The sequence below is a fragment of the Balaenoptera ricei genome, chromosome 10 (genome assembly GCF_028023285.1).
Source record: "Balaenoptera ricei isolate mBalRic1 chromosome 10, mBalRic1.hap2, whole genome shotgun sequence".
Classification (NCBI taxonomy): Eukaryota; Metazoa; Chordata; class Mammalia; order Artiodactyla; family Balaenopteridae; genus Balaenoptera; species Balaenoptera ricei.
In genome coordinates this window covers 16,492,280-16,564,368 of record NC_082648.1, presented here as the reverse complement: position 1 = coordinate 16,564,368, position 72,089 = coordinate 16,492,280, and positions in this window count along the sequence as shown.

The following is a 72,089-nucleotide window of genomic DNA, read 5'->3' as shown; positions in this document are numbered from 1 at the left end:
AAAGTGCCTGGTACGATAATTGCACATTGTTTTCATTTGTTCCAGTGAACTTTTTTTCTACTTCTCCTGAAACTGTCATCTTCATAAGGAGGGACTTAAAAGAAAGATAAAAGGATAGCCAACATTCATCTCACTTGAACTGAAAACAGTCAAATTGTTTTGTATAGTGAGAGAATAATTGTCATTTTAGCTCATGAGAAAATATATTTATACACTCTTGCCCTGTGGACTAAATATCATTTTATGTGAACAGGCAAAATGACTCCAAGTCAACAATATAAACTTGACCCAAATTAAAAGTTAAACTAAGACTTGAAGTTGGTTCCCAAACAAATTTAAAATTTACTAAGCAAGACACCTTCAAGAAGGCAGAGGAGTAAAACGTGGAGATCACCTTCCTCTCCACAAATACATCAGAAATACATCTACATGTGGAACAACTCCTACAGAACACCTACTGAACACTGGCAGAAGACCTCAGACTTCCTGAAAGGCAGGAAACTCCCCCACGTACCTGGGTAGGGAAAAACAAAAAAGAAAAAACAGAGACAAAAGAATAGGGACAGGACCTGCACCTCTGGGAGGGAGCAAGGAAGGAGGAAAAGTTTCCACACACTAGGAAGCTCCTTCCCTGGTGGAGACAGGGGGTGGCCAGGGGGGTGAGGCAGAGGAAGATTCGGAGCCACAGAGGAGCGCACAGCAACACGGGTGTGGAGGGCAAAGAGGAGAGATTCCCGCACAGAGGATCGGTGCCGACCAGCACTCACCAGCCCGAGAGGCTTGTCTGCTCACCCGCCGGGGTGGGCGGGGCTGGGACCTGAGGCTCAGGCTTCGGTCGGATCCCAGGGAGAGGACTGGGGTTGGCAGCATGAACATAGCCTGAAGGGGTTAGTGCGCCACAGCTAGCCGGAAGGGAGTCCAGGAAAAAGTCTGGAACTGCCTAAGAGTCAAGACCACTGTTTCTGGGTGCGCGAGGAGAGGGGATTCAGAGCACCTCCTGAATGAGCTCCAGAGATGGGCGCGAGCCATGGATATCAGCGCAGACACCAGAGACGGGCATGAAATGCTAAGGCTGCTGCTGCCGCCACCAAGAAGCCTGTGTGCAAGCACAGGTCACTCTCCACACCGCCCCTCCCAGGAGGCTGTGCAGCCCGCCACTGTCAGGGTCCCAAGATCCAGGGACAACTTCCCCGGGAGAATGCACGGCGCGCCTCAGGCTGCTGCAACATCACGCTGGCCTCTGCCGCCGCAGGCTCGCCCCGCATTCCGTGCCCCTCCCACCCCCGGCCTGAGTGAGCCAGAGCCCCCTAATCAGCTGCTGCTTTAACCCCGTCCTGTCCAGGCAGGAACAGATGCCCTCAGGCAACCTACATGCAGAGGTGGGGCCAAATCCAAAGCTGAACCCCGGGAGCTGTGCCAACAAAGAAGAGAAAGGGAAATCTCTCCCAGCAGCCTCAGGAGCAGCAGATTAAATCTCCACAATCAACTTGATGTACACGCACCTGTGGAATACCTGAATAGACAATGAATCATCCCAAAATTGAGGCCGCGGACTTGGGGAGCAACTGTAGACTTGGGGTTTGCTTTCTGCATCTAATTTGTTTCTGGTTTTCTGTTTATCTTAGTTTACTACTTAGAGTTTATTACCATTGGTAGATTTGTTTATTGATTTGGTTGCTCTCTTCCTTTTTTTACATGTAGATATATATATTTTTTCTTTTATCTCTTTTTGTGTGTATGTGTATGCTTCTTTGTATGATTCTGTCTGTATAGCTTTGCTTTTACCATTTGTCCTAGGGTTCTGTCTGTCCATTTTGGGGGGTTTTTTTTAGTACAGTTTTTACACTTGTTATCATTGGTGGATTTGTTTTTTGGTTTGGTTGCTCTCTTCTTTCTTTCTTTCTTTTTTTCTTTTTTTTGTATTACTTTCTAATTTTCTTATTTTTTAAATTATTTTTTATATTTTATTTTAATAACTTTATTTTATTTTATTTACTTTTTTTTCTTTCATTCTGTCTTTTTTTCTCCCTTTTCTTCTGAGCTGTGTGGCTAACAGGGTCTTGGTGCTCTGGCCGGGTGTCAAGTCCGTGCCTCTGAGGTAGAAGAGCCAAGTTCAGGACACTGGTCCACCACAGCCCTCCCGGCTCAACATAATATCAAATGGTGAGAGCTGTCCCAGAGATCTCCATCTCAATGCTAAGACCCAGCTCCACTCAACGACCAGCAAGCTACAGTGATGGACACCCTATGCCAAACAACTAGCAAGACAGGAACACAGCCCCATCCATTAGCAGAGAGGCTGCCTAAAATCATAATAAGGCCACAGACACCCCAAAACACACCACCAGACGTGGACGTGCCCACCAGAAAGACAAGATCCAACCTCATCCACCAGAACACAGGCACTAGTCCCCTCCACCAGGAAGCCTACACAACCCACTGAACCAACCTTAGCCACGGGGGACAGATACCAAAAACAATGGGAACTAAGAACCTGCAGCCTGTGAAAAGGAGACCCCAAACACAGTAAGATAAGCAAAATGAGAAGACAAAAAACCACACAGCAGGTGAAGGAGCAAGGTAAAAACCCACCAGCCAAAACAAATGAAGAGGAAATAGGCAGTCTTCCAGAAAAATAATTCAGAGTAGTGATAGTAAGGATGATCCAAAATCTTGGAAGTAGAATGGAGAAAATACAAGAAACATTTAACAAGGACCTAAAAGAACTAAAGAGCAAACAAACAATGATGAACAACACAATAAATGAAATTAAAAATTCTCTAGAAGGAATCAATAGCAGAAGAACTGCGGCAGAAGAACGGATAAGTGACATGGAACATAAAATAGTGGAAATAACTACTGCAGAGCACAATAAAGACAAAAGAATGAAAAGAATTGAGGACAGTCTCAAAGACCTCTGAGACAACATTAAACACACCAACATTCGAATAATAGGGGTCCCAGAAGAAGAAGAGAAAAAGAAAGGGACTGAAAAAATATTTGAAGAGGTTATAGTTGAAAACTTCCCTAATAAGGGAAAGGAAAGAGTTAATCAAGCCCAGGAAGCACAGAGAGTACCATACAGGAAAAATCCAAGAAGAAACACACCAAGACACATATTAATCAAACTTTCAAAAATTAAACACAGAGAAAAAATACCAAAAGCAGCAAGGGAAAAACAACAAATAACATAGAAGGAAATCCCCATAAGGTTAACAGCTGATTTTCCAGCAGAAACTCTTCAAGCCAGAAGGGAGTGGCAGGACATATTTAAAGTAATGAAACGAAAAAACCTACAACAAAGATGACTCTACACAGCAAGGATCTCATTCAGATTTCATGGAGAAATTAAAACCTTTACAGACAAGCAAAGGCTAAGAGAATTCAGCACCACCAAACCAGCTTTACAGCAAATGCTAAAGGAACTTCTCTAGGCAGGAAAAACGAGAGGAGGAAAAGACCTGCAATAACAAAGCCAAAACAATTAAGAAACTGGGAGTAGGAACATACATATCGATAATTACCTTAGATGTAAATGGATTAAATGCTCCAACCAAAAGACATAAACTGGCTGAGTGGATACAAAAACAAGACCTGTATATATGCTATCTACAACAGACCCACTTCAGACCTAGAGATACATACAGACTGAAAGAGAGGGGATGGAAAAAGATATTCCATGCAAATGGAAATCAAAAGAAAGCTGGAGTAGCAATTCTCATATCAGACAAAATAGACTTTAAAATAAAGACTATTACAAGAGATAAGGAAGGACACTACATAATGATCAAGGGATCAATCCAAGAAGAAGATATAACAATTGTAAATATTTACACACCCAAAATAGGAGCACCTCAATACATAGGCAAATGCTAACAGCCATAAAAAGGAAAATCAAAAGTAACACAATCATGGTAGGGGACTTTAACACCCCATTTTCACCAATGGACATATCATTCAAAATGCAAATAAACAAGGAAACAAAAGCTTTAACTAATACATTAAACAAGATGCACTTAATTGATATTTATAGGACATTCCATCCAAAAACAACAGAATACACTTTCTTCTCAAATGCTCATGGAATATTCTCCAGGATAAATCATATCTTGGGTCACAAATCAAGCCTTGGTAAATTTAAGAAAATTGAGATCGTATCAAGTATCTTTTCTGACTACAACACTATGAGATTAGATATCAATTACAGGAAAAAATCTGTAAAAAATACAAACACATGGAGGCTAAACAAGACAGTACTAAATAACCAAGAGATCACTGAAGAAATCAAAGAGGAAATCAAAAAATACCTAGAAACAAATGACAATGAAAACATGATGACCCAAAACCTATGGGATGCAGCAAAAGCAGTTCTAAGAAGGAAGTTTATAGCAATACAATCCTACCTCAACAAACAAGAAACATCTCAAATAAACAACCTAACCTTACACCTAAAGCAATTAGAGAAAGAAGAACAAAAAACCCCAAAGTTAGCAGAAGGAAAGAAATCATAAAGATCAGATCAGGTATACATGAAAAAGAAATGAAGGAAACAATAGCAAAGATCAATAAAACTAAAAGCTGGTTCTTTAAGAAGATAACAAAATTGGTAAACCATTAGCCAGACTCATGAAGAAAAAAAGGGAGAAGACTCAAATCAATAGAATTAGAAAAGAAAGGGGGGAAGTAACAACTGACACTGCAGAAATACAAAGGATCATGAGAGATTACTACAAGCAACTATATGCCAATAAAATGGACAACCTGGAAGAAATGGACAAATTCTTAGAAAAGCACAATTTCTGAGACTGAACCAGGAAGAAATAGAAAATATAAACAGACCAATCACAAACACTGAAATTGAGACTGTGAATAAACCTCTTCCAACAAACAAAAGCCCAGGATCAGATGGCTTCACAGGCGAATTCTATCAAACATTTAGAGAAGAGCTAACACCTATCCTTCTCAAACTCTTCCAAAATATAGCAGAGGGAGGAACACTCTCAAACTCATTCTACGAGGCCAACATCACCCTGATACCAAAACCAGACAAAGACGTCACAAAAAAGAAAACTACAGGCTAATATCACTGCTGAACATAGATGCAAAAATCCTCAATAAAATACTAGCAAACAGAATCCAACAGCACATTAAAAGGATCATACATCATGATCAAGTGGGGTTTATCCCAGGAATGCAAGGATTCTTCAATATACTCAAATCAATCAGTGTGATACACCATATTAACAAACTGAAGGAGAAAAGCCATAGGATCATCTCAATAGATGCAGAAAAAGCTTCTGACAAAGTTCAACACCCATTTATGATAATAACCCTCCAGAAAGTAGGCATAGAGGGAACTTAACATAATAAAGGCTATATGTGACAAACACACAGCCAACATCATTCTCAATGGTGAAAAACAGAAACAATTTCTACTAAGATCAGGAACAAGACAAGGTTGTCCACTCTCACCTCTATTATTCAACATAGTTTTGGAAGTTTTAGCCACAGCAATTAGAGAAGAAAAAGAAATAAAAGGAATCCAAATCAGAAAAGAAGTAAAGCTGTCACTGTTTGCAGATGACATAATACTATATACAGTAAGCCTAAAGATGCTAACAGAAAACTACTAGAGCTAATCAATGAATTTAGTAAAGTAGCAGGATACAAAATTAATGCACAGAAATCTCTTGCATTCCTATACACTAATGATGAAAAATCTGAAAGAGAAATTAAGGAAACACTCCCATTTACCACTGCAACAAAAAGAATAAAATACCTAGGAAAAAACTTAACCCAAGGACACAAAAGACCTGTATGCAGAAAACTATAAGACACTGATGAAAGAAATTAAAGATGATACAAACAGATGGAGAGATATACCATGTTCTTGGATTGGAAGAATCAACATTGTGAAAATGACTATACTGTCCAGAGCAATCTACAGATTCAATGCAATACCTACCAACTACCAATGGCATTTTTCACAGAACTAGAACAAAAAATTTCACACTTTGTATGGAAACACAAAAGACCCCAAACAGCCAAAGCAATCTTGAGAAAGAAAAACGGAGCTGGAGGAATCAGGCTCCCGGACTTCAAACTATACTACAAAGCTACAGTAATCAAGACAGGATGGTACGGGCACAAAAACAGAAATATAGATTAATGGAACAGGATAGAAAGCCCAGAGATAAACCCACGCACATATGGTCACCTTATCTTTGATAAAGGAAGCAAGAATATGCAATGGAGAAAAGACAGCTTCTTCAATAAGTGGTGCTGGGAAAACTGGACAGCTACATGGAAAAGAATGAAATTAGAACACTCCCTAACACCATACACAAAAATAAACTCAAAATGGATTAAAGACCTAAATATAAGGCCAGAGACTATCAAACTCTTAGAGGAAAACATAGGCAGAACACTCTATGACATAAATCACAGCAAGATCCTTTTTGACCCACCTCCTACAGAAATGGAAATAAAAACAAAAATAAACAAATGGGACCTAATGAAACTTAAAAGCTTTTGCGCAGGAGAGGAAACCATAAACAAGATGAAAACACAACCCTCAGAATGTGAGAAAATATTTGCAAATGAAGCAACTGACAAAGGATTAATCTCCAAAATTTACAAGCAGCTCATGCAGCTCAATATCAAAAAAAACAAACAAACAACCCAATCCAAAAATGGGCAGAAGACCTAAAGAGACATTTCTACAAAGAAGATATACAGATTGCCAACAAACACATGAAAGAATGCTCAACATCACTAATCATTAGAGAAATGCAAAGCAAAACTACAATGAGGTATCACCTCACACCAGTCAGAATGGCCATCATCAGAAAATCTACAAACAGTAAATGCTGGAGAGGGTGTGGAGAAAAGGGAACCCTCTTGCACTGTTAGTGGGAATGTAAATTGATATAGCCACTATGGAAAACAGTATTGAGGTTCCTTAAAACACTAAAAATAGAACTGCCATACGACACAGCAATCCCACTACTTGGTATATACCCTGAGAAAACCATAATTCAAAAAGAGTCATGTACCGCAGTGTTCACTGCAGCTCTATTTACAATAGCCAGGACATGGAAGCAACCTAAGTGTCCATCGACAGATGGACAGATAAAGAAGATGTGGTGCATATATACAATGGAATATTACTCAGCCATAAAAAGAAACGAAATTGAGTTATTTGTAGTGAGGTGGATGGACCTAGAGTCTGTCACACAGAGTGAAGTCAGAAAGAGCAAAACAAATACCGTATGCTAACGCACATATATGGAATCTTAAAAAAAAAAAAAAGGTTCTGAAGAACCTAGGGGCAGGACAGGAATAAAGATGAAGATGTAAAGAATGGACTTGAGGACATGGGGAGGGGGAAGGGTAAGCTGGGACCAAGTGAGAGAGTGGCATGGACTTATATATACTACCAAATGTAAAATAGATAGCTAGTGGGAAGCAGCCGCATAGCACAGGGAGATCAGCTCGGTGCTTTGTGACCACCTAGAGGGGTGGGAGAGGGACAGTGGGAGGGAGACGCAAGAGGGAGGAGATATGGGGATATATGTATATGTATAGCTGATTCGCTTTGTTATAAAGCAGAAACTCACACACCATTGTAAAGCAATTATTCTCCAATAAAGTTTAAAAAAAATTATTAAGCATTATCCCTCTTCTCTATCAATGAAAATATCAGTGTTGATATATCCAAGGAGTTTTTCGCATTATGACAATGTTCATCTATACTTCCCAAGCAGTTAGTTAAAGAAAATTAGCATACCTTGGCATTTTTAATCCTTCACTGAATTGATGATTCTTTGGTGACATGAATTATAAGTGAAATGAATGTACACAGTATGACACGGACTAAAACATTTCATTTCAGTGTAAAGTCCCTTGTTATTTATTTGTTAGTTTAGAAAGGGCTTAGTTCATAGCTAGAATATTTTCCTTATTAGAAAATGAGTAAAACAGATTCTTTATCCTAAATCATCTCTGCAGACAGGCCCAAATTATTCAATAATTCTTTAATACTCACAGTTGGGCATTTGCTGCCTGCTCTGATTCTTATCACTGGCAAAACCTTCCTAGATAGTTAGCAATTTAGAATATGAATCAGTGGATATGTCAGTAAGAAAGAAAAATACAGGTCAAGTGACAATAGTTAGCTCACTTTTTATAAAGGGAAGAAACTTATTTTTTTAAGATGAAATAAAATAAATTTCTTTGGCTTTATTGAGTAGCAGGAGGGAGGAACTGAAATCAATTCGGGCTAAAGGACAATCAATAGCACTCCAGCACTCTACACATTGCTCAAATCCATTTTATTAATCCCCTCTGGGATAAATCCCTAATTCCAAATTAGGTCTCCAAATCCCTTTCAATGCTTCAGCTTCTCCTAGCTGATCTGGGTAGATATTTACCCCAGACTCCTTCTTCCATTTTTGTTTTCTTTTTCTTTTCATGTGCCATTCTTGTGACGAATATTTGAACATCAGCATGATGCTTACATAACCTTAAGTGCCAAGCTTCTCAGAGGGAGCTGAGGCGGCCAAGCAGAACATATCATGGCTGGGAAGGGGGAAGTGCTACCATGATGATTTACCCAGAGGACTCGCCCTACATGAATGTTGCATAAATTAAATTCCATTCATCATCCTGGTTGTCTTTGTCAAAGCTATCTCTCCCTTTTGTAAACAGCAGCAGGGTTCTGTAGCACTGGAATACTAGGGAAAGCAGACGAGAAAGGGCAATATATGTACCTCCACAGGGCATGCAGAAAATCATTTCCTAGTGACGTGAGTGAACAAAGATAACTGCACCAGAGAGACTTGTTCCACAGCATGAGGAAACATTTTGAAGGAGGGTGGATGAAAGATGTGATGAACGTAAATGGCATTATTAAACAGTGGCTCCTGAAATCGACATAGTCATTATATACAGTGTTCCTCAGATATAATCATGTGACAAATTTACCCTTGTCACCGTTCTCTTACCCAGCACTTCATCCATCTTCCTTAGTTCTCGAAATTTGTTCTGTGTAATATCTGTGTTCTATGGCTCCTTAACACATAGTGAATAAGAATAATGCACTCCTGCCATGACATCAGGTACCAACCCATAAAAGGAGTCCCGTGACTAACCACTGGCAACAAACATTAGAATGTCCTTGCTGTTTGCCAGCCAGGAGATACCTCTGGGCAACTGATTTCCTCAGGTTTAGTTTGGGCTTATTTGTGTATCTTCAAACTGCGTCACCAGAAACTGTGGGCTCTGGATCTGTAAAAGATTAGCATTCCTGACAGAAAGGCAATCAATAACAGTGAGAAATGTCTACTGCCTTAAAGGCACAATATCTTGTTGTTTATTCAACATTATTTATGCTTCTCCCTTATTTGTGTTATGAATAGAGAAAGAGGTTCAAACTGGTAAAAAAAAAAAAAAAAAAGCTCTAGATTAAATACCTAATTAGTGAACCCCAACTTCTAAAAGGTTCTCTTTTCCTTACTAATTAAGCTTCATGAAATCATAATCATGGATTAATTCTAATTATAGCAGGTTTTTGTAATTAATTTTCTTATTTTTATCACTCAAAAAAATAGAAAATAAGAGCTAAGTCAAAGAGTATATTTTATATTGACGCTTCAATATATCAATCTTTTATAATGAAACTAAAGTATTTTAAATTATATAAGACATATTTAAGTCCCAATGTAGAGTAACCATAATTCAGCTCCAGTGCTAAGAAGTGCTCTCTCATTGCAAAAAAAATAGCATTGACAGGGGAATTCTTGTATTATGAGCACCTGCTATAAGCTAGTCTTCGAGCATAATGCACTATTATCAAGCAGTTTGATACCTACAAACTTCTGAGGGTACAGAAAACACCTCAAAACAACATGCCCAGTACAAAATATCAGGTCTTCTCTGACCTCTTCCTTCCCCTATATGCTGTACCATCCATTCAGGCCCACAAGCCATAAAACTAAGAGGCTTCTCTGTCATTTCCCTCACCCTCACCCCCACATCTTACCCAACACCAACCCTGTTCATTTTATCACCTAAATAAATTTGCAGTGGTTTCACCCCAGGCTACACTACATACATCTCTCCCATAGGTAGTGCAAAACAGTCTCCTAACTGGTTTTCCTGAATTTTCCCTTTCCAGACTACAATCTAGTCTCCACAATACAGTCACACACCAATCTTTTAAAAATACAAATCTCAAACCATCCTTAAAACCTTTACCCACTGGCATCTGGGGCTCCAAGGCAAGAGGACAGAGACAAATGCTCCGAAGTCAGGCTCCATGATCAAAGGAGCAACAGCAATGCCAACTAAGAATGCGTCTTCAGCAAATCTTCATACACATTCCCCCTATGCTCCAGCCATACCGAGGTATTAACCTTTTCCAGAACCCAGAATGGTGTTTATGATTCTTTGCTTCTAAAGGAACTCTTTACACTTTTTCTTTCGAACTTTGTTCAACCCCTCCTACCTCTTTTGGCCTTTTTTGGCTCTACCAAGGCTGGGTTACCTGATCCTTAGTGCTAGGACTTTTAGGTCCTTAGGTTAAGACTTTTGTGTTTATGCTATTATCAGCCCTTTTCCTTTCCCCACAAAATAGTTATTGTTTAGATATATGGCTATGGTCACCACTGGACTGTTAGTTGTTTATGAGTAAAAAGTATTCATTCATTTTCTCAACTTTTCAATGAATAGTTTGGAGTGTCTACTGCTACATGCCAAAACGCGTAACTCTAGTACATGAAAGGCACACAGTAGACAGTGGTTATCCTGAGATAAAGAAAAACATTTTTTTCATGGTGTTCTGTGTCTTCTTTATAAAAAAAAAAAAGACGAGAACAATCGTGTTTTTATCATCATTTTTTGTTGTTTTGGTTTTTTTTTTTTAATCTTCAGTGTCCAGCACAATGCCTGACACACACTACGTGTCATGTAAATGTTTTTTGAACAGGTGAAATGAATCCTTACAAAACTCTTCCCATGTTTCTGCTAGGGAAACTCCAACTCATGTTTCCTTCTTTGAGGAAGCCCTACTCAGGACCCCCAGACAATTTTGCCAGCCTCTCCTTTATGCTCCCAGAGCAAATGTGCATACCCTTCCAAGAGTACTTAACTGCATTTTAAAATATTTTTGGAGCATCTTTTTTTTTTTTCACTAGAGTATGAGCTCTTGATATCATGTGTCTTTTTGAACCACCATAACGAATAAATGAATGCATGAAGAGCTACAATGAAATACAATATCTGAAAGTGCACAAGAAAGTCCCATTAATTTCGAATTGAAAGATAGAAGGTTAGGTTTCTGGAGGAAATGGTATTGGGAGTTGAAAGATGAAGAAGATGAATAAAATGTCAGGGTCATATAAGGGATAGAGATAAGAAAATGCAGTCCAGATAGAGGACAGTATAACGTAGCAGGTATGACTGTACATGTGTAGGAGTGAGTGGATGGACTGCAGGAGAATGGAGGACTTGGAAATGATGCAGGGGTAGTTCAAGAAAAGAGCTTGAAGGCAGGTTATGAAAGGTTAATGCCATGCTGGGAGTTGCCATGGGTGGGATGTGAATGTCATTGCGGAACACAGCGTACTGCAGAACATCAGAATATGATAAGGGCAGAAAGTTGGATTTGGTACATAGAACAAGGGACCTTTTAGGAGACTTTCTGCTGGATATTGGAAGAGAGAATCAAGAATGCAGGATTTTCCCAATGAGTGGAAAAAAAACAGTAGATCATTCTGAGAATTTTAACAATGAAAGAAGATAAAAGGACAAGGACAAGAATTCAAAGTTGATTAGAGGAAAGTAAACGTGAGTAGGTCTGATAAAAAGAGACTAATTAATGGAGGCACTATCAAGAAACAGGTGAAGAGGATAATACAGGTGGAAGGGTGAACCTTTAAAAGGAAGAAGGATATTTCTCCCTTAGGGATAAAATTGATAACCTTAAAAGAGTCATGTTATGCTTTCTTAGAATCTCTTTATTAGAATGCATGCGGTAAGGGTAAATTTTAGCATCAAAAAGTATTTAATTGTATTTTATTTATCACTTAAATGAATAAAGACTATATTATTTCAAAGGGAAAAGAGCTAGGTAGTATTGTCTGAGAGATGGTCTCTTAATTTTCTTGTAACTCTAAATGTCTTTGTCTATAAGTCTCTTCTAAGCCACTGCTCTTGATGGTTTCCAGTGTCAGAGGTGATGGGAAGGCTACTCTTTCTCATATACTGTAATGGACAATGCCGGTAGATGTACTGGGTTTTATGTCTCTAAAAATGCCTTCCACAGAGTGAAAAATAACACAGTTAAATAACAGTAAACTAATATTGATTCCTTGCTACTGTGTATTTTTCATTCTCCAAAATTCAATGGCTGGGCAAACTATGTTGGGAAACTATTAAACGAATTTGCCATATTTTAATTAAAACTTGATTTCAAATCAACGTATATTTTTATTCCTTTAAGAAATCAGCACAACAATGGCTCCCACACACAGATCATTCCATACTCTTACAGTATTGTCACATGCAAAAACAAAAAAATGAAACCCTCATAAAGTTTATTATAAAACATGAAGTTAATTGAATTTCTCTTAACATAGTAACAAAATTAAAAATTAAAAAAAATTCTTATAAAACTGAATCAGTTACTTCACATAATCTGCTGAATAACTGCTGGGTATACTAACATCTTAAACGAAAAGAAAGTTTCAGTAAGTCCTTATACTGCACCATGATGATCACTGAGTAATTTTTCTTTCCTTTGACTTTCTAAATTTATCACTCTTATCTATTATAAAAATTGTCTAAAATGATGTGTAGTGAATTTTACCAGCATGCTAAGCTTAATTTCAATTATCTCTACTTGTGGCTTTTCTTCATTTTAAATCATCCAAACGCTAATTTGTTTTTTGCTTATGGCTGTAGATACAGCACAGTGTATTAATGATTCATCCCATATGTTTGTTAAGGTGAGTTCAATCATTCTTTGGCAGGAGTCTTCTTTTTTAACCTACATCATGCAAGAAAAATCAGGTTTGACCTAATTGCTTTTTGGAGCATGGGATCTTCACAGCCATATTTGCAATGTCTCCTTTTAAACGCTGGTGTTCTCCCCTCTTACCTTCTGATTTTTTTAAGACGTGTTAGAAAAAAGGGGGAAAAGTCTAGTGCTGTGTAGGGTGCTGGCCTTGCTAGGTTTTAATACTACTGTGCTAAGCTTATCTTCCCATCTTGATTGATTAGAGCTTGATGGCATAGCAGAAGTTTGCAGCAATGTTGAAATAGTACTGTTACATCTCTTAAACATTCCAAAAAGCTTCCAGTGACAATCTGCTTACCCTCCCAACTCCACCAGCTTCTGTTGTTATTTGCAGAAGACATTGCCAGGTCTTGGCTCTCAAGAAATCAGATAACTCTCTTAATGAACAATGGAATAAGAAGGAAAGGGCTGATGGCTCAATAAAACTATCCTCCATATCATTCTCATAGGCAGTTACCTAAGCCAGTTTCCCACTAGCATTTAAATAAATTCTTTAAGTAAAATAAAAGAGAAATGACTTTTCCTTTCGTAAACTGTGAAATCTAGTTGCTAGCATAAGCTTTTTAAATTTAAACTGGTTTATAGCATATTTGAAAGATAATACATATTAAGGCACCCATAGATTGGAAACATATTTCAAGTAGCTCAAGAATTACTTTACTATGTGATTTAACAAGGAATCCATTTTAGAAAACAAAATTAATCTTTTGAGTCATTAGGTTTTGTCTCTAGTGGTTGTCTCAGTATGCATTGTACAAATAGAATGAACATGTATTGCCACCTAATATCCTAAGAAAGTAATAGTTTTAACTTATTTTTGTAGAAGTAAATGTGATAATAAATGCTTATCTATATGAGATACAGTGTAAAAATGCAATAGGGATACAAAATATCTAACCCAAGAAATAAATAGGAATAAGAATATATTATACTGTGAATTAGGACATTTAATACATTCATGTCACCCCATGTGTCACTCATTCAATGACTTTACCAGAAACAAATAAGTCCTATTTATACTCATCTCCATTTATAGGTTACAGACTTCTTCCTTCATGTAAGATTCGATGCAAATATCTTAGTGGTTTTGTTGTTTCGACAAAGAGAAAGAGATGGAGTATACGTGTTTTTTCTTTTGTTATTATATTAGTTTGAGAGGATTTTTTTTCTTTCTTAAAAATCAATTAGATGTGTAGCTTCAAAATGGAGAGTGAAAACATTTTCACATTTTTCACCTCTCAAAGAATCACCCCAAAATAGTGAGGAGAACATGAAACATAAAACCAATTCCATCATCAATGCAAATGAGACGTGTGAAAAACAATTTATATAAATATGGAAATAGATGAAGTCAATGGCTTAGCAACTCAGAAAAGAGTCAAACCTAAGTGAGCATAAAAGGTGGAAACCAATGAAAAGTCAGGTGATTGTCCCTGCAGAACCTCAGAATGACAGTATAGGTGACAGTGCAGAATGGCTCAAAAATCAAACTCCATAGGAAGTAAGAATAAGCAAATGGTACAAAGCAGGGCCACTTTTCTAAAATCTACAGAAGAGGCAGTTAGATCTGTAGCCAAAAATGTAAAATTTCTAGAAGATTAGCAAGAGACCAAAGGTTTGCTCTGTGGGCAACTTAGCAAGAGTAGCCCCAAGCTCCAAGCATGCAGAAGGGCCAGTGTGAGAGGCCATACAAAAAACAGCGATTAAGTCTGAAAACTGAACCACTGAGTCACTTCCCCAACCCTTTCCAGCTGGCTCCAGAATAGCAGGTGTTTCCAGGCAGGAGACTGAAGATACTTTGCTAGAGAAAATAAAGAGATAAAGACCTACAACTACTAACATGTATGGTCTCCTAATGACAAAGCTAACCAGCCATCTGACTACCCAAGAATGAAGACCACTAGTGGACAAGGCTTCCCCTACCCAAAGATCTTCCAACCAGCTTTTTAGCTTCTCACTCAAAACAAATGGACAGCCAAAGATTACTGAATCGTTAAGAATTCAACATAAAATATAAGAAGAAAAATGAACAAACAAAAAATAAAGTAGTTAGGAGGAAACAATGAATTTCACAGACATTGCAGGTAACAGTAATCATGACATAGGTGTAAAAGAAAAGAGGCTACTGTATCAATGAAAGAGGAAAGAAGCATGATTTTTTCAAAAAGGAAAATTTTGAAAGAGGTCTTGAAATTTTATTCTTCCAGTTTTATTGAGATATAATTGACCTACAGCACTGTATAAGTTTAAGGTGTATAGCATGATGATTTGACCTATATACATCATAAAATGATTACCACAACAAGTTTAGTGAACATCCTTTATCTCATATAGATAGAAAATTAAAGAAATAGATTAAAAAATTTTCCATGTGATGAGAACTCAGGATTTACTCTTCTCATAATTTTCATATGTAACATAGAGCAGTGTTAATTATATTTCTCATGTTGTACGTTACATTCCTAGTACTTATTTATCTTAGAGCTGGAAGTTTCAACGTGTGGACCACCTTCATCCAATTCCCCCTCCCCCACCCCCCACCTCTGGTAACCACAAATCTTATCTCTCTTTCTCTGACTTTGTTTTTAAAGAATAATTGACCTACAACACTATGTTAGTTCCTGGTACACAACATAGTGATTCCATATTTCTATATATTACAAAATGATCACCACAATAAGTCTATTATGATGTCACCAAAGATATTACATAAGTATTGACTATATTCCCTATACTGTACCCATGACTCATCTATTTTGTAACTGCAAGTTTGTACCTCTTAATCTCCCTCACCTAGTTCCCTCATCCCCCAACCCCCTTCCCTTTGGCAAGCACCTTTTTTGTTCTCTGTATCTATGACTCTGTGTCTGTTTTACTATGATGGTTCATTTGTTTTGTTTTTTAGATTCCACATGTAAATGAAATCACACAGTATTTGTCTTTCTCTGTCTGACTTATTTCACTTAGCATAATACCCTCTAGGTCCATTCATGTTGTCACATATGGCAAGATTTCATTCTTTTTTATGGCTGAGTAATATTCCATTGTATATACTTCTTTATCCATTCATCTACTGATGGACACTTAGTTTGCTTCCATATCTTGCCTGTTATAAATAATGATGCAATAAGTATTTCCTCTTGAAATTTTAAAGTAGCATTTCTGCAATATAAAAATCAAAGAAGATTTAGGTAATAATGTCCTGGAAATATAAAGTAAAGCAAAAAGCCAATTAGATAGGTAGTAGAAGAGAAAATATAAGAATAATGAGGATTAATCTAGGAGATATGTCATACAACTAATGGGATCATCCAGAGAGAGAAGAGATGAAATGTTGGTTGGGAGAAAATCATCAAAGAAATACTACAAAAAATTTTTCAATAACCAATGTACATAGATTTCCAGAATGAAAACATCCACCAAGTGCCCAGTACAATGAATGGAAAAATATTAACAAGACAAACTTTTGATTGATACTTCAATAAATATAAAATATTTAGATTTTGGTATATTACTTTTGTTTTATTTTCTACTTTTATTGCTATTTTATGTGTTTTCATGTTTCCTAGATAATTTAATAAGAAATTGAAAAAGTATGACAGGCTGTTTGTCTGCTGCTATGTTAACAGAAAAAAAACTTATTGTTGAGGGTCTACAGCACACAATTTATTACTTAATTGCACACTCTTGTCTTATTTCATGACTACTATATTTTCATGTTCCTCAAAATATAGGGACTAGCCCACAAATATACCGTCAAATGATTTTTAATAAGAGTACTAAACTAACTCAAAAGGAAAAGGAAAGTCGCCTATGCAAAAATTATTTCAAGATAGCTTACAGATAGATGCAAATACAAAAACTCAAAATACTTGAAGAAGAAATATAAGAGGATGTCTTTCAATCTTGAGAAAGGCAAATATTTCTTAGGTAAGAAAGAGAAAGCATTAGTGATGAAAGAAAAATTGATAAATCTTACTTATCAAAATTAAAAACTTGTTTTCATCAAACAAAAAAAACCCCACCTCTATTAAGAAAATAAATAGGCAAACCACAGACTAGGAGATAATATTCACAACTCATATAATTGACAAAAGATTTGAATTCAGAATATATAAACAACTTCTAAAATTCAATGACAAAATGGTAGGAAACCCAATTTAAAAACAGGCAAAAGGTATTCCTAAAAGATTTTTTTAAAGTCTAATAAGCACATTAAAAAGTGTTCAAGGGACTTCCCTAGTGGTGCAGTGGTTAAGACTCCGCATTCCCAATGCAGGGGGCCTGGGTTCGATCCCTGGTCAGGGAACTAGATCCTACATGCATGCCACAACTAAGGAGCCCATGTGCTGCAACTAAGGAGCCCACGATCCACAACTAAGACCCAGAGCAACCAAAAAAAAAAAAAAAAGTGTTCAATATTATTAGTCATCAGAGAAATGCAAATTAAAACCACAATGAGAAATGACAAACCACTACACACCCGCTGGAATAGCTAAAATAAAAAAGATTGAATACAAATATTGATGAGGATGTGGAGCTAGTAGTATTCTACTACACTGCTGGTGGAAGTTTAAATGATCCAATCACATTCACCCTATGATGCGACAATTCCACTCATAGATATTTATCCGAGAGAAATGAAAACATATGCCTTCAGAAAGACTTGTATATGAATGTTCATTGCAATGTTAGTCATAATAGCCCCAAACTGGAAACAGATCAGTGTCCATCAGCAGCAAAACAGATAAACTGTGGTATTTATTCTATGGTATACTTCTTAGCAATAAAAAGGAACATGGATGCATCTCAAAAACATTATGCTGAAGAAAAGGAGCCAGATACAAGAGTGCATGCTGTATGATTACATTTAAATAAAGTACTAGATTAGGTAAAACTAATTAAGTAGTGATTGGTGTGGGGGGGGGGGGTGGGAGGTTATTTCATGGGAAGGGGCACACGTCCACTATCTAGGGTAATGGAAATTGTCCATATCTGGATAAAAATGTGGGTGACACAGATGTATTCATTTTTTTGATACTGATGGAACTATACATTTAAGATTTGTGAATTTCACTCTGTGTAGATGATATTTCAATAAACTTATCATATGGACAGAAACAGAAGGGCTAGGATTCCATATTAGATTTATAAGACATTTTTTCCCCAGTAATTATCAGGTCGTTGGGTAACATTAGTATAGAGTCCAAATGACATATTATAAAAACTCAGCCAAAGTAGATCTTAATATCGTTACAAGAGAAGTTCCAGCTTTATCATGACCCCACTACTGTTTATGACGAATTCTACTGTAGATGGAAGTTAACCTGAAAACTACTTCCAATCAAAAAAGTGTATACATATTGCAAACTGCCCTAAATGAATTTGTTTATAACCATTAGGGATTTCTTTGGTACATATCTCAATGGTTAGAGGTAAATGAGGGTTAGGGGTGTCTTTCCCCAGTCATTTCACCTCTGGGAGGTGTGTTATAATGAAAGTTTTAGACTGAATTTGGTAACACATACTAATATTTATTTGCTGGCAAGTATGAACACAATCATACAAACTGTTCTACATGTTCAAATTCCCAGCTCTCTCCTCTTCGGCACTTTGACAACAAACACTTTGCACAGAGGTTTAATTAGAATCACATGCTCTAGTGGAAGGAGTCAGCTAATATTCTAGTTGGATCAAGTAACAGAACCCTCCAAAGATCTTGGGACATGAGGTTGATGGGTATGTAACTGAGCAGGACCCTATGGGGCCTTCCCAGAATGGACCCCTTCTTCCATGTCCCCTGCCTGCCTCTTGTTTGTGGAAAAGCTGTAGTCTTCTAGCCCTCCCCAGAGTCACAAAAGCCTTGCTCAAGAATTAATGATTGAAAGGATGTGACCATGTAGTGACAAAAGTAGCAGTTGGGCCAGGAGAACTGGTAACAATTTAAACAGTAAATCAGCCATCTGGCAGTCAAAGAATCTTTAGTTCCTTCCTGAAGTACATAAATAACAGTATCTGGTGTACATTCCTGAGTTGTTTTACAGATATTAAAGCCCCCACCAAATGGAGGAAGTTAACTACATGATGACCATGAACACGTAACCCTCAGACTGGCTGGATCAGACGGATTGGTAAAGTTAACCCTTGTGACACTGCCCTGCTACCTCACCATCAACCAGTCAGAGGATTACCCATGAGCTGATCACATGCCCTGCAACTCCCCTCCCTCATGTTACCTTTAAAAATGCTTCCCCGAAACCCACTGGGGGCCTTTTCAGCATGAGCTGCCCCATTCTCTTGCTCAGCCCCTGCAATAAACCTTTCTCCACTCCTAACTCCGACGTTTCCGTTTGGCCTCACTGTGCGATGGGCACACAAACTTGGGTTTGAACAAAAGGTAGAGATTCTTAGGTCCTGTCTGAGCACAGATGAGTTGGCTATATCATATCTCTAGCCAATCGACATGTCTTGAATATCACTCATTTCCTCAATGAAAAATAAGATATCACTTCATTTATGCTAATCTATAAATACTCTACAGCTGACCTCAGGTAAAAATAGTTGTAGCTTAGCAACCCTGTGAGTTTTAGAGTCTGGTTAGAGCAGTGGTTCTCAAACATGGCTATATGCTAGAATCATCTCTGGAGAGTTTTTAAATCCCAATGTCCAGGCCACACTCCAGGCCAGTAAAATCAGAGTTTCTAGGGGTGAGAGCCAGTCAACAGTATTTTTCAAACCTCCCTAGGTGATTCCAATTTACAGACAAAGTTGAGAAACACTGGATTAGAACCTTCCAATCTAGCCTAATTGCAGTGGATATCCTTGAACAGGTGTTTTAAATGCTATTTAACTACCTTTAAAGGATAAATAATACACATTAGATACCATACTGTTGATGTTTAAATATTTTTAATACAATAGCATGAAACTCATCCCATTTCCTCAAGGATAGAACAGAAACAACAGAACTAGAGATATCAACTAGAACAGACTGGTAATAACTATCACCACCACCCCACTCCCTGGCTCCAGGAAGGGAATTTGGCCATTTTTGAGTAATGGATACACTTATACATAGATGATTAAGATTCTGCATTGAAAATTTGATTTTTAAGCAATTACACCCTGAGATTGTCTGTAAATAGTAATATGTGCCCTGATTCAAGGAAGTGACTATCTCTGCCAGACCACTTTAAAGCAAAGCAGCAAGGTACATACAATCAGCAAAACCTGGATGACAAAAGAAGAAAACCTGAAATGGGCCAGAGCATTGATAATTCCCTTAGCCCAGCTGGCCAAAGATTTTACTAGCTCTTGATGATGAGAAATTGGAAGATATTTTCCAAACACAATTGCAAGTTACTTGTATTTGTGTTATATAAATAAATTTTATGTAACTTGCTGAGTAAAGTATATATTTTCTTATGATTTAGTGGGAGTTTGGACATTCTCTTGTAATCATTTTTTTATAGTCTTTTATATCACAGACTTGGCCCAATCCTAACCAGTACCCTATCTTAAAAGATTCTCCCTTAAAGAATGTGAGCCCAGACCCCAATGCCCTATAAATATTCCTCTTCTGACTCCCCCTTCCAGAGACACTACTAAGGCTTGTTCAAGGTGATATTCATTCTAACTGCAGTTATTTCTAATACATTTACTTTGTCTTTAAGAGATTTTTCTAAAGATATTTTGGTGAGATCAACAGCAACATCATAAAGAATGTCTAATCAAGTCTAATTCCTGTTTTGGAATGCCATTTATTACATGAACTCAGTAAATGTATATTGATAATGTTTAGCAATATAAAATTCCAATCAAATATTGCAAAATATTTTGTACCATCCCATTTGTTATCAAAAACAGTCTGAGGGGCTTTGCAGAGAAACAAAAGCCCAGCCTTTACTCCAAAAGAGCTCCTTCCCTAGAGTCAGGTCACCTAACAGTTATTAGAAATTTACACCCAAATGCTATATTCAATCTCAGTGCTTCTGTCACATTATTTCCCTCCCTCTGGAATTCTCATCTTGAAATCATCTTTCCAAATGTGGTTTAGATGACATTTCTGTGAAGTCTTTGATGAACCCTTTCAACCTTCCCTTTATAATTCATCACTCCTTCCTCTCAGCTATGTCTTTTATGTTTACTATATAGTATTTGTTTTCATTTCTTTCTCCTCTCACAACACTTTGACCTACTTGTGGGCAGGATCCATGGTATTTCTGTCCTCATCACAGAGCCTAAATGTTTTTTCAAATGTAATAAGTGTTTATTCAATTACTTTACCAGATTTTTGGTCCCGTGATTATTTTACTTAACTTCAACCTCTACTTATAGACCTTATTAACTAATGACACCTGAGTGGTATATTACTTTTGCATGAGAAAAAAGTCTACTAACATCGAGACACACAGATGTCAGTTGGTTGAGATAGAAATTCCAACTAGAACAAGGGCAACTAAAATAGAAACTAGAAAGGTGTCAAAGGCAAAAGTCAACTATTTGGGGCTGTTCTGGTGAATGAGAATTTTGTAGAAGTTTGGTAGCTTTTCCATGCTTTCTAGGGAAATTTCAGAATAATTTACTTTTGTATGCTTAACTGTTTAGTTAAAAAAAATAACTGATATGTAAGATTCTATCAGGTTCAAAAGAGCAGGATACGTACATGTTTGTGTGTGTGTGTGTGTGTGTGTTTTCTTGAAGAAAAATTTATATTGCCCTGTCACATCCCATATTGTTATTGTTCCTGAATTTTTTCAGAGATACATGTTAGTTATTATATTCCCTATTTAAAAATAGAGAATTTTCTAATGTTGCATTCTTCACTGAAAAAAACACTTGTTTTCTCTCTTTTAATGGATCTGAAAAGTAAATGACATAGTCAGGTCACGAAGAAAATAAATGTCAAAGTTGATGTGAGTCAAGATTTATCTAACAAGCCCTCCTTCACCTGCAGTTAGTGAGTGGTTACATGGCATAAAAGAAAGGCATTCGTTTTAGTATGCAAAATCCTGAGATACAATTAGAAACACATAACCTTATCTGGGCAACAATGGACCATTATTTCATGTCTCTGGGTCTCAGTTTCTTCATTTGTTAAATGGGGATAATAGTCCCTCTTTTATAGAATTTTCCAGAGAATTATAAGAGTAAAGTGAAAAAGTATATAGGAGGCAATAAAAATGTTTCTGTTGAATTGGAAATGTAGTCATAGCAACTCTGTGAATCAGTTAGGTAAATAAGAATTTCACTCACCTAGATCATCACTCTATAGATGGGATCATGGTTCTGGATGCAGAACTATGAATTCAAAGAAAAACTCTGTGAGCATAATGTTAGATTTGCCAGGACACTGTAGACAATAAACCACCCCTTACATGAGACCACAGAGGTGTTTCAATACCCAAAAGTGGTCCAGATCTCTGTTTTATGTCTCTTCTGAAAGAAGGTAAAGTGTTTTTCCTATCTAGTTCTCACAAAAGAAGTGGGCAGAAATGTTAGCCGTGTGACTTTAATGAATATCACATGAACAAGTTCCCTACACACTGCTTTGGAAATGTCACCAAATGAAAGGTTGCACTTAGGAAGGACATAAAACTGAACAAGATAATGGTACAGGCGTTACCTGGCACACAAGTGAGGATATCACCTTTGCTGCTGGAAAAGAGAACAAGGACGCAGTAAGTTTGATTACTACATGCACAGCAATTACTCAGAACATGTTGATGCACCTGCTTTAACTTGAAAATTGGTTCTTCTCTCAAACAAAACCAAATAAAACTGAACAAAGTACACAGAGGGAATGCCTGGCGTATCCTACAGGGACTTGTTTTCCCTTGTTAGGCAGTTAGAAGTTCGACCCATGCTTAAAATGCACACTTAGTCATCCACACTTAACACATTTTCTGTTGCCATAAGTGAGGTTGATAAACAGTTAGTTAAAAACTCTCACAGATAATAGTTCCAGAATGCCCTTCTGTTTCAAGCCTGTTACCCATGGAACTTTTCCAAACAAAAACAAACAGTAAGGACTTCCCCGGTGGCACAGTGGTTAAGAATCTGCCTGCCAATGCAGGGGACACGGGTTAGCGCCCTGGTCCGGGAAGATTCCACATGCCACGGAGCAACTAAGCCCGTGCGCCACAACTACTGAGCCCACGTGCCACAACTACTGAAGCCCGTGCACCTAGAGCCCATGCTCCGCAATGAGAAGCCCGCCCACCGCAACAAAGAATAGCCCCCACTCGCCGCAACTAGAGAAAGCCTGCACGCAGCAATGTAGACCCAATGCAGCCAAAAATAAATATTAAATTAAAAAAAAAGAAAAAACAGTAAGAACTTCAGGAAAACCTCTGTGGGGCTCTTACCTCCCATTCACATGATTATAGTTTCATCTAACTGCCATTTGACTGCCCAAGGATTTTCTAAAATTTCGCCTGTATTCTCTACATGGCATTGCAGCAAATCTGGCCTACTAGACTAGGAACCTGATGGGACGATAATCAGCTGTATGCCTTTCTACCACCCTCGCCTTAGCTCCTGGATGGTGGATACAGTAAAATGCTGGAGTCATCTTTGTATCACTGAAGCTTGGATGTATAACACAGGATTTGGCATCTAATAGGTCCTCAGTAAATACTTGTTGACTATCTTAAGAATGCCAACACTGTCACACTTTCCTACCAACCCAACACATTTACCAACCCAACCCTTTGTTTGTAATAACGTTCCTGCCTCCATTCTAATAATACCTAGATTCTTGAGTGTCTGGCAGCAAATTTTAACTCTGAATTAACCAAAATCTTTGAGATACTTATCACGCATTCACTCATTTACTTTCACCAAGCTCCCCATCTAATTTCTCAATTGCAACAAATATTTACCATCAGTTGCCTGAAAGTACCATGCAAAATTTTATGCAAGTTGGAAAATTTCACAATCACTGCCATCTGTGACAGCACTCTCCAATAGAAAGATAAGGAGAGCCATGCGTGAAAGCAAATGTGTATTTTTAGTTTTTCTGGTAGCTATAGTAAAAAAAAAATAAGAAAAAGGTAAAATTAAGTTCAATACTATATTTTAACTATATAGTATATGTATATACTATATAGTATATGTATATAACTATATATAACTATATAGTATATGTATATAACTATATATAACTATATAGTATATGTATATAAAAATTATCATTTCCACACATGTCCAATATAAAAATTATTGATATATTTTCCATTCTTTTTTTCTTATCAAGTCTTCAAAATCTGGGGTGTATTTTAGGCTTACAGTACATTGAGTTTGGACTAGCCGCATTCCAACTGTCAACGGCCACATGTGGCTATTGGTTACCACACTGGACAGCACAGACCTATAAAATCACCTTCTCATAAAAGAAAGAGGTGTAAATAGAACTTCTATACAAAATAGACTAGAATGAATGTTTCAAAACAACAGAACAGTGGGGCCAAGAGTGGACTCAATTCTAAAAGGAGGGATAGAAGTAGGCCCCTTTGGACCTACTCTACCTCTCTTCCCTTTACTAAACATTGCATCCTCTCATCTTATTGGTCACTTCCTCCTTCATCCAATGACTGTGTGTATCCATGTATCTGTGCAAGCAGTTATGTGTTTCTTAGGACTACACATAAATGGACGACACATTTACGTGAGGGAGAGGCCATGTGTAAATGAATGTGACTCTGCAGCTTATATAAATAGTGATTTAGAATATATGGGAGGGCAAATGCAGGATAAAAAGTAGAGGCTGAAAAAAAAAGAAGGGGCTGTGATTGGCAGAGCTTATAATGGTGTATTCTTTTCTTAGTGGATTACCAAAATGTTAGTGCAGGCAATGAGTAAGATAAAGATGAACCTAGTTAAAAGGGAAGCCAACTAATTCTGCTTTTCTCCCTCATAGGAAAAAGAATTAGCAGAAATTAATGACAGTGTTTTCATAGACACCTGTTATACAAAGATCTCCTAGTTCTTGACTATCAGGATTGGGTATGAACTTAGAACGTAGAATTTAGAACTCTTGTATTCCCCATGCTTGGCAGAGGTATTCCTAATGTTACTATTTTCTATCCAGTATAGACAAGTGTGAGGAGACACAAAGAAAAGACACGGAGTGCCAACTTAAGGACCCAATGTAAATTAAATGATAAAAAGACTGGGGGAAATGCATCAAAACAACACTGGCCATATACACACAGCAATTACCTGGGAAGAATTTCTTCACAAAGCAGTTGAGATGAGAGTTGTGTTTTGGAGGTTGAGGATTTGATTTGATTAAGAAGGGAAAGTGATTGAGAAGGAGAAACTCAAGAATCAGACATGACACATCCTAAACAGACTGAAGAGAGTGGAATGGGAAATAAAATACGTAGCTGTACACAGAATTGACACAAAGCAAATAAATGGCAGTGAGGGAGAAAGGAAAGAAAAGAGGGGAGCTTGGACTCTGAGCCTTCACAGACTCACCCTAAATCCACTGGCCAACAGTCTGGTCTCTCTCAGCTTCGGCATCCTCATCGGAAACATGAGACTCATAACAGCACCTACTCAGTGAGGATTAAATGAGTCGTCTATACAATATGCTTAGCACAAAGCCTAGCACTTAACAAACATGTGATGCATGTTAGTTGCAATTGTTAGAAGGTCTGGGCTCACAGGTTTTGGAATTTGTTAACAAGGGCAATTAGGAACTGTTGGGAAGTGTCTGATAAGTTATCTATAATGGAAAAAAAAAAGATCTTATTTTTATTGCCATATGACAGAAGAAACTATAAATAAGGAGCCCAGTGTACAATGTGGTGACGGTTAAGTGAAAGGCTGGTAGAACCTGGGCCACAGTTGTGTCTAAGTAAAGAGAAAGTGGTAGAGGCAAGTCATACTTTGCATAAATAATCTGAGAACTCAGAATGAACAAGGTCTGAGAAAACTGTACCCTCAGTTCGTCACAAAACACTCACTAGCATCCCTTTGGGAAGATTTCTTAGTATCTCCAAGCTTCAGTTCCCTCCTCTTTAGAATGGGGATAATATTAACACAAACTTCACAGGGACGTTACGAGGACTGAGTTATTATTTGTCAAGCACTTAGAATACCGACTGGCACATGGTCGGTGCTATCTAAGTATATGTGAGGTGAAACTGAAAACCACAAACACAAGGTTTTGAAAAGCTCTTTAAACGTTAACTTCTACTCTTCCATACATTATATTTTTCAATCCAAAAAGCAACACTGTGAGGCAGTGCTACTCCCGTTTTAGGGATGAGGAGAGAGTTTTGGAGGCCTGGTCAAAGTCACACAGGAAGAGTCTGAGCCAGGAGCCAAACCCAGGCCTTCCACTCACGCCTGGGCTCATTCCACTACCACCAGCGCCCCCAGTGCCATGAGCCAGAAAACCTGAGGACAGTGATATAACAGTGATACTGAGAAGCTGGGAAGGGCTAGTAGTGCACTGATTTGTCATTAGGATTCTTGTTACTTAAGTATCAGAGAATCACTAGAAATGTGGAAATAAACTAAGATCACCCAAACGAGAGAAAGCAAAGGCTACTTATCCAGAGCTTGCTATAGCAGAGGAGTCAGCCACCAGCACTTCTGTTTTTTGCAGAGACTCAAAGGCATGCAGAGGAATGGGAAAGCTGTATAATTTTTTTTAAAAAAAGACACAGCTTCAGATATGCCCTGATTGAAGGCTGCTGGCAGGGGGAAGTTGTAGGTGGGCTAACTCAAAGCAGGGCATCCTATGTGATTGGTTAGGGGTACACAGTTGGCTTTCTCTGGTTGGCCCTAAGTTGCAAGGGGGACAAATATTAGGGAAGCTCTCAGTTATTAATCAAGTCCTAGCTGTATGGGGTCACTAGTTACAGGAGTTATTATTGCTAGAGACAGTGGTCTGTTTTAGATAGCAGGGCCACCTTCCTGGGCTGGTCCCTGTAGATAATGGATTGGTTCTTGGGCTGCTTGCTGCAGACTGTGGGTCAGAGTCCAGTGTTTATATATAGTCTGGCCACTGTCAGTTTGCATATTCAGCCCTTCAGAAGCCATCTAGTTGAAACCCCAATGTAAATATTTATTCCCTGACCATCGTGGAGTATAAGGGAAAACTCCAAAATACAAGATGGCCAATTCTATCTGAGACAGCTGTCAATGTTTTGGGGTTTTAGTCATTAATATTCACAAAAGTGTGTCTAGTACTAATTTCCATTACTTGGTTCTAGGTCTGTGTTCTGAAGGATAAGAAAACCCTCAGAGAGTTCATCCAACTCTTTGATGGCCTATCCCTCAGCAGATAGACCTTGTACTGAAAGGAAGAAATGTAACCTTTGAATTTACACAGAATTATCCTAATCTTGCTATTTCTACATCTCATGGATAATCTTCTGCTCTGCCCACCCATATACTTGATAGCAAATCAAAACCTCCATGAGATTGGGCTAAATGTAAACGTTTATACTAACGGTCAGATAAGATCTTTTCACCTATTTCTTATTTGAGGAAAATATCTCAGAAAAGAACATTACTGTATCCTGCACAGGTCACTAAAAGGCCACCTTAGACAGGTACATAGGATTTGGAAAAAATTTCAACTGATGAATCAGTATTTCTTCAATTTCTTTCATAGCAGATACTCTGCTCTCTCCCTCTCCCCTGCTCCCAAACTTTAGCCACAGAAAATTCATTTGTTTTTATTAAGAGGATTTATTGCCTCTCTCTCCTTCCGATAGCTTCAACATGAAGAAGCAACATCAGAGAAAGACAGACAGACGAATGGCCCTTTGACTTTGTCCTTCTTGGCACTGGTGAAGGAAGAAGCAGTTTTCTCAAAGTTTTTATCTGCTTCACTGGATGTAGTGGAGAAAGGAAACAAGGAATGTCAGAGGATAAGCGAACAGGCTCTGCACCCACCAAGGGTGTGTTACTCTCCTAATCGTCCCTGCAGGAATATTGCACTCACCTTCTCTGGTCTGGCCTCCTGCATTGGAAGACAGTTTTTACTCAGTCTAATAGATCATTTCCCCTGATGTACTCTTAACTTACTTCAACCTCAAACATTGTAGTTACCACTGTTCCTGCTCAGCTTAAGTGGATTCCAGAAATAAACTTGTCTTATTCCATTTATAAAGAAAATGAGACTGTACACTCAACAGCATGACTTCCTATTATAATGTTCAGATACACAAACCCATATGTGTAAACAATACTTCCACCAAGCCCCTGAACTACATGTGTAATAATTGTAAGATGTTGTGAGGTCATTGGACTTGGGTTGAAGTGGGAGGACCAGGCAGATCTCAAGCAAATGAGAATTTCACCAATCTCCTACCACCCTATCATTACCACAATGAGAAAAATGGAAGGCTCAACCATCCAGCAGATAAAAACCATATGGACCAAACTCTGTCATAAAGGGAAATCCTACCAGCCTTTCCCCTCTGGCCAGAGAGAGTTCAACTGTGTTTAGATACATTCAACAAATACAACAATAATTAAATTTGGTGACAGTTGCTGAGGGAAAAAACAATAATGCAAGATAATGGATAGAAATCAACACATGAAACATGAGTTTTCATTCACTGCCTGTAGCAGGGGGCCAGCTCTCTACCAAAGATGCATGGTCTCCTTCCATGGTGTTGAGTTGTTTCTGGAAAGCATTAACCCAACCAGGGCCCTCTGTATTTAGATGAGGCCACAGGACTGGTCCTCACCAGTGGCATGTGAGCCAAAGTGAATCACTTCTGGACCGAAGTGGTTAAATAGCAAGTGTGCCTTCTGCATCACTCTTTCTTAATCTTCTGGCTGATACTGTAGGACTCCCAGGTCTGCAGGAGGATGGCAGAGCCATAGGAAAGAATAAGCCTGAGTCGCTGAATCAATGCGTAGAAAGCCATCCAAAACTTTTGATATGGACTTTGTGTGAGCAAGAAACATATTCCTATTGTATTAACCACTGAGATTTAAGGATTTTTTTTAAATTACACTGTTAGTGTTATTTTTTATGTTATTTTTGCCAGCTTTATTGAGATATAATTGACATATAACATTGCATAAGTTTAAGGTGTACAACGTGATGATCTGATACACGTATGTATTGTGAACACGTTTACTGCAATGAGGTTAATTAACACATCCTTCACCTTACATAATTACCATGTGGTCTTTTTTGTTACAGTGAGAACATTTAAGATGTACTCTCATAGCAACATTCAAGTGTATAATACAATAGTGTTAACTATACTCACCACGCTGGACATTAGGTCCAGAACTTGTTCATCTTATAATGGAAAGGTTTTATGCCCTTGACCAGCATCTCCCCATTTGCTCAATCCCCAGTCTCTGGTTAATACAGAAATCCATCCAATTACCCTTTGACAGATACCCTCAACCCACACCACCTCCCCCAACACACACACACACTTTCCAAATTCAGATGAATTAAACTTATTCACCCACAACTCTCCAAAAAGAATACTGAATTCCTGGCACCGCTATCACTTACCTGAATGTCACTGTGAGGAGCTTTGGTTTCTAAATATTCAATTTTGATGGAAATTCATGAAGGACTTCAGGCTTTACCTCTGGTCAACCACTATCTCTGCAGAATATCTCCAAGGTCAGAGAGAAATCCCAAGATCCTTGAGAACAGGTAGGACCTCACAGAATTTTCAACCTATAGCCTAGGTGCTAGAGCAACTGATCCTGAAACCAGGCCTTACTGAAAAGCCAGATCCTGACAGAATCCCATGTTTCTTGGTTGCAGTTGTACTACTGGTCCCTTCTCTTTCTAATTTAAACCCCAGATAGATTCTCTCACAATCTCTTTCACCTCGTATTTCCACACTTGTACAATAAAGGTCTTCACTCTGACCAAATCTCTCCATGTCCTTTAGCTGAGTTTCACCTGTGCTGTTCCTTTAGCAGTTATTCCACACATTACAGGAGGTAGAGAATGAAAAAGAGAGGACCACTAATGAAGTGGAAGGAATAGACAAAGGCTGGACCACATCAGGACTTGTGGGCCATGGTCATGACTTTAGTCCCTGCCCTCAGAGCAAGATGGAAGCCACTGAAGCACATTAAGAATGAGGAAGATATTGGGACTTCCCTGGCAGTCCAGTGATGAAGACTCTGCCTTCTAATGCAGGGGGTGTGGGTTCGATCCCTGGTTGGGGAACTAAGATCACATCTGTCTCGCGGCCAAAAAATCAAAATATAAAACTGAAGCAAGGGGCTTCCCTGGTGGCACAGTGGTTAAGAATCCGCCTGCCAGTGCAGGGGACATGGGTTCGAGCCCTGGTCCGGGAAGATCCCACATGCCGGGGAGCAACTAAGCCCATGCGCCATAACTACTGAACCTGCACTCTAGAGCCCTCAAGCCACAACTACCGAGCCTGAGAGCCACAACTACTGAGCCCACGCACTACAACTACTGAAGCCCACGCGCCTAGAGCCCCTGCTCCACAACAAGAGAAGCCACTGCAATGAGAAGTCCATGCACTGCAACGAAGAGTAGCCCCCGCTTGCTTCAACTAGAGAAAGCCCATGCGCAGCAACAAAGATGCAATGCAGCCAAAAAAAAAGAAGCAATATTGTAACAAATTCAATAAAGACTTTAAAAATGTTCCACATCAAAAAAAATCTTAGAAAAAATTAAAATTTAAAAAAAAGGAAAGAGGAAGATATTAGCAGCACTATTGACAATAGCCAAGACATGGAAGCAACCTAAATGTCCAATGACAGATGGATAAAGATGTGGTACATATACATATGTACATATGTACATATACAATGTATATGTACATATACATTGTATATGTACATATACAATGGAATATTACTCAGCCTTTAAAAAAAGAATGAAATAGTGCCATTTGCAGAAACATGGATGGACCAAGAGATTATCATACCAAGAAAGTCAGACAAAGACAAATAACATACGGTATCACTTATATGTGGAATCTGAAATGTGACACAAGTGAACTTATTTACAAAACAGAAACAGACTCACAGACACAGAAAACAAACTTCTGGTTACCAAAGAGGAAAGGGGGGCAGGGATAAATTAGGAGTTTGGGATTAGCAGATACACACTACTATATATAAAATAGATAACAACAAGGTCCTACTGTGTTGCACAGGGAACTATGTTCAATGTCTTGTAATAAACCATAATAGGAAAGAATATGAAAAAGAATATATGTACATATACATACACACACATGTAACTGAATCACTTTGCTATACACCAGGAACTAACACAACATTGTAAATCAACTATACTTCAATTAAAAAAAAAGAATGAGGACGATATGATCTGTTTTGCTTTTCTAAAAGATCACTTTGACTGCAGGGTGGAGAGTAAGTTAAAGAGGGTCAGTTAGAAGGTATGGCAATGATCCTGTCAAGAGATGACTTGTCCTAAATCAGAGAATGGCAGAAGTGCTTGATAAAGAGGCTTGTGGTAAGGACTGGACATGAGAAAGGAAGAGACATTGACGGAGATTCCCAGATGCTATCGGTGATGGGGACACTTCCTGAAGGACAGATTGGGGGAGAACACTTGCCCTCCCCAATGTTTGTTTTTATAATGCTTGTTTTGTTTTGTTTTTATTTACAGGTCTCCTTAAGCAACTGTTTTAAAGGGCCCCACACAGACACACACACACACACAGAGCTACCTGCAAGCTGTTAGTAAACCAATCATGAGACTCCCCTGTTATTCCTTTTCACCTTAGAGTTACCTGCTTCCCAACAAAACCTCAAGAAGCTTAAGACTTACAAGTTTTCTAGTATGGAAGTTCATTTAAAAATTAAAAATAGAGCTACCATATGATCCAGCAATCTCACTCCTGCACATATATCCAGAAAAGATGAAAACTCTAATTTGAAAAGATACACGCATCCCCTATGTTCAAAGCAGCACTATTTACAATGGCCAAGACATGGGAACAACCCAAATGTCCATCGACAGAGTGTATAAGGAAGCTGGGGTATATATCTACTATGGACTATTACTCAGCCATAAAAAAGAATAAAATATTGCCCTTTGTAGCAACACAGATGAACCTAGAGATTATCATACTAAGTGATAGACAAATATTATATAACTTATATGCAGAATCTAAAAAACAATGCAAATGAACTTATTTACAAAACAGAATCAGATTCACAGACATAGAAAACAAACTTATGGTTACCAAAGCGGAAGGGGGAGGGATAAACTAAGAGTTGGGGACTAACAGATATATACCACTATATATAAAATAGATAACCAACAAGGACCTACTGTATAGCACAGGGAACTATATTCAGTATCTTGTAATAACCTAGAGTAGAAAAGAATCAGAAAAATATATATATAACTGAATCACTTTGCTGTACACCTGAAACTAACACAATACTGTAAATCAAATATACTTCAGTTTAAAAAAAAAAAGGCAAGTTTCCTTTAATTCTGATGTCGGTAACCAGAAACACCACAACGTACAGCTTAGGCCTGAGGGTCCCCATCTGCTGACACCGCCACTCACAGGTTTTCCCACAGCTAGTCTTGCCAAGCAAGCTTTATCCACTGCCACTTCCTCAGCTGCCCCCATCTGCTCCACAAAGGCCTTGACCCATCCCTCTTCAGACGATCCTTTCCCTGACATTCTCTTGGTTGTAGAGTTTTCATTGCTCCTCTCCTTCCTCATGTTTTTAGGCTCCAAGGGTGATTCTTCTCCCAGCTCCAACACCCCACCACCACCACCAACTACCAGGACTACAGGAATTCACTTTACTTTCTCCTTCTCAAAAGGACCCAAAACCATTCATGAACCCCATGTGAGAGCCATCCCTCCATCTCCTGTTCTTGGTTCCCAGGTAGCTTATTTCGTCCGTGTAGACAATGCAGACTCACTCCCTCTCACTTTTTTTTTTCTGGAATCTCCACTATGTAATGGGAGCTAACTGAAGGAGAGAGAGAAAGTATCATTTTTCCCCTCTTGGAAATTGGCCTCAAATCAATCTATCAATTTGCCATAGTTAACATTCAAGCTTCGTACATATGCAAATAAATCATTAAAATTCATGCAGAGCCCAACATTTTGAGGTTTTCTTTCTTTTTCTACGTTTCATAATTTCTACCCAATTCTGTAAACTATAAATTTGCAAGCAAGAGCAATCACCACCAGAAAGCTGCATTGCATAAAGGACCAAATAGAGGAATCTCAAGTTAGAAACGTCCATCATATGTTAGATACTTTTTGGCCTTGAGTAGATAACAATTCTGTTCCTCCTTTCCCAAATGGAATCCTGATTAACTTCAGAATGCTGTTATGTGTGGTTGAACACAATAACAAAATATGCTTCCCAAAGTGCCCAGAGAGAACCTAAAGAAGTTTGGGACTTGGCAGATCAGAAGAGCCAAGCACCCACTACGTATTGTTCCTTAAAGATTTAGCTCCTGCTTGCATACTTCAGAGACCAGGAGACTCACTCACTGTGAGGCAGACAGTCCCAATGTTGGTTGGTTCTTATTTGGGGAAAGTTTCTTTTACTGAAATGATATGAATGTTCTTATTCTTTTCACCTCTAGATTCTCCAGAACAGTGACCAATAAATTCATTTTAACTTCTAAATCACAGCCTTCAACTCTGCACACAGTGGAGTCTCCATTAAGCAACTCTTCTTCAGACTGAGCATGTGTGGTGACCCCAACTCTCCTGCAGAGGCCAGGTCTTACCAATCCCCCCCTCACCTGTGCAGGCTTACGTCAACCATCCCGGGAGCCCTTCCACCTCCTCTCACCCCATCCCACCCTGATGGTCCCCAGATAATGCCCTGTGGCACCCACGTCCTAACAAAGGCCAGGAGACATGATCCAAACACCAGAAAGCCAAGGGTCTTATAAAACCATCTTTGATCTGAGTTCAGTCCTCTTAGTTTTAACTTTATTTTTAGCACCATTTGACTATTCTTAAAACTGTAGTCCACTAAGACCCAAAGGCATTTTTGACATTTTGCTATAAAGTTAAGATTTCCCCATTATATTCCTGTTAGTTTTAGACTTAACTGCTGGACTTTATATTTTTTCTTATTACATTACAAAGTATTGATTCCTGCCTAGTAAGACTTTTTTTTTTAGCCTTATTTTGCCATTTGAAGTATTAGCTATTCTTTCCAGCTCTCAGCCATCTTTTCCATTATCCAAGTCAAATAATACCAAAATACTAAACAGGATAGGGTAAAGGGCAAAATACTGTGATAAAATTTAAGCACTTAAATGTATGAAATAAAAATGTTAAATCTCATTTAAATTATGTATCAAAAAATTAAAATTCCAAATCTCCTTCACGATGTGAATTTTGTAGTGAATTTGCTCCTTGCATATGAGAAGATAATAGTATATTAGATTATAATTATAATAGGCTTAGAGATATCCTTAGTCGCCAGCCTGAGCAAATTAATTCTTTTAAAAACTTACTATTATTATTATTTTTTTAAGAACCAACTTTTAGTTTTATTAATATTTGCTACTGTTTTATTTGTTTCTATTTCATTTATTTCTGCTCTGATCTTTATGATTTCTTTCCTTCTACTAATTTTGGGTTTTGTTTGTTCTTCTTTCTCTAGTTCCTTTAGGTGTAAGGTTAGATTATTTGAGATTTTTCTTGTTTCTTGAGGTAGGCTTGTATTGCTATAAACTTCCCTCTTAGAACTGCTTTTGCTGCATCCCATAGGTTTTGGATCATCGTGTTTTCATTGTAATTTGTTTCTAGGTATTGTTTAATTTCCTCTTTGATTTCTTCAGTGATCTCTTGGTTATTAAGTAGTGTATTGTTCAGCCTCCATGTGTTTGTGTTTTTAAAGGTTTTTTCCCTGTAATTCATTTCTAATCTCATAGCATTGTGGTAAGAAAAGATGCTTGATATGGTTTCAATTTTCTTAAATTTACTGAGGCTTGATTTGTGACCCAAGATGTGATCTATTCTTGGAGAATGTTCCGTGTGCACTTGAGAAGAAAGTGTAATCTGCTGTTTTCGGATGGAATGTCCTATAAACATCAATTAAATCTATCTGGTCTATTGTCTCACTTAAAGCTTGTGTTTCCTTATTAATTTTCTGTTTGGATGATCAGTCCATTGGTGTAAGTGAGGTGTTAAAGTCCCCCACTATTATTGTGTTACTGTTGATTTTCTTTTTTATAGGTGTTAGCAGTTGCCTTATGTATTGAGGTGCTATGTTGTGTGCATATATAATTGTTATATCTTCTTCTTGGATTGATCCCTTGATCATTACATAGTGTCCTTCCTTGTCTCTTGTAACATTCTTTATTTTAAAGTCTATTTTATCTGATATGAGTATTGCTACTCCAGCTTTCTTTTGATTTCCATTTGCATGGAATATCTTTTTCCATCCCCTCACTTTCAGTCTGTATGTGTCCCTAGGTCTGAAGTGTTTCTCTTGTAGACAGCATATAGATGGGTCTTGTTTTCGTATCCATTCAGCGAGCCTGTGTCTTTTGGTTGGAGCATTTAATCCATTCACGTTTAAGGTAATTATCAATATGTATGTTCCTATTACCACTTTCTTAATTGTTACGGGTTTGTTTTTGTAGGTCCTTTTCTTCTCTTGTGTTTCCCACTTAGAGAAGTTCCTTTAGCATTTTTGTAGAGCTGGTTTGGTGGTGCTGAATTCTCGTAGCTTTTGCTTGTCTGTAAAGGTTTTAATTTCTCCATCAAATCTGAATGAGATCCTTGCCGGGTAGACTAATCTTGGTTGTAGGTTCTTCCCTTTCATCACTTTAAATATATCATGCCACTCCCTTCTGGCTTGTAGAACTTCTGCTGAGAAATCAGCTGTTAACCTTATGGGAGTTCCCTTGTATGTTATTTCTCAATTTTCCCTTGTTGCTTTTAATAATTTTTCTTTGTCTTTAATTTTTGTCAATTTGATTACTATGTGTCTCAGCACGTTTCTCCTTGGGTTTATCCTGCCTGGGACTCTCTGTGCTTCCTGGACTTGGGTGGCTATTTCCTTTCCCATGTTAGGGAAGTGTTCGACTATAATCTCTTCAAATATTTTCTCAGGTCCTTTCTCTCTCTCTTCTCCTTCTGGGACCCCTATAATGCGAATGTTTTTGCGTTTAATGTTGTCCCAGAGGTCTCTGAGGCTGTCTTCATTTCTTTTCATTCTTTTTTCTTTATTCTGTTCTGCGGCAGTGAATTCCACCATTCTGTCTTCCAGGTCACTTATTCATTCTTCTGCCTCAGTTTTTCTGCTACTGATTCCTTCTAGTGTAGTTTTCATTTCAGTTATTGTATTGTTCATCTCTGTTTGCTTGTTCTTTAATTCTTCTAGGTCTTTGTTAAACATTTCTTGCATCTTCTTGATCTTTGCCTCCATTCTTTTTCCGAGGTCCTGGATCATCTTCACTAAAATTATTCTGAATTCTTTTTCTGGAAGGTTGCCTATCTCCACTTCATTTAGTTGTTTTCCTGGGGTTTTATCTTGGTCTTTCATCTGGTACATAGCCCTCTGCCTTTTCATCTTGTCTATCTTTCTGTGAATGTGGTTTTTGTTCCACAGGCTGCAGGACTGTAGTTCTTCTTGCTTCTTAAAAACTTACTATGATTGACTACAGAAAAGCTGAAGGACAAGGGGTATGCTGACATCCTTATGGAAAGCATCTTTTGTGCTGTGCAAGGAAATTTAAGATGCACTATTCTTTAACTTTTTTCATCTAATAGGCTTACTTAGACTTTCACTTACATAGATGCCCAGACTAATGAAAAATATGTAACTAAGTTTGATATTAGTCTACTAACAATATTAATTTGGTTTGAAATTTTGAATATATACAAAGACTTCCAGTCACACCTCTCAAAGTGATCTCAAAGACCCTTCAAAACAATGATACAAAAATTATGAAGCAAAAGAAAACCAATTTTATTGAGCATTTTAATATGCTTTGGTAATATGTTTTGCAGATAAATATGTGTGTATGCATTCAGTCTTGAAAGATATATATAGAATTGCTTAACTGCAATGCTATTAGCAATAAATCCATGACCTAATTATTGCTATAAATTCATTACTAAAGCTTTTCCCTTTCCTACACCAAGCTAAAATATAAACCTTGCACCATTACAAATTCTAGCTACAGCCAAATACATCCAATTATAATCAGTTGCAGTAAACTCTCACTTTGCATTAGGCATAATTAACTGTGTGACAAATAATCAGTATGATAACATTTAATGTGCTGTGATAGCATTCCTAAACTACTCATGAGAATTCCAGGAAACAAAATATACTTTAATTCTAACCATCAATGTTTTTAACCATTTCATATTTGAAATTTCATGCCTGTGCCGTGTAAGAGAAATTTTAGTATACCCACCTGGAAATTAAAAATTGGATCAACTCAAGCACATCTTCATGTATGTATTACAAAGACATTCTCTATTTTTATCAAAATGTTATCAACTTTAATATTTAACTGATGCATTTGCATTTCAAGAAAAATCTCACACCTCCTTCATTTCAATCATCATCATCAGAAGAGGAGGAGGAAGTGGAGGAAAAAAAGGAAGATCTCTGCTCTGTCCTTGTAAGGAATGAAATACAATGTCGATTCCATAGAAGAATATCTGTATTCTAACACATAACGTTCTTATCATCACCATTAACATTGTCCTTCTTTTTATGTCTATGACAACAAGGTCAATTAGAAATAATATCAAACAGTATTTCTGAATTTCATGCTCTTTGTTTAGTTTTAGGCTAATTTCACTCATGTCATTAAATGACAAAATAATAATAGTACCTATTACAAGTCCATGTTTTTATTTTACTAGAAACCCTAAGATAATACACCCTATGGAATGGTTAAAATTAATTGGATGCACTGTAATTTTGTTTGGCATTGTAACAGTACTGAAAAAAACGGATCCTAAGCTAGGACTTAGAAATTTTTTTTCCCTCTGGGCAGAAACGATCATAATAATATTTGCTCCAGTGAGCTTTGACCTATATATTCATTACAAACATGGTTATAGGTTACATTTAATTACTTATCTCTTGTTTTCCCTCTTTGGCCCACAAAACTTTTGGCTGATAACTTCTCTGGCTCAGTTTACTATTTCCATCTTTAGAGGCTACTCTTAACTCACTCTTAATTAATCAGAGTTGCTAAGTGAATGCACTCTCATTATCTCTGTAACTGCTTTGTGTTCAATAACTTAAAACTGATTTTAAAAAGATACTCTCAGGCTTCCTTCTACCTCATGTTCAAAACATTTCGAAAAGAAATTTTTTCAGGGTAATTAGGAGACCCTCTTTACCTGTGTTTTACATACACATACTACTATATATAAAATAGATAACTAACAAGGACCTACTGTAAAGCACAGGGAACTCTACTCAATACTCTGTAGTGACCTATATGGGAAAAAAAATCTTAAAAAGAGTGGATATATGTATATGTATAACTGATTCACTTTGCTGTACAGCAGAAACTAATACAACATTGTAAATCAACTATACTCCAGTAAAATTAAAAAAAAAAAAAAAGACTTTTTAACTGTTACCAAATAATGCAAATGGCTGTCCTTCACAAGAGAAATCCAAGTTACCAGAACTTGGCCAATGAGGGATTCTTCTAGAAAAGCTGGCAGAGTTACAGTAATCATTCATAGTTCCTCACCATTACGAACAAATGGGGATGGAATTTTGGATGGATACATATGAAATAATAGAGTGACATCAATAAACTTCTCATGAAGTTTAGCCTGTAACCTTGTAATTATCACACATGCTCTAATTGACTCACCTACCTGTCCACAAAGAATAAAGTAGGTGTCATTGAGAAGTTTCTTTCTCCTCTGGATACAACAAAGGCGACCATGGATCTTGCCAAAGGATCCAACACTTGTCCCTACTTCAAATAGGGACAAACTGTTTATAAATAATAAAGCTGATTAAATATTATTAGGTCTCTATTTCCATTTCTCTAGGAGGTGGGTCAAAAAGGATCTTGCTGTGATTTATGTCATAGAGTGTTCTGCCTATGTTTTCCTCTAAGAGTTTGATAGTGTCTGGCCTTACATTTAGGTCTTTAATCCATTTTGAGTTTATTTTTGTGTGTGGTGTTAGGGAATGTTCTAATTTCATTTTTTTCCATGTAGCTGTCCAGTTTTCCCAGCACCACTTATTGAAGAGACTGTCTTTTCTCCATTGTATATTCTTGCCTCCTTTATCAAAGATAAGGTGACCATATGTGCGTGGTTTTATCTCTGGGCTTTCTATCCTGTTCCATTGATCTTTATTTCTGGTTTTGTGCCAGTACCATACTGTCTTAATTACTGTAGCTTTGTAGTATAGTCAGAAGTCCAGGAGCCTGATTCCTCCAGCTCCGTTTTTCTTTCTCAAGATTGCTTTGGCTATTCAGGGTCTTTTGTGTGTCCATACAAATTGTGAAATTTTTTGTTCAAGTTCTGTGAAAAATGCCATTGGTAGTGTCATAGGGATTGCATTGAATCTGTAGATTGCTTTGGGTAGTATAGCCATTTTCACAATGTTGATTCTCCCAACCCAAGAACATGGTATATCTCTCCATTTGTTTGTAACATCTTTAATTTCTTTCATCAGTGTCTTATAGTTTTCTGCACACAGGTCTTTTGTCTCCTTAGGCAGGTTTATTCCTAGGTATTTTATTCTTTTTGTTGCAATGGTAAATGAGAATAAATGTAAAATAGATAGCTAGTGGGAAGGAGCCACATAGCACAGGGAGATCAGCTCGGTGTTTTGTGACCACCTAGAGGGGTGGGGTAGGGAGGGTGGGAGGGAGATGCAAGAAGGAGGAGATATGGGGATATATGTATATGTATAGCTGATTCACTTTGTTATAAAGCAGAAACTAACACACCATTGTAAAGCAATTATACTCCAATAAAGCTGTTAAAAAAAATTATTATGTCTCCAGAACCTATTCATCTTATAACTGGAAGTTTGTAATGCTTTGACCAACATCTCCCTATTTCCTCCACCTCGCAGGCCCTGGTAACCACCATGCTATTCTCTGTTACTATGAGTTCGATGTATATCAAAACATCATGTTAAAAAACTTAAATATATATAATTTGTATTTGTCAATCATACACCAATAAAGCTGGAAAAAAATAAAACCTTTAGAGGAAGAGAAAGAGAGAGACAGACATCACATTCAAGGAATGCAATCATTACAGCCTAAAAAGTTCAGGAAAAGATATACGTGTAAGATATGGTATTTTACATTTACATTATAAAATTCTGAAAAGTAAATTTTACCTGACTAGGAAATGAATGATTGCTGACATGTTCCTGCATCCTCTGGGTATGACTTGCATTTGTAGTTATGATCAACAAAGCACAGTAATAACTTTAATAGAGTTGCTGGAACCCAGTATCCATGAGGACTGCAGGGGATGATGCAGGAACATAAGCAATGATGTAACCAGCATTAAACTAATGATAGGAGGGAACTGTAGGTGAAGACAAGAAGATACATTTTGTTTCAATACAAGCAGGATCTTAAGAGCCATGGCAGTTTGCGTAACAACAATTATGCTACCTTTTTTCTCATGGTAGGTGTAGTAGGCTGAATAGTGTACCTCAAAACTCATGTCCACTCAGAAAGCAAACTTATTTGGAAATAGAGACTTTGGACTTGTAATTAGTTAAGACAAGGTAAGGCCACACTACATTAGGGTGGGTCCTATATCCAATGATTGGTGTCCTTTTAAGAACAGGAAAGGACACACAGAAATACACACAGGAAAATAGGCCACGTGAACACAGAGGCAGAGACTGAAGTGATGCAGCTACAAGCTCAGGAACATCGAAGATTTCCAGGAGCCACCAGAAGCTAAGAGGAGGCAAGAAAAGAGTCTTCCCTAGAGCCTCTGGAGGGAGCATGGCCCTGCCAACACCTTGATTTCAGACTTCTAGCCTCCAGAACTGTGAGAGAATGAGTCTTTTGTATTAAGCCACCCAGTTTGTGGTAATTTGTTATGGCAACCCTAAGAAATTAATACAACAGGAGACAGAAAATCAGCCAGAGATGGCACATTGGATAATAAAGAACACAAGGAGACAGTTCCTGAATGTGAACAGGAAGAGATGGTACTTTAACACGATAGAAGCATCTACACATACACTTACTGCACAATGAACAAAGAAGTTAACTACCTCTTCTCCACTCATTAATCTACATCTTCATCAATAAATCTTTATACCTCTTATGGACCCATGAATTTTATAATACATTTTTTAACAAAATTGTTTCTATGGACAGGGACCTCACAAAAATATTTGTCCAGGGCCCTGCACACCCTAAATGTGGCCCTGTTACTGCTTAACTACATGTCATTCTTGGTTCCTCTCCTTTTTCCCCCTCATACCAGATGTGCTACTTTGCCTGAGACAGTCCCAGTTTGTACCAGTCCTGGCATAATCATTAAAAGTGTCCCCTTCCACGCTCAAAAGGATCCCCCTCTGGATGATAAAATCACAGGTCTTTCCAATTATACCATCAGTGAGTCTTACTAGCCCCATCTATTAAAACATTCCTTATTTTGACCACTGCCCACCATCTTTCAATGGTCCTTTATAACAGCATCCAAACTGTGCTCCCTGCTTCCATTCTTCTTCCCCCTGCCCCAACCCTGGGTCCCCAACACGCACCTATTCTCAAAAAAAAAAAAAAAAAGTCACAGTGATCTTCTTAAAGTATAAATTGGTTTATGTCATTCTGCCAAATAAATAAATACAGATATAAATTCAGAAATACAGAAAAAAAAACCAAAAAAACAAAGCCATATAACTGCTTCCTTTCACACACGGAATAAAATCAGAAGCCTAGAATACCAACCTCCAGTTCTTCTCATGGCTTCCCCTACTCCCCATTCAGATATACTATACTTGATACCCCATCCCCAGAAAGCCCTTTCATGACTACTTCCATCTAAATGTCACCTTCCAGCTCTGTCACTCTCTAATTCCTAATTTCCTATTTTCTTTAAAACACTTAGTACTATAAGAGTCTATGCTCTATCCTGTATAGTGATTTTACTTTATGCTAGTCTGTCTCTTCCATTAGAACATGAGCTTAATGAGGGCAGGGACTTTATCTTTTTCACCATTGAAATTACAGTACCTAGAAAAATGCCTGGAATATAGTAAGCACTTAATAAATATTTACTGCATAGGATAAAGTAACTGTTTTATAGTATACCAAAAGATATATATTTATAGAGCTATGGAAACACAAGTGAGAAGCAATTAACTCCAATAGCTATGGTCAAATGCAACCCGACGTGGTCTCTAGATTGACGTTCCTGAAACATCAGTATTCTCATATCACTCCACTATTCAAAAATCTTTAGAAATGTTTTATAATTATAGAATAAATTCCACACTCACTACATAGTATCCAAAGTTATCTTCAGTCTGCCCATACTTTATTCTCTCCAACTTTACTTTTCCTGTCTAATTTTTTGGACTCAACTTATTAAAATAACAGACTCATTCTCATATTTTTTCATCCACCTGGAATATCTTCTTCCATCCCCTGCCTGGCCCACAAATTTCTTTCTACACATATAATTCCAATTCACCCTTCAAGGTGTGGTTCAAGCTTTCTGCTGCTCTCCTGCGTATTCTCAGATATCCCCAGAGCTTCCTTGGCTTTCCCTTTTCAGCAAGTGCGGTCTCTTATCATCTGCATCATTCATTTGGTTTTAAGGCAAACGCTTATATCCTCTGTGTCAGTCACAGAATTGAGGTTATAGCAAATATCCAAAAAATTATTATTGATTGGCCAATAAGCAGACATGTATACTATACTGTATGTAAAATGGTACGTTACCTGAGTCATACTAGGGAATAAGTTCATCTACTGAGGGCTATTTTTGAGTTGAGTTGACTTATATCTCAATTGGTTTAGGAGAAATGAGATTAAATTGCAAACTCATATTTCTTGAAATGAAGAGACTAAAAATCAAAGGATTTTTTTCTCCAATAAAAAGTATAAGTACGGAATATTCAGAGTAAATGGCAGAGAAAATGGAGAAGAACTTTCCTTCTCAGACCTCTTTTCCCAAAAGACAGGAATAAAACTGTAAACTTTTCTGGAAAGTTGCTCACCAGTCTTCGAAAACCTGCTCGTTAATTCTTTTTCTTCCTGTCTTTAATTTTTAAAGTAAGTTTAAAACATCAGGATGTTGGTCCTCAGCCAACAGGAAAATCATTCCTGGACGCTGCATGCTTGCTTAGCTCTGATGAAGGCGTGGAGCCCTGCTTTGAATGTTCAGGTTGTGTTTCTACACCAAGGGTTCCTGTGGTGGCTCCAGAGTCCTGAGAGAAGCTTCCCCAGGAGGAGAGCAGATGTGACAGTCATATGTTTCCCTGATGTTCACTTTCTTGAACTTGATTTCATTTACTGTTCTAACTCTTTTCTAAAAAGAGAGCCAAGTGTCCCTGGCTCAAAAGATTATTTTATTTTGCATTTATTTGCATAATGAGGAATTAGTTCAAAATACAGAAAACAAAATCAAGTAAATTCATTAGCCTACAGTCATTGTATTCAAGTTCAACAGGGGTGGTATTATCCACATAAAATGCCTACAGATTTAAAATTAATCACAACCTCAATCAAGAAGAGGTAAGAATATTGCTGAAAAGCACTGCTTAATAATCCTACAAGAGGTGCCCTGGAGTTACTCTACTTTTATTAAATAACTCTCAGGGAAATTGGCTGGAGCTCTATTTTCCCACTATGGCTACCAAAAGCGAGCACGACTCAAACTTCACCCCTTCCGTGAAGGCATTTTATTAATCTTTGTATCCTTAGCACCTAGCACTGTTGCCACAAAACAGTCAGAAGATCACCTCTCTTTTTTATTTGACATTATTCAGTTTCCCTCTCTCTAGCCTATAAACCAGTTTTTCTGAAAAAGTAGTCTACTGAGCTCCTCCACCAGAATTATCAGCAGACTCTAGACCAAAGCTACTGGGTCAGTTTCTTAAGATGGGATCTATAACTGTAAATTTTCAACAAGCTTCCTGAATAATTTTCATTCACATGAGATTTTGAGGCCCATTCATACACATACACATATCGCATAACAGACATATTTCTTACTGAGAGAAAAATATGTTAAGCAGATTATCAGAAAGTAGTTTTTTTCTGTCAGTCTTTTGTATCCGTTACTAAAAGAAATGATTATTCACCTGGCGGAGGGGGGAGACCTATTAATTAGGTAAATAATGGAAAAGGATAACAACTTTTTAAAAATCTGCTTTGCATTTGCCATTCATTGGCAAGTGTGTCACAGGAATCAGGACCCATCATGTTCTCTGTAATCCTCCCACACTCCCATCTAACACATTCCATCCCATATAACATACCTGAGCCACATGAGTTCCTCAATCTCCAAGAAGCCTACCAGTTGGAGATGACTGAAAATACACAACAAAGAAAATTCTATCATGTCAAGTATTTTAAAATTGGAAATTAATAAAGTACTAAAGATCGCTTTTAACTAAATACATGCACTCAGTATATTAGAGGACAGACTTGGGGCTTCCCTGGTGGCGCAGTGGTTGAGAATCTGCCTGCCAATGCAGGGGACACGGGGTCGAGTCCTGGTCTGGGAGGATCCCACATGCCGCGGAGCAACTAGGCCCGTGAGCCACAACTACTGAGCCTGCGCGTCTGGAGCCTGTGCTCCGCAACAAGAGAGGCCGCGATAGTGAGAGGCCCGCGCACCGCGATGAAGAGTGGCCCCCGCTTGCCACAACTAGAGAAAGCCCTCGCACAGAAACGAAGACCCAACACAGCCATAAGTAAATAAATAAATAATAATAAAAAGACTTTCTCTCTATTAAAAAAAAAAAAAAAAAAAGGACAGACTTTTCCAACTCTCTTTACATCATGAAGAAATTTCTCCAGTCCAGTTGTCCTTGATTCTGGTTTTATCATATCCTTTCTATACAAACTTTCTTTTTTTTTTTAAAACTGAAGTTTAGTTGGTTTAAAATATGCTGTTAGTTTCCGGTATACAGCATAGCAAATCAATATTTTTATAGATGATACTCCATTTAAAGTTATTACAAAATAATGACTATATTTCCCTGGGCTGTACAATGTATCCTTGTTGTTTATCTATTTTATACATAGTACTTGTACCTCTTAATCCCCTACCCCTATCTTGCCCCTCCCCCCTTCCCCCTGGGAACCACTGGTTGATTTTCTTATACAGACTTTCTTTCCAGTGCTGGAATGATCTTTGTGAAAGCTGGTTGAAAAAGCCTATATAAAATAAGTAATTTTCACGTGGCCAGATGTTCTGCTGGGTTTCTGCTTGCTTTGCTTTCAGTCATTAAAGTATCTGGCATTGCTAGAAAGCTAATCAGCCATTTTTTACAAATGTCAAGTAATTAAATGACTACAGCTCTAGCTAAATTTAAAAAAATTTATAAAGCCCCTGTCAAGGGGATGAACTCGGGCAGTCTTCTTTCTTAACTGCCCCAAAGTGTTTTCTAACATGAAATCTTTTGCTGAGAGAAAAGTGCTTAATGATGAAATGTAGAATGCTTTAACAAGTACCCTCTAAATTAGAGAAGAGAAAACATCTAGTACATTAAAAGAAGTAAATTACCCAGAGACTTGGGGCCAGAGAGAAATCAGCAGGCTATTCAATCAACTTTTTCTAAGGGAAAAAAAAAAAAAGCCCTTTGTATTCAAAAACAGTACACGTTTGTCGCATTGTGCTCTTTGAGCTGGTTTTCCAGTAATTATGATCAGTTCATACTAATTTATCCACTCTCTCTCACTTGTTTCCCATTGCTGTTGGTACAGGGTTTTATGGGCCATTGCCAAGATAATGGAAGTGAGTTTGAGCCTAAAACAATGACTGGTCACAATCTATATCATCATCATCGAATATGGAAAGACAAGTAGCCAAGTATTAAATATATTGTTGAAAAATAAAGTTTCTGGCTATTCAATAATTACAATAACAACAACAACAATAATGGATAGCCATTTTTTGAGTGCCAGAAAATGTTCTAAGACTTTAAAAAATATTGACAGTCATTTAATCCTCATTACAACTTCACGAGTTAAGTGATATCATTATCTCCACTTTAAAGAGGAAAACTGAAGCACAAAGAAGTTACATATTTTGCCCCAAGTCATACAGCTAGTAAGGAGCACAGCCAGGATTCAAAACAGACAGGCTAGCTTCAGAGCACACACCCTTTACCACTGTATTATGATACTCTCAAGCAAAATAAATTGGTTGATGTAGGTATGGACTCAAGACTTCATTATCAGAGCTCTAAACAACCTAGCTCACCACTCACAGGTAAATTTTGCCTAACAATTTAGATGCATACCCTGAGGTCTTCATAAAATTAAAGTGGAATCATTTTTATCTAACATAAAAGGTGCCCAGGAGAACTAAGTAAGTATGATTTATAAAACTAATACAAGAATCAGTTATATTCGTCTTACAAATATAAGAATGTATAACTGATTCACTTTGCTGTACAGCAGAAACTAACACAACATTGTAAATCAACTATATTCCAATAAAAATTAATTTTAAAAAACTAATATAAGGGAAATACTAAACGAGTATTATATTAGAATAAGCTCTAATGCAGTTAATAGATTTTGGAGACCCAGGGACTGACCTTACACTTGGGGATGTAAGCCTTCTTTTGTCCACAATACACTGTAACTATTCTACTACTTTTTCCAAAGTACTGAGGCTATAATTTGAGCATATATATTAGGGTGAATAGAATTTTTTAAGGTAGGAAAAATATATAGTTTTAAATTAGGAAAAAATATATTATTTTTAAAGTTTTACACACACACTCACACACCCTTAAATTAGTCTCTACAGTATTGTTCAAGATGATGACAGAAAAGGTTGTCAACTAAAAATGTTAAATATATGTTGGAGGGTAAAATAAAGCTCCAGGGGGAAAAAAGTAAACATATGAATTATACTAAGTAAGCATTATCTGTCAAACAGGGAGACCAGAATAGAGAAGAGGTGCTGGGGGTCACCATGGATAAATAAGACAGGACTGACATCTGGGTGGATAGCTCCAGAGTTGGAACCAACAATCCTAGTCCTGTGGTTAATGTCACAACTACATCCCAATTCAGCATGTAAAACTTTGAACAAGTTTTTCCAAAGTGAAAGATCTTCACAGAAAGCTTCTACTGCAAAAGTCCTTAGGCATATTCCTACTTTTGAAGCATCTCTCTACATTACTATTAGGCATCATAACTTTTTTTCTTTTTTAGGTTTCATAACTTAATAGTTAAAAGGACAGACTCTGATGTTAGAATGTCTGGTTCTAGATCCCAGTTCCCCATTTACTGTCAGTGATTAAGTCATTAAATTCCGAGTGTTGCCTTACTTTCCTCATCTGTAAAATGGAAAGCATAAAACTGCCTACCTTACAGGATGGTGGTGAGAGAGATAACGCTTGTATAGGCCACAGACATAGTATGTGATACATGGTAAGATTTCAAAAACTGTTATCTCTTAACTATAACTCTGAGCCCAAAGAGCTGAAATTTTATTACCATGTGTGGGCTGTCCTTTCTTTAATCTGCAGAAGTAAGCCAAGAGGTAAAGGAGAGGTTATATATACGCTTTTTCTTTCCTTTCAATCTCCTTTGTATTCTCCGAGTACAGAAAGGTAAGGGGAAGAGAAAAATAATAAATGCCATTTTTAAAAGATACCACTGCTTTTGTTCTCACTTAGTCCTTACAGAACTTTGGGTCAAAACAGTCTACTACAAGGAAAGTTAAGAAACTTTAATTAGTGTTTTGAAATTGCCTTTACAAAAATGTCATTTTAACTCATTTACTGTGTTGGCAAATATTTATTAAAGGCCTAAAAGGCTCCAGGCACTGTTAGGACACAAATCCAGAAAAAAACAGAAGTCTTTCTCCTGAAGATACTCAAAAATGACTGAAGAGACAGACCCGGGAACAATTATAATACCCAAAAATAACTGTTTCATTGGAGGATTCTTCCAAGTATGTTGGGATCCCAGACAAAGAATCACCCATGTCTGTCTGGAAAAATTAAAGCAAGCTCACAGGAGTAAGGGTTTTCTAGACAGTCAGGAGAATTTCAAGGAGGAGAACAAGAATACTCACAGCACAGAGGCTGAAACTATAAAATGCTGTTAAGAACTATAAGCACTGGGGCTTCCCTGGTGGCGCAGTGGTTGAGAGTCTGCCTGCCAATGCAGGGGACACGGGTTCGAGCCCTGGTCTGGGAAGATCCCACATGCTGCGGAGCAACGGGGCCCGTGAGCCACAACTACTGAGCCTGCACGTCTGGAACCTGTGCTCCGCAACAAGAGAGGCCGCAACAGTGAGAGGCCCGCGCACCGCGATGAAGAGTGGCCCCCACTTGCCGCAAATAGAGAAAAGCCCTAGCACAGAAACGAAGACCCAACACAGCCATGAATAAATAAATAAAAATTAAAAAAAAAAAAAAGAACTGTAAGCACTATGGGAGGAAAAGAGTATGCTGGAGGAGAGATGGAATCAGGGCCCAAACAGACAAGTAGGAATCCAATCACAAAGGGCATTTCATATCATATAAAGGAGCAGAGGGAGGATGGACATCAGATGTATGTCTTAGAAAGCGAATTTTAATGACATCGTGATTGAAGATGCAGGAATATCAAGAAGGGTGCTATGTAAGAGCACAAGTAATAGATGATATAGACAGAGACAGCAGGGGCAGAGGAGAAGCGGCATAAGAAAGGTATTTAAGGGAGCAAGTGGACCTGTTGACTGACAGATGTCAGGAATGAGAAGGAGTGCTGGTTGTGATGGTCTCTGTGATGAGGAATGCAAAGAGGCGTTCTATACGTGAGTCTGGGTCTAATGAGGAGACAGAAATCACACAGTAATTTGAACAGAAAAAGTTAACTATTAGTAAAATAGAGGGTGACCTACTAAACGGAAAAAAGAACTGCAAAGACTACAGAAATGGCAGATGTACGGAGCAGTCACTACCTTCAGGGCTCAGGCAAAATATCCAAGGAAGCAGCAAGTCTGGAAGAGGCCCCTATCTCCTACCAAGGCTGGATTCCAGAATTTGATGGAGAGGGGAAGCACAGCCCACTGATGGCCAAGTATTTGGCAGAGCTGTCACTCCAGCCGAACACACTAGGATTCCAATCTCTGGGATGCTGGAGGAAGCCATCCATGGGGAAGTGCCATGCTGTAGGATTCATCAGAAAGCTACCCTTGGGGCACCGAGGAAGCAACCATGGGAAGTGCTGCAGGCTGCTGGCCATGGTGAGCCTGTCAAGGGCAAGAAGCTATGGAAGAGACAGCCCTTCCCCCAGTGGGGTGTCCTTCAACACTCTCTTCTGACATCCAGCCAGCTGGTAAAGGAGAAAGGTTTACAGGGTCCAGCTCTACTATCACAGAGAAGACAATGAAGAATGGATTTGGAGCTGAGAAGCAATCAATTAAGAACTGGCACAGTATGGGCAGAGAGAGGAAATTTTGAGTTTGAGGTGCCTTTGGGGTCTCCTCTTGGATAATGATCTGGTCTTCATCTGGAGAGGGGTTTGAGCTGAAGGTACAGAGTTTTAGAAATGTCAACAGATATGTGACGAAGCCTAGGGCATGGATGTAATTGTCCAGAGAAAATTAGTTATTTGAAAAGAAAAGATGCCAAGGACAAAGGAAAACAGCACATGTGAAAAGGAAGCAGAGGCAAGAGAGCCCACAAGAGAAACTAGCAAACAGATCACAAGACATTAGATTTATGGTTTTAAAAGGTGAGGAGAGAGTGTTAAATAACCTGGAGTATTAAGTAAAAGAAAACCTGAAATTTTTCACTAGATTTGACAACTAAAAGGTAAACTTAGTGAAAAAACGTTCAATGTAAGGGTAATAACGAAAGCCAAATTGCATGGATCAAGATATGAATAAGAGAGGAAATAAAGACAGAAAACAGGTACTAATTTTTTCTCTAGGGTGGTATCTAAAAGAGAATGAAGTGTCAGCGGAGAGGGCAATTTTATTTGCTTTGGTGTGTGTGTGTATGCGTGGCGTGGGGGGGGAAGTGAAGTGAAAGAAGTTTGAGCATATGAAAGAAACCAGTGAAAATCCAGAGATTATAGGATAGGCAGGAGATAATAAAGTAAATATTGGAGGAGGTGGCACGCAGATTAAGGAATCAGACTCAGACAGAAGTAGAGATACCTCTTCCTCAAGAATTTAACTGTCAATTAGTGAACAGAAATAAATGGTGGAATTTCCAGCCACCCTTATAAACTTTCAACTTTCAACTCAGAAACAAAAGAGTTGTTGAGTTTTGGAGCTTGAAGGGATCTCAGAGCAATGGTTCTCAAGTGGTGGTTCACAAACCAGTAACACCAGAATGGGATGGGGAAAATCCTCTTTCTGAGGACTCCTTAGGAGCCAACCTAAAAACACCAGGGGGATCCTAGCAGACAACACCCAGCCTTCTTCAACCACAGCATATTCCCTTCTTTCCTACTTGTCATGTTTAGCTTCCTTTTCCTATTTCATTCAAAGAAGAGTCCTGTTGTAACATCATTTGAAAGCTATGCTTTAGTCCAAACCATTCGTTATACAGATGAGGCATCTGGCGAATGGAGTAGACAAGTGATTTGTCCAAAACCCAGGGCTCCTCTCTCACTAGAACATAGGTCTTCCTTCATCACCAATAATAAACCAACTAATTTATCAATTCCCCTTGATCTAAACATTTATACTCTTTGCAATTGTAATCCAAATAATTTTTACCTCAGACCTCACCCTTTTCTTGGCATGGTGACATCCTACACCCTCAGTTCAAGAAAAATCAAGAGGCCGTGTGTCTGTGGCTTCTTATGTGTTTGCTTAGCAGAAATGCACTCAGAATAAATATTCTAATGACTTTTTAGACTCATAAACAAGAAAAAAGACCTCAAGGAACCAGTTGAATGCAGTGTGTTCTACAACATCAATGCCCTAACTATTGGAGCCAGATGCATGGATAAACAAATTGTGGTATATCCATACAATGGAACACTAAACTGATGACATACAGAATTACATGGACGGACATCAAAAGTATTACACTTAGTGAAAGAATTCAAGCAAAGAATATATACTGTATGACTGAATTCATACAAATTTCTGGGAAATGCAAATCGATCTATAACAGAAAGTAGATTAGTGGTTGCCAGGGGACAGATGAGGGATAAATTACAAAGGGGCAGAGGAGACTTTTGAAGATGCTGAAAATGTTTTGTATCTGGATTTTAGTGATGAGTTCATGGCTGTATATGTATGTCCAAACTGATAAAATGCACATTTTAAACATGAATATTTTATTGTACTCATTGTACTAACTTTATTGTACTCAATAAAGACATAAGAAATTTTTTAAAAAATCCAGAATTGGGACAGAGTGGTTTGACTATAGAAAAAATAAGATTAGCTTGGGCTGCGTGAGCCACAACTGCTGAGCCTGCGCGTCTGGAGCCTGTGCTCCGCAACTGGAGAGGCCGCGATGGTGAGAGGCCCGCGCACTGCGATGAAGAGTGGCCCCCGCTTGCCGCAGCTAGAGGGAGCCCTCGTACAGAAATGAAGCCCCAACACAGCCAAAAATAAATAAATAAATAAATAAATAAATAAACAAACATTAAAAAAAAACAAAAAAAAGATTAGCTTGGGCTGGTAATTATTGAGGTTAGGGGATAAGTCCAGGGGAATTCATTACACTAATATTGTTACTTTTGCATATGCTTGAAATTTTACTTAAAAAATATTTCAAAAATCTCTCCTATTAAAAATACAATCTTAATTCCTTATGAAACCTGTAGAGAGAAGTTAATTTTCTGGCTTAGTAGTTGCCTAGCACTTAGTCTCTATATTTGCTGACCACAGTACAAGGTGGCTTATATATGTTAATCAATACTTTGCCATGCCTTTGGAAATGAATCAGACCAAAACACAATGACATCAGAATGAGTTTTGTGATCAAGAATTAATTTTGGAGATTATTTGTGATTATTGTGATTTTAAGTTGGGACTATTAAGGAAAAAATATCCAAAACTTGGAAATAGGCAAATGGATGACTATTAAAAAAAAGCCACATTTTTTTTCAATGTCTTGCTGGAACTTGTCTAACAAACATATCTAAGGTTTATTTAATTCTCTAGGCTATATACCTTTGATTTACTATTTACTATTGGTTAGAGTATCTTACAGCTCTGTGGATAGATGTGAACTTGTAGAGAACTTAAAATGATGCAAATGATTCTTGTCCAATAACAGGAAAAATAAATTTTGTCTAGTAGAGACTTTATCTAGTAAAGACACAAATGACTCCTACCTGGTGGAAAAAAAAAAAGATAACCCCAAGTATTATACTTTAATTGCTCGTAGACATTCACTGGGATTGCACCTAACTTAGCAATCATTTATTCAGTATTCATTCTTCAAGTGACTAAAAACGTTTTCCTCTACTCCTTTGAACCAGATTTACCTTACTCCTGGCTCTTCCATTAAAAAGTAATAATAGCCAAGATATGGAAACAACCTAAGTGTCCATCAATGGATGAATGGATAAAGAAAATGCAGAATGGGCACACGCGCGCACACACACACACACACACACACACACATACACACACAGAGGAATATTATTCAGCCCTAAAAAAAGAAAAAAAAGAATGAGATCTTGCCATGTGTGATAACATGGGTGGATCTTGAGGGCTTTATGTTAAGTGAAACAAAGACAAAGAAAGAAAAATACTATGCTCTCTCAATTATGTGTGTAATCAATAAAACAATAATAACAAAACCTAACCAAGCTCATAGATACAGAGTACAGATTGGTAATTGCCATAGTAAGAGAGGCGTTTTGGGCGGGAGGGAGGGAATGGATGACGGGGGTCAAAAGGTACAGAAATAAATTATAAAATAAGTTATAAATAGTTCATAGGAATGTTAAAAAAAAAGAGAGAGAGAGAGAGAAATCTTTATGTAGTCTCTTAAAAAAAAAAAAAAAAAGGAGTCTTAAAAATGCCCAAATCCTGCCTTGCATCAGTCTCACTATCTCCCATAAAAATCTCATGGAGATTTTTTTCTCCAAAAATCTCCTGGAAGCAAAGGCTCAAGGGCAAAATCAAAGGACACTGTTATTTTTGGCTCAGCTCATGCCTGAAGCCCCAGCGCAGAACTCTCTGGTACATTGGGTTTAAGGCCTAAGGGGAAACTTCTCCTTCCACCTAAGCCCAAATCTAAATTTCATTATCAGGCAGATACCCCGGCTCTTGTAAATGAAGAGAGTAAGGAAGCCAAACCTGTCCTTTGGGTCAGTTTGCCACCTGGAAGTAAGTGCCACATTCATGGGTGACCTTTTAAGCAAATATTAACTCTTATACAAATGTGGCTTAAACAGCATCCTGAAATCTGATCAATCAAAGTAACCACAATATGGTGATTTAGCACCACAACGAGGTCAGGAAGAAGGGTTAGGACAAGGGGCAGGGGTTTGAGTTGGTGAATCCCCTACATAGATGCCTATGCTCAGGAGCAAGGCTGATGTGAGTAAGTCCTGGAGAAGGTCACAATCTAGTTGGAAAGGCCAGACTTTGAACATGACATAGTAACAGAGAGCTATCAATTGATACAGATGTTGTAGGTTAAAGGAACACAAGATTACCAGGACTGGGGCCTTCTGAATGAACTTTGATGAGTGAAATGTATCCATTTTTGTTTGTTTGTTTTTTGAAGAAAGAAGCAACTGCAGGAATTTATAAAATGGTTTCTGGAGAGAGGAAGAGTTCAAGGTCTATCCTTGGATACCAAGTCTAAGTCTTAAGAGTGGAGATACAGGAAAAAGAATGTTCATAAAAATTACATGTATATTTAAGTAAAATATAAAAAGAAGAGGAGTGGGGAGGGGACACAGGGCAGCTGGACCAGGGGAACAAAGCTGAGCTCTAACACACACTGACAGCACGACTGCAGTACCCTGGGGTAAGGGAAGCCCCAGCCCCCAGCAGTCAGGACGTCTCTCTCTCTCTCTCTCTCTCTGCAAGCACAGCCCCAAAGCAACTATAAGCCACACTCTCTAGACACCTCACTGCTTGAAGATTAGCAAACCTGAACAGCGCCTCAGACATCAACATGAACTCCCCAGATACTCACATTAATCTTCTTCTGAAACAAACTGAACTGGAAGAAAGAAAATAAAGGGGAATGTGGTGAAAGATGTGTGGTTTTGGTTGCGGAGAAAAGAGAGCATGTTCCAGGGGCTTGAACCCCAGACTAAGCAAACAATTAAGCTTCTTCTCATGTGCAGGGCACAGAACCAGCAGTGAAAAGCCTGGAAGCTAGCCTGGTTAAGCCACTAGCTGTCCTGGGCAAGCCATTTAACCACTCTGGTCTTACTTCCATATATGTAAAATAAGAGCATTCAGTCAAGAGAAGGATCTCCTAGTTCCTTCCAACTCTAAGGTGCTAAACTCTTAAATATTATGAGTTCAAAAAATTAAATTTAACAATAGATTGAAAGAATAGGGAAAGAGGAGGATTTAATTTTACATCAACAGGCAACAATCAATCCTTGGAGCCACGCTTTTACAGAACCTATAAGTTCTTCACTTTCTGATTAGAAACCAAGCTGTATTAGCAAACGGGACAATTACCATCATAGTTGCAATGCTTTAAAAAAAAAAAAAAAAGTTGGGGGGAAGGGACCCATGTGGTCATTGTTTTATTAATGAGATGCTGTCTCCTACGGTACATGACAAACATAGTGCTTAAACTTGAAATATCGCCTAATAGCAAAACCAAACTATTTTCTTTTATTTTAGTAGTCTTGCTTTTTGAACTTTTTTTTTTTAATTAGGGTGGTGGAAGGAAAATAGGATATACACTTCAAACTTGTTAAAGTTTGCAAGCTTTTGAATGAAACTTCTTCCTAAATGCCAGCCTTGCCTGAGCCTGCCTTTGTCTGTTTCCTTCACATGTTCTCTGGAGCTCAGCTTTCTTCTCTGTGCTTTGTGCCACCTGGTTTACAGCTGAACAAAGAACAATCCTCTCCATTTTGCATTAGTCTTGCTTGAAGAGTTCATAAGAAAACAGGGATACCCAATGTGGCTGGCTCTTGAGAAAGTCTAATTACACAGAAACAAATAGGGTATGTGTTAGCCTAAATATGTCTGGAGTGATTTATTATTTTTGTTACAGTTCAATACATTTTTTGTCTTTGATGTGGACATTTTCATTGAGGAAAATGTATGGTAAATTCTAACTGTAAAATATGCATTCTAAGAGCATGACTCTGGAGCCACCCTGCTGGGGTTTGAAATCCAGCCCCAGCCCTGACTAATTATCTGACTTGGGCTAAGTTGTTTCACCTCTTCGTGCCTCAGCTTCTTCAGCTATAAAACAGAGGTAATAGTAGTACTCATCTCCTGAGTAATGAATGAGTTCATCTTTGTAAAGCCTTACAAGAGCTGGTACATAGTAATGCTATGTAAGTATTTATCAGTACTAATAAATATTTGTAAAATAAATAAGCTGGGGGGCGGGGGGCAGAAGAACTGAATCCTAACTTTCTCAGGTACTTTCCCTTTCATAACCACCATCCATGTCTCTCTTCTGCATCTCTATTCTGCAACAACTAATCATCTTTGTCCCATCCCACCATTACAGAGAAAACAAGAATGGAAGAATCTTAAGGCAGAAAGTATATCTAACGGGGTTTAGTCCTTTCACCTACAAGGAAAAGGAACTAAGAACCAGAGAGATTGACATGTCGGGGGTCAAACAGCTAATAACATGTTAATCTTCTTAATAGACATTCAAAAGCTCCTACTCCTCCGAAGCGCATTACTTCTGATACTGCACTTCGCCATTATTCCTGGCTCCTCCTTTTTTGCCCTCCCTCTGCCCTCTCTCTTTGCCTCCCCATCCCCCTCCCTCCTTCTCTGTCTCTCTTTCTCCCTGCCCCACACCCTCCCCTCACTCCAGTGAAGGGCTGGCAACTGTGTATCTTGCTCAAGTCTGCCTTGAATGATCTTTCAGGTCTGGTTGCTTTCATTCCCTTTTGCTGGCATAAATAACATGGCCCATAGTTCTGAAACAAAAATGGAAACCCATGGTAGGGTAAGAGATTTTTACCTTTTTAAAAAAGTGACATGTAAATTGTTTCTTCTATACTGAACAAGAAAGCATAAAAGGTGAATCAGAGGTGATTTTGCATTTAGAGAATTATCTCTTTAAAAGAATGAAGTTACATGAAATTGGGACTGTTCTAAAATTCCAATGTATGCCATCCCACATGTACAGGTACACACCACAGACAATTAAAACGACATGCATATTCAAGTCTCTACAGTCTTACTGGTTTCCACGCTGTGCTCTTCCAATCATCTGGCCACCAGACACTCAGCCACCAAGGTATGTACCTCAGCATAATTTTATTACTCGTCATCATTTACTGACTCACTACTATCTGCAGAGAATTTGGTGGTATATCATGCAATAACAACAAAACCCCAGCAGTAGAGCTTACAGCTGAGTGGGATAAACAGAAAACTAAAAATACACAAATTTTTTGGGCTTCCCCGGTGGCGCAGTGGTTGAGAATTTGCCTGCCAATACAGGGGACACGGGTTCGAGCCCTGGTCTGGGAAGATCCCACATGCCACGGAGCAACTGGGCCCATGAGCCACAACTACTGAGCCTGCGCGTCTGGAGCCTGTGCTCCGCAACAAGAGAGGCCGCGATAGTGAGATGCATCGCGCGCACCGCGATGAAGAGTGGCCCCCGCTCGCCGCAACTAGAGAAAGCCCTCGCACAGAAACGAAGACCCAACATAGCCAAAAATAAATAAATAAATTTATTTAAAAAAAAAAAAAAAAGAGAAATTTTTTAATTATTAGAATGGAGAAAAACATACAAAAGTATCCCTCAACAGAGCCTCAGTCAAGTGTCAAATGTAGAACAAAAGACCATCTCACCCAGTCTGGTTGGCAGACATGTAAATAATGAATAAACTAATATACATAATTACCAATGAAATTACTGTTGTGAAGGGAAAGATCGGGGTGCTGTCACTGACGAGAAAAGGTAACAGGAGGAGGCTTATTAGGCATATCTGATGAAGTAGTCTGAGGCCACTGAAATTTGAAGAATGAGTTGAGTAAAAAGTGATCCAGGCAGAAGAACAGCATGAGTGAAAGTCCTGATTCGGAAAAGGGCTCAGTGCTACCGTGCTTGGGACTGAAAGGAGGCCAGCTGTACCTGCTGATCGCGAACAACAAGAGATGGTGCAGCATGAGGCTGGTGGGGGAGGCAGGGGCTGGAGCCTGCAGAACCTCAAAGGCAATGTTAAGGGTCTGTATTTTATCCTCATTGCAATGGGGGACTCTTGAAAGATGATAAGCAAGGAGATGACATGATCTTATTTGCATTTTAAATAAATCACCATGAATACCAGTGTGGAGATGGACCATAGCGGGATAAGAGTAGAAGGGCGGAGACCAATTAGGAAGTGTTTCCAGTGGTACAGTGGAAAGATGATAATGGATTAGACTTAAGAAGGTAGTGAAGACATGGGAGAAGATCAATCAATTCATGACATATTTGGGGGTTGAATATATATAGATCATTGTGATAAACTGGATGAGGAGGATGTTAGTGGGAAGGATACTTTCAGGCTTTTGCCCCAAGTTTTCTCTCTCAATCTCACCTAGTATTTTCTTCGTTCTCTGGTCATCTTTCATGCTTCTGGTACTCTGTAGAAAGAAGCACGATAACAAACCTGGCTATGCTCTTCAAGTTCGCAAGCTTTAGGACTTCATAATGGATAAAATGGGAGCCATCTCTATAAATACATTTTTGTTATGACTTGAGATTTCCAGGAAGGGCCTCTTGTGCCAACATATGTCTCAGTATCTGTGCCTTAAATTCTACCAATAGAATATTCATTTGGCCCTGGACAGCATTCCATCTCTCAGAATTTTCCAATCAAAATGCAAATATCCTAGGCAAGGTTAACACCATGTATCATTCATTTACCTTAGAAAGAAATATTTTAGGAGGTAACTGGGAGGAAGTCTTTACCTGGGTTATATCACAAGAAAAAGATGAAGGACACTGAAAGGGGAAGTGGAAGGTGCCAACTTTGGCTTTTTCAGAGTTCGGCAGATGACCAGCTTTGGATGTCACTTACTGATTAGAATGTTATTTTCTTGGGATTTGCACATATGCATATTCAGGTGTATAATTAGTGGACCCGAATATGAAAGGTACATCTAGAATAGATTAGAATAGAGTAATGACAGAGAGGAAGCCACGCTATGCTTGCAAACATGACTAAAGCTACTGTGTGATGTTCTTTTTCCCATGGATGGAAAGAAAGATCGAGAGTGAAACTAATTATGCTGGAAAAGCACATCCTCACAGAAATTTAGAAAAAGAAGGTGTTTGGAGCAATTAAAAGCAAAGCCTTTTCAAAGTAAAAAAATAATAATAATAACTGGAAGCTGAGAGAAGATCACCAAGGACAGAGCCCCAAGAAAAATAGTACAAGATTAATTAAGTTAGATTTTGACTCGACTTTATGTAAACAAAAAGATTACACAGTAAAAATAATTAGGAAAATATAGCAACAAACTTGAAAACTTACAAGCAATTATATTGCGAATTTGAATTATTTCATTCATTTATTCATAATTCAAATACCATTTATTGAAGCTCTGCTACAGAGATACCTGAGACATTTTTATTCGTTTGCTCATTCACTGAATCTTTTCAGCAACTGCTTAAGAATCTACTACTTCGAGGAACTATGGATTCAGAAATGAGCATGACTGATAAAGTCCCTGCCCTCACTGGAGTTTACATTCTGGTAGGAGGGACAGACAATAAACATGTCATCAAATGAATATGTAAGAATTTCAAATAGTACTAAATTTTTTAAAGTGGTAATGGGATGGAGTGTAACTCGTAAACGAACAGAGGGCAGGAAGAGTACTGTAGCAATGTAATAGGGAAGAACAAATCTGACTCTGTATCAAACCTCTTCCTTTTCCTGTGCTTAGTCATGCTGGCTAAGTCATGCACCTTTTGTAAAAGAATGTTGCCTATAGCCTGAAATATACAGGATAGCCCTTTCTCAAGGCTCTGACCTTTAAAGGTGTAACACTTTTCCATTCATTTAGAGATAAGAAGTTGCAGAACAGAGAATAACATTTGTCTTCTTGGAGGTTTACAGGAACATCCTGACCTGACCTACGTGGACAGCTGCAAGAACAAAGGATTCCGACACCAAGAAGTCTGCAACAACTAACCAAGCCTCTCTCTCACCTTACCTTTAAAAATGCTTTGTTGAAACCCTTTGGGGAGTTGGGGTTTTTTGGGCATGAGCCACCCATCTCCTTGCATGGCCCTGCAATAAACCTTTCTCTACACCAAACATTTCAGTATTGTTTGGCCTCACGGCACACGAACTTGCATTTGGTAACAGCAACAGTCAGTGAAGGCCACTTAAATGATAAAACATTTAAACTGAGAAATAAATTAGAAGAAAGCAGCCATGTGAATATATGGGGAATGAGGATCCAAGCAGAGGGAACAGCAATGACAAAACCCCTGAGGTGGAAAAAGCCCCATAGGCTTAAGGGACAAAAGGAGGCAAGTTTGACTGGATGATGAGGACTAGCTCAAGGTAAGTGGTGGTGACTTTGGTGGAGAATCATAGGCAATGGATTAAGAAGCAAAGACTGGGGGCCTTTGAGAAATGTGATATTACATTTAGATTACATTGTATTCACAAAGAGAAGCCATAGGGGGGTTTTAAGCAAGACAGAGATACGATCTGATTTGTTGTGGGAGAAACAAACAGTTTTAGAAGACTTATTCTTCTCCAGGAGGGACAGGGGAACTCAGAGGTGCAGTCTTAGCCCCACCTATGTGGGAGGATTATGGGAACACCTAGGGGAGGAACTAAGTCATCTGATGAGCCTTCGAAGCTGATTTGGCCAAAGAGAGTAGGAAAAAGAGGAAACAGAGAGCATCCTATGAGCACAAAAGCAGCACAAGCAAAGGTGCTGTGGCAAGACATGGCATATGTGGGCAGGGGAATGCTAGCAGGTCAGAATTAGTGGAGAAAAACAGTTAAGACACAGCACGGTGAGGTCTGAGGTAGAGTAGACCAGGACAATTCATGGAAGGCTTTGTATACTCCGGGATAAGAAACACAGACTTGATTCTTTTAACAAGGTATCAGAGGATTTTAAGCAGCAGGACCAAAGAGTCCAGTTTATGATTTAGACAGAGTAACCTGAAGGCACCATCAAAATCAAATTTCACAAGAATAGCTGCAGAAGGAAGCACAGGAGGCAGATGAAATAATCCAGACAGCAGTTGATCAGCACGTGTTGGTGGTAACAATAATAATTTTAACATATTGTGGTACTTGCTCTGCTCTAGGCACTCTTTTAAGCAACTAACAGATTTTAATTCATTAAATGCTCATAAAAATCCTATAAGGTAAGACCTATTATTATCCCCACTTTATGAATGATGTAGAAGATATTAAGTAACTTGCCTGAAAGTAATAGAGCAATGCAGTAATGAAGTAAGGTGTAAAGCTGGGAGTCACGATAATTGGAAGGAATTCAAGAAGTACTTAAGTGAAAAAGTATTTCAAGGAATATTTAAGGAAAATTGGTAACATTTTATGAGTAGGAAAAGTTAAGAAAAAACCTACATTTCCAACTGTGCCTTGGGGTGTTTGACTATGGCCTTAAATGAGATAGAAAAACAATGCGTAAGAAATCAGCAGGTCTGTTGGGAAGTGACAGATTCTGTTTCAGATATTTGAAGCACCTGTGGAATATCCAACTGGGTACAATGAGCAGTGATTCGGAAAAATAGTTTATATCTCAAGAGAGATGTTGGGGACAAAGATATAAAATTGCAAGGCATTGACATATAAATGTAAATAAAAACCATGAAGAACTTTAACAGGAAAGCTACCTTGATTAATAACATCAACAGGAAAGGAGATTATTGGGATTCAGCCGGTATCTGTTTCTTCCCTAAAGAACCAGCAGACCTCACAGTTCCAGATATGCTTTTAGGTCAGATGAAAAATAAAAACTGAGAGGGTTTTATCGTCAATTTTGCAGAATAAGTGCACTATTTTAGTTGCTAACTGTTTTTAAAGAAAAGTTTATCTTAATGCCAATATATAATTTAGAGTTCAACCAACAAAAATATTTCAAGTTGTAGAGTTTGCTGAAACTGATGATGTAATTATTATAGATTTATTTAAGAATGAAAAATTGGTGGGTAGAATTTTATTTTTAGATGTAAAATGTATAATAATTATTTTTCTGTGATCAATCTTCTAGTCAAACACTATGAAGACTAAATAATAATAAACAAAATAAATTCTCTTTCTACCTACAATGCCACTTAAAATCTAATATGTTTTTTCATTAGGAGATTTTTTTTTCTACATGATCTGACTTTGAATTCCAAGTACAGAAATTCTCTTAAAATGTTTAGAAAACTAGGAGATAGACATGCCCAGGATAAACAAGGGAAGAAGACTAAATTCTAATGAAAAGAATGCCATTCTTGGTTTGTCAGGGACCAAAGTGATCTCTTAAAGCATGATCCCTAATCCAGGGTCTCTGCCTCTCAGGCAGAGAAAAGATGGAGCAGAAAAAGCAAAATGATAGTTTAGGATATAATGGTACATAAATCTACCAGCGTACTCTTAAATTTACCAATACATTTTACAAAGTATTATGCCTACACCATGGTGTACGATTGCCAATCACCAGATAGACAGATAGAAAGAAAGAAAGAAAGAATATATACATAGAAATGTATTGATATACTCTAATTTATTTCTGTCCTTTTATTCTGCTATCAACTCTCATTAGCTGTTCTTCCTTTATCCTGAATCTATTTCTCAAATTCAGGCACTGAAAGTTAATTCAGTGGAAGGAAATGTCACTAGATTCTTAATATTACAGAAAATAGAAATTTAAGAGAAGTTAAATTAATATTCTTAAATTGAAATTTAAGAGATTCCTATGTGCCTGGGGATAAGATATGAATACAATATATTTCTTATCATATTCATATCTTATCCCCAGGAACATATAGTTTGTTTTGTTTTGTTTGTTTTTTCCCCTACAGATACTCATAGTCTGGTGGAGGGAACAAATTAGGTCTTACCAATCTCTCTTCTGATGACTATAAGCTTCTCCTTTCCCTTTTTCTGTTTCCTTTAACACAAAAAGAAATCCTTGAACAACCAATAATGTGCCCAGATCATAATCTCTTATATTTCTATTGTTTTATGTAATACTAAGAATCCAGTGATATTTATTTCAATTGAATTAACAGCATTTGTTGTTTAAATAATATATTTGGCTATTAATTGTTCATGGTCCTATAATGTCTCTTGAATCACAATTTTTTAACATATCACTTTCAGGTTCTATCTTTTGTACATCTTATACCCTTAACTGGATTACAAACTGAAGTCAGCAATCTTGTTTTATCACACCAAAAAGAATTCCTTGCACCTAGAAAGTCTCAATAATTATTTCCTGATGAAACCATTTTTGATTGATCAACATACTTATTTTAAGAAAAGGTAAGTTCACTCATTCATTCATTGAATCAAAAATTATTCAATACCTACTCTGTGTCAGCCATTATACTGGAAATATAGCTGTGAATTTAATACAGACCTTGGTATCTTGGAACTTATATACTATAAGGGAGAGAGGTGATAATGAAATACCCCGATAATATAATGTCAGACAGTGTTAAGTGCTCTGAAGAATAAAACAGGCTCAAGGAATAGAGGGTGATCAGAATGATCAGGGAAGGCCTCTCTAAAGAGCTAACATATGAAGAGAGGTCTACCTGCCCAAGTAAAGTGAGCACTAAGTACAAAGAACTGAGAGTAACATGCCTGTGGTGAGTTAAGGACACAGCAAGAAAGCCAGAAAGCCAGAACCTGGATCAGAACATGCTAAGCAAAGTGGGGTAGAACAGGCTTGGGAAATGATTCAGCTCGGTGCTTTGTGACCACCCAGAGGGGTGGGATAGGGAGGGTGGGAGGGAGACTCAAGAGGGACGGGATATGGGGATATATGGCTGATTCACTTTGTTATACAGCAGAAACTAACACAACATTGTGGAGCAATTACACTCCAATAAAGATGTTAAAAAAAAAATTCATTTTCTTAGACCTGACCCAGTCACATTAAGTAGTCTGTGATTTGGGGTAATATTACTGCCCTAATATCATCAGGTTTGATTAATAATATCTATCTTAATTCACAGATCTGACAATTATAAAAGGAGAGAATATATGTGAAAGCATTTTGAGCAAATATAAAGGGTTATGATTATCATCTTAAATCCTCAATGCCTGCTTTAAGGTTTTCCAGTGGGTTCTGCTAAACAACCCTGTTTCTTTTCTTCTCTAGTTTTCCTATAATAATATGGCCTCAAATAATTAGAGCAAAAATTAACGAACAAAGAAATGTAGACACATCCACAATTATACTGGAAAATTTTAGTATGCTTTTCTCAATAATTGATAGGACAAGCGGACACAAATTTAATGATATAGAACAAGAGAACAAGGAGCTATATATACTTAACCTAATGGACATATATAACACTGCATCACACTTTCTTTACAAATTGACCATATATTGAGTCATAAACCAAATATCAACAAATTTCTAAGAAAATCATATGAAGGTGTGATAAGCGCAACACAATTAATCTATAAAACAGTATTTCTCAAATATCAGAAAATGTCCATGGGTTAGGACCATGTTAGAAATCAGAAAAGAGTATAAATTTAAAAAAATTAAAATAGAAGATACCAAAATTAAGAACATCTGTTTATTTTAAAGAAATTTTATTCTTTAAAGGCATATTTTTTTTTAAAAAAAGACAGAAAAACTTGAGCTAAACATTCATTTCCATAAATTAAAGAACATCAAATTAAAGTCTAAAAAAAGTAGAAGCAAGACTAAATATTCAAAGAGAAATTAATGAACTAGAAAGCATATACACAATAGAGAGGACCAATGACAAAAGTTGACTCTCTGAAAAGACAAATAAAACTGATAACATACTAGTGAACAAGTAAGAAGAGAGAAGACACACCCTTATTAGAAATGACAAAAGGAACATCTTGCAGACATTAAAGAAATTAGGAAGATATTATGAAGAGCTTATGACAATAAATATAAATGTAGGACAAATGGATAAATTCCCAGAAAAATATAACTACAACTCAAGGAGAAAGAGGAAATATGAATAATCCTACAGCCATGAAAAAAACTGAGTCAATAATTAAAAGTCTTCCCACAACTAAACTCCAGGCACAAATGGTTCCACTGGCCAGTTAACCAAATATACTCATGCTTATCCTAAGAGGCTAGCATAATTTGATACCAAGAATAAGGGAAAAGAAGAGTTATAGGTCAACCTAACTATAAACAAAAACGCAAAATTCTCAATAAAGACAGTAGTGGCAAACTAAATCCAGAAATATATAAAAAGAATAGTATATTTTAACAAAAGAGGATTTATTCCAAGAATGTGTTTAGTTTGACATGAAAAAGACAATTTAATTCACATTATCATATTACCTCAATGCGGGAAAAGGATTTAATAATATCCAATATTTATTCTTGGTATCAAAATATTTAGCAAAAAAGAAGTAAAGGAATAAAGAGAATCTTATAAAGATTATAAGAGAATAAATGCTGTTAAATCTGGTAGTATAGAAGTTGGCAAACTTTTTCTTGTTAAAGAGCCAGACAATAAATATTTTCAGCTTTGCAGGCCATATGGTCTCTGCCACAATACTCACCTTTGCCATTGTGGTGCAAAAGTAGCTGTAGACAATAGTACTTACATGAATGACATGGTTGTATTCCAATAAAACTGTACTTACAAAATCAGGTGGCAGGCCAGATTGGGCCAATGGGCCATAGGCTGCCAACTCCTGAGTTAAAGGTATCTAGAAAACATAACCCACTGGTACTTATCACAATTAATGATGAAACCATTTTCTCTGAGATAGCAACAAGACAAAATTTCCCAGTGTTACAACTGTGCTTCACTTTGCATTTGAGGTTCTGGTCAGTGCAATAAAGTAAGAAAAATAAACAGAAGTACAAGGATTGAAAAGGAAGAAAAAGAACCGTCAACATTTGCAGAAGAAATAATTGTGTATGTATAAAATCCAAAAGAACTTACTGATAATTTTTTAATGAGAATTTGGTATGGTTCCTGGCCATAAAAATCAATATAAAAATGTATTCCCAAGAAGAAATAAAATTTAAAGTGTGACACATTTACAATAGTGATCAAACATATAAAATACCTAAGAATAAATTTATGAAAATATACATAAGACTTCTACAAAGAAACTTATGAAACTGAGAAATATTAAAAAGGACAAAACACATGGAAATAGAAAATATTTTCATAGGTTGAAATTTCTATATTTTAGATAAGAAATTCTCCCCTGCTGTATAGATTCAATACAATTGCACACAAAATCTCAACAGTCATTTTGTTTGACAAGACAAGAGTTTGACAAGATAATTCTAAAACATATACAAAATTTTTGGTACTGGCACAAAAACAGAAATATAGACAAATGGAACAGAATAGAAAGCCCAGAAATAAACCCACACACCTATGATCAATTAATCTATGACAAAAGAGGCAAGAATATACAATGGAGAAAAGACAGCCTCTTCAATAACTGGTGCTGGGAAGACTGGACAGCTACATGTAAAATAATGAAATCAGAACATTCTCTAACACCATACACACAAAAAAACTCAAAATGGATCAAAGATCTAATGTAAGGCTGGACACTATAAAATTCTTAGAGGAAAACATAGGCAGAACACTCTTTGACATTAATCTCAGCAAGACCTTTTTGATCCACCTTCTAGAGTAATGAAAATAAAAACAGAAATAAACAAATGGTACCTAATTAAACTTAAAAGCTTCTGCACAGCAAAGGGAACCATAAACAAAACAAAAAGACAACCCTCAGAATGGGAGAAAATATTTGTAAATGAAGTGACCAACAAGGGATTAATTTCCAAAATATACAAACAGCTCATGCAGCTCTATGTCAAAAAAACAACCCAATCAAAAAATGGGGAGAAGATTTAAATAGACATTTCTCCAAAGAAGACATACAGATGGCCAAAAAGCACGTGAAAAGATGCTCAACATCACTAATTATCAGAGAAATGCAAATCAAAACCACAATGAGATATCATCTCACACCAGTCAGCATGGCCATCATCTAAAAGTCCTCAAACAATAAATGCTGGAGAGGGTGTGGAGAAAAGGGGACCCTCCTACACTGTTGGTGGGAATGTAAATTGGTACAACCACTATGGAGAACAGTATGGAGGTTCCTCAAGAAACTAAAAACAGAGCTACCATATGATCCAGCAATCCCACTCCTGGGCATATATCCAGAGAAAACCATAACCTGAAAAGATGCATGCACCCCAATGTTCACTGCAGCACTATCTACAATAGCCAAGACATGGAAGCAACCTAAATGTCCACTGACAGAGGAATGGATAAAGAAGATGTGGTACATATATACAATGGAATAGTACTCAGTCATAAAAAAGAGTGAAATAATGCCATCTGCAGCAACACGGATGGACCTAAAGATTATCATACTAAGTGAGGTAAGTCAGACAGAGAAAGATAAATATCATATGATATCACTCATATGTGGAATCTAGTTTTTAAAAATGATGCAAATGAACTTATTTACAAAACAGAAACAGACTTACAGATATCCTAAACAAACTTATGGTTACTAAAGGGGAAATATGGGGGGAGGGATAAATCAGGAGCTTGGGATGAACATACACACACTACTATGTATAAGATAGATAACCAACAAGGACCTACTGTATAGCACAGGGAACTCTACTTAATATTCTGTGATAACCTGTATGAGAAAAGTATCTAAAAAAGAGTGGATATATGTATATATATAACTGAATCACTGCTGTACACCTGAAACTAACACAATATTGTAAATCAACTATATTCCAATAAAATTAAAATTTTAAATAAATAAGTAAAATACACACACACACACAAAATTTCAAGAGGTCTGAAATAACGAAAACATTTTTGAAGAACAAGTTAGGAACACTTGCTCTAACAGATATCAAGACTCATTATAAGGCTCAAGTAAATAAAACAGCATGGTATTAGTCCAGTGACAGCTAGGAAACAAGCCACATTGGTATGGGCAGTCATATGACAGAAGTGGCACCATCAGTAAAGACATGGAAGCTTTTTAAGTAAGTGGTGCTGGGAAAAATGGATATCCATGTGAGTAAAATAAAATCAGACTCATTCATACAATCTACTAAAATCAACTGGAAAAGACCAAAATGAAAATAGTAAAACTATAAATTTTTGGAAAATAATAAACATATCCATATGACCTTAGAATGGCAAAAGATCTCTTAAATAAAATACAAACAAAATTGCCCATGAAGAAAGTGATTGACAAATTCTTCCACATAACATTAAGAACAGCTGCTTATCTAAAGAACTATAAAGAAAACTGCAATCATACAGAAAGATATTTGCAATATATAAACACAAAAAGAAACTGTTATCTAGAATATAAAAACTCATAGATTTTTAAAAACAATACAGTAGAAAATTGGGCAAAAGTTTTAATTACCGAAGTGACCAAAAAAAAAAAAGTTCAAATGGAAAATAAACATAAAATATGATTCTCAATTTTATTAGTAATCAGGGTCACACAAATTTCTACAACCATTATATATATATCAGACTAACAGAAATTTTTAAAGTTTAATTATACTAGTATTGATAAGGATGTGGCAATGGGAACTCTCATGTATTGCTGGAAAACTCTCAGACATTATATAATTGAAGATTTATATTCCCATTGACTCAACAATTTCACATCTAGAGAAACTGGTACCTATGTGCCCTAGAAAACAAGTACAAAATGTTCATAGCTGGAAATACACCAAGTGTATCCCAACACTAAGATACATAAAAACTGTGGTATACCCATATAATTAAATACTATACATTAATGAAAATGAATGTACTATAGCAAACATAATATTGAGATACAGAAGCTAGGCAAAAAGAAGTATACAATTCCATTCAAATAGAGTTTTTCAAAAACACGGCTAAACTAAAATGTAGTTTTTAAGAGATGCACTGAAGGTGTTAAAATACCCTTTCTTCTAGATTTATGACAAAAGACCACAGAATGGATATGTCAAATCAAAGAGAGATATGTCTGTGACTAGAGAGGGATAAAGGGGTTGGGAGTCCCAGGGAGCTGGCTAGCTTCTATTTCTTCACCTCAGTGGTACACAGTAGTCACCCCAGAACTATTTGTTCACATGACAAATATTTGTTTTATAGTTTTTTCTATATACATACTATATAGAAACAAAGCAACAACAAAAGAAACCAAGATCACTATTTTTTTTTTTTTTGGTAATAGCCTATGTTCTTGCTCACTGAAATCTTGAGTTTTCATTCTGTTATACCAAATAGCTGTGATACAATTTCTTATATTTTATAAATTATATTTTTCCCACTTAAATGTGTTCCCCTGTATTATTGAACTTCATTCTCTGGAAAATATGAGACTTCTCATCATGTTTGTTTATACTGTAACAATAAATTTATACATACCAATATGTATATATACAGATTGGTAGTCTTCACCACCCCTACCTTCCAAAGCTAGTTAAGACAAAAATCTGACCTGACATGGACCAGAACAATAACTTGAATATACAAAAGAGATATTAGGTTTTTTTCTACCTACCAATACAGGAAAATATGTAAATGACAATGTCACACATGATTTGTACAGATATTAGATAGACTGCAAAGGTATACAAAAGGCGTAGAGCAACTGAACAAGAGTGAATACTCAAAATATTATTCTTTCACATAGGTTTCCAAAATTCTACCAAAAATATTATTAGCCAGGGCTGTAAGAAAGCTTATGATTTCACATTAATAGCTCTAGATGCTGGATTTTTATCCATTTTTAAAATCTCAGTCCTACACCCTATAAAACGTAATTATATTCAATGCCATAGTATGGGCTCAACCCCATACATTTAAAAATAAGAATTAAAAACAGTTTTAATGGGCACATTACAAAATCACTGAAGTAGTAATACTTTTAAAACAAATCTTCATGAAGCTTTATTAGTCTGACATTCCTCTGTACCTAGAATCTGTCTTCTCAATTCTATTTTGAGACTTTTGGTCATTTCTCTGATAGCAATGCCAGTAAAGCCACCAGTTGTCATTAATCTCAGTTCTAAGAAAGAGTAAATCATTCTCACCAGCAATTAAACAGTAAATGCATTAAAATAAGACCAATTAAAGCTAAGTCTAGACATTCACCACATAGTTATGAGACCAGCCTGTCATAATCATTTCAACTTTAATTGGAAATTTCCTTAATAATTCTTTCCAACTGAAGCAAAACTGAAGCTGTTGTTGTGGGAGTACCCAAATTCAGTAGAGTTTAAATTGAAATGCTCCATCAGGAATTTCAGTTGTATGTCTGCAAAGCTTCCCTGTACCATTAATTTGTATGTCCAGGATTGGTTCCAAGCTTTGTTTGCCAATAATCCACCATACACAACACACTCTGAAGTTTGTAATTATATCAGTTCTCTTTCACATTTCCAAACTTTTAATACATTGCCTTGCAAAGGTAAAGAGAACTCATAGCCAATGGCTGTATGTGATTTTTCTCCTTTTGGTAGTCAGTATTATACAGAAAACTGATTTTCAAGGTGTTTTTAATAATATGGGCCTTTGTGGGAATAAAAATGTCTGAGATCTTCCTGTGATCTTTACAAATGTATCAGTTACTGTTTCATATGTTATTTCCTATGAAACATAAGCCTATGAATGTATGGACAAATTTAGGTAATTTTCAAAGGAACTGTGAATAATTTTTAAATTAATTTCTAAAGCTTTTGTTGTTCTTCTTCTTCTTCTTGTTGCCCAGTTAATTTATGCCACAGTTGATTCACCAAAAAGCACTTCCACTCTAAAGAAAGAGAGAAATAATGCAACCCTGTACCTCATGACTTTTCGGCAACAGCAAATTCCATTTCTTCCATTCACTGATATAACAACGGTTTTTCTAAGAAAGGTAATAAAGGGACAGAAAAGCTGTAAATAGAGATGAACACTCCCAATTTTGCTGGCAGGGGAAAGAGATTAGGGTTGGGGAGAGGGAGGTTTATGGAGCAAAAGGAACCCTCCTTGAAAACCCAAGCGAACACAAACATGTTCTTAGGTGTAGCACGTGAATCAGAACATGAAATGCCATGTTTTGACTTATTGCCATTAATAAGATATTTTCCAAAAAAGACAATTATCATGGGGAATCACTTTGAGAATTTGCCCTGTGTTTCCTGCTAATGAAGCAATGTAGAGGGAGCACAGAGCCTTGCTACAGGTACAGAACAGACACAGGTATCCCCCCAACTCCAATCAGGGTTGAGGCAAAATCCAACAGGTGTTTAACTTTAGGGGTCAATCTAGTGACTTAAAAATATACTACCCAGCAATTACACAGGAACTACATCAATTATAAATGGACCATGGGTGTCTGATCTGGATCCCTGAATGAGCATCAGAAGGTTCACAAACAACTTAAGTCGTAAGCAAAATACCACGTATGAGTATATATATGTATATTCTCTTCCTAGATAGTTGGGTGTGTGTATATATACACACCCAACTATCTAGGAAGAGAATCCAGACTTTTTAAATGTATACAGTCTTGCAGAATGTTTAATGTATTTGACGTTTACATGTCATTTGGCTCTGCATCCCATCAGAATAACCTGTATCTATCTATGCAGACAGAGAAAATATTTCATTAGGGTTATGTAACTAAACATTTAAGCCTTTTCATTTTAGTTCAAAAAAATGTTTGAGAGAATTTTGTTTCATCTAACTATGTCAAGCACCGTAAAGAGTGTTCTTTAAAAGTAACTAAGGAAACTATGTCTTCTTGAATTGTGATTTTGCCAACGCAAAGAAATAGATCATATGTTCATCTACTGTTGCTAACTGCTTATGGAAGTTAGAAACAGGAATGCAATGATAGGGACACAGACTTTTAACAATGGTTGAACCACACTCTACCCTCGCTCCAAGTCACCTGTCATCCACCAGGTCCTATCATGACAGTTTAAAATGTCTTTTCTGATAGCAGCATTTGAGGGATTAACTTAAGATGAAATCCCTGTTTGCATATATACATAATAGGGAGAGAGTGGAGGTTAATAAATGTATATTTCTCATGGAATTAAAAGACAACAAATTGTTTCTACAAGAGAAAAACAGGTAAGACAAATATATATGTGCCATGAGTATAAAAAATAACTCAATTTACTCTTGAACATTAGTGTAGGCCCCATAAAATAAGCCCTAAAAGAAATGAAGTCTGACTGAAATATTTTAGCCTACAATCAGGGGGAAAGCCACTACAGATTGAAAATATAACCTGGTACCATAATACTTCATTCTTCTATGCCCCTAGAAATGAGAGAATCTGGAATAAAATGTGTGCAAAAACAATCTAAGCTCTAACATTTTACAGCAATACGGTGTTACCAATATACTAAAGTCTAATCTATATTTGCTGAAATACAGGTCACCTTTATATATCACCATTAGCATTAAGGTTGGTTGTCTTTACTTATAAAGGAAATGAATTATACACTGAATCTAAATAATTGGGAAAAAATCACAGTTTAGCCCTTGAACATAC